The sequence below is a fragment of the Drosophila bipectinata genome, chromosome 4 (assembly GCF_030179905.1).
Source record: "Drosophila bipectinata strain 14024-0381.07 chromosome 4, DbipHiC1v2, whole genome shotgun sequence".
Lineage (NCBI taxonomy): Eukaryota > Metazoa > Arthropoda > Insecta > Diptera > Drosophilidae > Drosophila > Drosophila bipectinata.
Window position 1 is genome coordinate 9690537 of NC_091740.1, and position 50763 is coordinate 9741299.

Below are 50763 nucleotides of genomic sequence, written 5' to 3' on the forward strand. Positions count from 1 at the left end.
GAACTTCGGTTTCATTGAATTTTTCCAAACTATCTAAATAATCATAGGGAAATACTCCCTTTCTTCTCATTTGCCTAAACTTCTTTCCACTAAATTTTGATTTTAATATTTTAAATTCTTTATCTTCCATGTTAGAAGCTAATTTTTCTAAACTTGAATTTAAAAACCTATTGGAATCTATGTACTTTATAGTATAATTAGTCTTTCCCTTTTCAAAAATAGTTTGATTTAGTGCAATATATAACTCTTTAGTGGAGGGTATTGGTTTCAATTTACGCCCTAGGGCATTAATAAATACGTGGATATCATGTCTAGATAAATTATGAAAAACTACAGGGAAATAAGCTCTTAACTTAAAACTATCTTTACAACTTTTATGGATAGGTCCTTGGTATTTACCCGTGAACTGGTTAAAATATTGTATGCGTTCATCCGTACTCATGGCCTCTTCGCACGCATAACAGTTCCCATGCTCCTGGTAGTCCTCGTCGCAGATGTCGAAGTTGTATATAGGTTTTTTTTGTCCCATCCAGTATTTATTATATAAAACCATTGTCTCCTCTTCTAAAGTTTTTACAAACACCTTCATACAGTCATGCCCTGTAATTTATAAAAAGGAATAAAAATAATATTATCAGGCATGCTCCGGTTTTCACTTTCGGTTTTCGTTTTCGTTTTGAAAACCTTTTTCTATATTAAATCGGATCTTATTTGCAAAAGAAAAAAAAATAGTTGACTTATTGGTTTATTGTAGTTCTTTTAAGACCTCTAGAAGATCAATTAGGCTTGGTATTATTTTTAAAACGAGTAATTTCTGACCCCACCTCAAATTTGGATATCAAATTTTGCCGTCGGCAACAACAATTTTCGTTTTGGTGAACGACCGATAAGTTTGACACCATAAGTTATCGCCCAAGCTGCCATACTTTTGATAGAATAAAAAAGCAAGTTAAAAATACTTGTATAATCAAATGGATGGCGATAAATTTGTTGAAATTGGGTAAACTATGTTTTTAAAAATTAATTAATTTAATTTAATTAGTTATGTTCTAAAAGTGTATAAAAAAAATTGTTGAAAACACCGGAATGAAATGAAAATGAAACCCATTGAAAAGGTGGCATCCCCTTAACTTGTCTTTTCTGGCTTTTCCCCTTAAGGGGAGGGTAAGGTATAAAATTTTTTTTTTTTCAATTTTTTTTTTTATTTTTTTAATTGAATGCATAATATCTGAAGAATATTGTGTCAAATCAAGTCAATTGATTTCAATTTTTGAAAGTCAATTTCAAGTCAATTAAAGCAAAATTGACGAAGTTATTGTTATAGACGTAGTTGCTTGCAAACGTTTTACACTGGATTTTTTCGAGTTTAAAACTTTAAAGCGTTTTTCCCACAACTCACGTTTTCAAAGTCGGTGCCCCTCATAACTTCAAAACTACTGCACCGATCCTTTTGAAATTTTAAACACCATTTCTGTACATATTTTTTTTTTTGTTCATAATTTTGATTTCGCAATGACAAATTAACCGATTTTTTCCCAAAAAATTGAGTTTTTCACTTCAAAGTCTTCGAAAAAATTAAAAAATTGCAATTTTAAAAAAACCTTTACAGCGTTACCTGGGGCGAACTATTATCTAACGAATGAATTTTTATTTTTTGATTACAAATGATCCAGCACCGAGTTATGAGGGGCACCGCAATTCAACTTTTTTTGGCGACACGTCCGGACAATTGCTACCATTGCCATATTTTTTTTTTTTTTTTTTTTTTTTTTTTAAGCTTAGTTTGTTTTTATTGGATCACTCTTTAAGAGTCTAACAATAAGGTTGCAAATCTTAAAATAATACAATATCTAACAGTTTGTTTTGAACTGAATAGAGACTACGTGGTCCTAATAATTAGCGCTGGATTGGGAGGTCGTTGCGGCGAAGACGAGAACTGCTGGAAACTCGCGTGAGGGCTCTCGCGAGATGATTTGGATGTACTGATAGCCTGTTGTAGTACTTTGTTTTGATTTGTGCTATCTCTTCTCTGACGAGTGGTATGTGAAGGTCCCTGTGGATGTTTTCATTCGGAACGTACCACGGGGCCCCGGTGATGGTTCTGAGAATTTTTGACTGAGTTCGTGCATTATATCCACACTCCTGTTACTGGCATTCCCCCACAACTGGGAGCCGTACATCCAGATTGGTTTCAAGACGGTGTTATAGAGGAGTACCTTGTAGTCCAAGCTAAGGGGCGAACGGCTATTGATAAGCCAGTGGAGGCTGTTGGCTTTGAGCTTTAAATGCGTTCTTTTGGCTTCAATGTGGCTGCGCCAGGTAAGCCGTCTATCGAGGTGTACGCCAAGATATGTTACTTCATTTGCTATCGGAACCACTGTGTTGTTAAGAGTAAGTGGAGGGCAGTCTTGCCTGTTAGGAGTGAACGTTACGTGTTTGCATTTTTGTTCGTTAACTTTGATTCGCCAGTCGGATAGCCGACAGTCGACTTCTCCACTGCCACCAGATGTGTAGCAAGTTGCGCCGTTGCTTGCTTGGGGCATCTCGCGCGGCTTAGGATCGCTGTGTCATCTGCAAAAGTGGATGTGGTTAGATTCCTGCTCGTTGGGATGTCCGCAGTGCAGATAAGGTAGAGTGTTGGTCCAAGCACGCTGCCTTGAGGAACTCCGGCTCTAATTGTGTAGTCATCGGTTATGGCTGAATTACATCTTACTGAGAATTTCCTGTTGTATAGGTATGACTTCAAAAGTTTGTGAGTGTTGGTTGGGAGCATTTCTATAATTTTGTGCATTAGACCTTCTAACCATACCCTGTCGAAAGCTTGTGATACGTCCAGAAATATCGCAGTGCAGTACTCCCTTTGTTCGAATGTATTTCGGATTTCTGAGGTTATGCGGTTGACTTGCTCAATGGTTCCGTGTTTTTCTCGAAAACCGAATTGATGAATAGGGATTTTGCTGTGTGTTCTGAGATATAGGGTAATGTGTGCCAAGAAGCATTTTTCAAAGAGTTTTGATAGACACGTTAGTAAACTAATTGGTCTATATGATGAAGCAATTGTGCGGTCTTTGCCAGGTTTTGGTATCATTATAATTATCGACTTTTTCCATCTCTCTGGAAAGTGTCCGTGTCTCGTTATTGCATTGAAGAGCTGGCAAATAGCTCGAACAGCACAGAGAGGAAGTTCAATAATCATTTTTGGTGATATTAGGTCGCATCCTGGAGATTTTTTTGGGTTGAGTTCGTTTATGATTTTAAGTAACTCATGTGGCCTAAATACAATAGGTTCATACGTTGATGTGTCGATATCTGATGTTGCTGGCAGTGAGATCCCGTTTGATGATGTGTTGGGCTGAAATACATTTTAAAGATGCTCTGCGAATCTGTCGGCTCTTTCTTCGTCGCTTCGAGCCCAGTTGCCTGTGGATGTCCTTATTGGCATTGCAGATTCGATTGGTGCGCAGAGAGATGAGTGTGCTCTCCAAAGTGGGAACTTGGAGCTCATTGGGGATAACTGCTCTATGTAGTGTTTTTGCGACCCTTCTTCTTCATGACGAAGTGCAGCTGAGAGCCTCTCTGTAGCGTCTTTTAGCCTTTGTTTTGCGGTTGGTGATCTGTTGGATTGCCATTCTCGCCGTAAGCGTCGCTTTGCTAGAACGAGCTGCTCTATTTCAACGTTCGTGTATCTATTATTGTACGATGTTTTTGGGGTTTGTGGAGTTGATACGCGAGCTGCTGCGACCAAGACGGATTGAAGAGCGTTTGTGGATAAGTTGATATCAGCTTCGTCATTCAGACGTGGATTCAACTCGATGTGCGAACTTACATATTTTTTGTACTTAAACCAATTGGTTTTATTCGTTGTTAGTCTGAATGGTTTATCTACCGCAACTGGATGTAGATTAAGATGAAAAAGTACAGGCGAGTGATCGGATGATAGATCTGGTAAGGAGTTGGCACTTATCAGGTTGCGAGGAATGTTTTTTGTGACTGCAAAATCTATCAAGTCTGGCAGTTTTCTAGGATCTGTTGGCCAATATGTAGGTGTCCCAGGTGACACACAGTCTAGCTTGTTGCTTGCTTTTATTATTGCATTGTACAACTGCCTTCCCTTAGGAGTCACAAGTCGAGATCCCCAGTGCGTGTGCTTGGCATTGAAGTCTCCTGCTGCTATAAATTGTTCGCTCAGAGAGTTGAAATATTCCAAGAATTGGGATTCTGATATTGTGAACCGAGGAGGAAAGTATACGGCGGCAAGCTTTAAAGATCGGGAATCCATTTGCACATCTATTGATGTAGCTTGCATGAAGTTAGTGGCGAAGCTGTTGTGGAAGCAGTGCTTGATGCGATTTCTAATCAGAATCCCAGTGCCTCCATGAGCTTTCCCGTCTGGGTGATTCGTGTTGTAGAATAGATAGCCTCGAATTTGAAAATTATATTTATTTGTAAGATGAGTTTCTGCGAGTAGCATTACATCGATATGGTAATTAATAAGGAACTGAGTTAACTCGAGTTTGCGCTGTGAGACGCCGTTTGCGTTCCACAGTGCTATACGGAGTGGAGCCATTGATTATTTAGTCTGTTTTTGAGCAACAAGCAGCTCAATCAAAACGTTCTGGTTTCGCATAAGATCTTGCATAGTTGCCTGCATGAATGACATGAATTCCATCATACTTTGTTGAAGATTACATATCATTGTTTCAAGTTTGTTCGTAGACGGTTCTTCTGGTTGATGAGGGGGAACTGATGATCTTGGATTGGTGGGAGCGGTACTTTTAAGACACAATTTTAGAGCAGTTGCGGATTTGTCGGTGACCTCATTATTGGCTAAAGATTTAACAGCTGAAGGGGGGATGACATTACGTGTAGATTTCATAGGTGGTGTATGTGAGTGAGCAGTGGTCACTCTTTGGTGTGTGCGGCTTTTCAGTTCCTTGTAGACTGGACAGCCCCTGTAGTTAGCCGTAAGGTTGCCTCCACAGTTTCCGCACTTTTTGCTGCTGGGATCCTCTTTATTTTTTGGGCATTTGTGAGATTCATGAAGGTCTCCACAAGCAACGCATACTGGACGAAGCGTGCAATAAGACCTTGTGTGGCCATATTCCTGACAATTATTACACTGCACCGGTCCATTTCTTTTGTGCGGCTCCTCTACCGTAATTCTGCGGTGTAGTAGGAACTGGAGAGTAAAAATTGGATGCACTTCATTATTTTTCAGAGGCTTGGATTTGGTTTCGGGTTCAAGTTCTACCTTGAAAAGAGGTTGAGGCTTTCTTTCTCTATTCAAAATGTTACTAACATTTTTTACATTAAAACCTTTCCCCATCAGTGCTCTTGTAACTTCATCTGGTGTTACTTCCGGCTCGATACCTTTTAGTACTACTTGCTGGCCCTTACTGCTTTTTAATTGGTACGTGTAGAAGTTTTTATTATTGTCGTTTAGATACTTTTACAGAATTCTGTAGTTTGCTTCCGTATTAGTCTGAACTTTAGTTTCATGAATATTTCCCTTTGTTAATGGAATTATGTGGAAATTGTCTGGTCCTATTCAGATTCAGTATCGAGTTTACGAGAGTATTCGAACTTTTCTCTCGGATGTAAATCGGTGGCGGCTTAGGCTTTTTGTTGTCCCCTACGATGACTTCAGGAGGTGTATCATCGGATTTATCTGCCAAAATAGCAAATCTGTTTGCTTCTATGGGCTTCTCTATTGTAGCTTGTTTTGAGGTGCCTCGAATTATTTTAGCAGAGTTACCAAGTCTAGAGTTCTGCGGGCTAAGCTTTCGTTTTATTTGTATGTAGCGATCCATACCTGTCTGTACGGCCGAACGTTGTTTTGAAGAGGGCACGCTGGTGTAAGGTGCTGCATTGTTTGCTTGCACTGCAGTTTCCGATATTACTGTAGATGGTATTGCGCGAGCAGTCGATACCATTGTAGTTGTTGTAATAGTTGCCGTTGCAGTTGTTAATGACGTCACTGTGCTGGTGACCGTGGCTATGCAGGCAGGCATGAAGGAAGGGTATGGGGTTTTATCCAACGAGAGCGCAGGAGAGCAAGAACGCGCCCTGCCTTGCGATGTTGGATAGAGTTCATTACTCGGGGTTGGGGTTATTGATCGCGGTTGGTTATTTTTTGTTGGGTTTGCGGTCGCTTTGTCTTGCGTTGACACAAATGAGTGGTATGCATTGTTACGTAGCAAGGAGAGTCGACGCTCGTCTTGCTGACGTTGGAGCACCGTATGAGTGTCGAATTCACTCATAGCTTAATGTTTTTGATTTTCTTATTGTTTTCTTATTTACACAAAAAAGTACGAAGTTCATCGCACTAAGCGTCTTTTCGCCCACTGTGTATTTTTGTTTAGAGCTTGCACTGCACTATGCTTAGTTTTTGTTTAATTTTCGTTGCACGATCAGAAGACAAAAGAAAGCACGTCTGCACTCGCCGACGTTCACGAACGAAACATATTTTTAAATATTTTTTTCTAAAAATTTTATTAAACATTCTTCTAATGTCATACTTTAATATACCGTTGGTTGAATAAATAAATTTTAACTGTGTCGTCAGGAAAAAAATCACAAAAACATGGCTTTTTTCGCATGATTTGACCTTACCCTCCCCTTAATTCTTTTGGCTACGAAAGATGTAATTGAATATAAAAAAGGCATTTTTTCGCGTTGTTTGCTGCTGACAAAACCTCAAATCACCTGTTTCGGCAGCAACGTCTGCCAACTTGGTTAGTTTTGACTAAAGTACTGTCAAATTTTGGCTTTGGCTTAAACCCCTGACTCGCGCAAATCTTCTCGTAAACCTTAAGATTCTCACGAAACTCCTTAAGATTGGACGCCTAGTACAAACAATTTTTATTTTGCTTTGAATCTGGTATACCCTTCACTATGTATTCTATAATACTTTCTTCGTCCAACTTTGACTGATTTGCGAATGCAGTCATACTGTAGAAATATTCTCTTTCTGCGTTTTCTTCCCATTTTCGAGCATCTTGTGTACCTGTTTTGCTGTAAGCTTCTCTCCAAATTCATTTTTCAGAGATTCTTTTAATGCATCCCAATCATTTATTCCTGGTTGGCTACCTAAGAATAATTTTGCAGCTCCCTTTACCAACTGTCTACCGTAAATGAATTTTTGAAGATCAGTCCACCCAACTGTAATAGAATTAAGCTCGAGGTCTGCAAGCCACTCATCAATATCTGGAGAACCATTTCCAGTGAATGCTGAAAGTGAATCTTCAATATCTCTCAATGTGAACGCCATGGCTGAGGGTTGAGAATTAGAAAAATCTGACTCTAAGACGTTGGTTTCCTCGTACACTGACTCCTCTGAACTTTCTGAGTTTTCCTCTTGGTCGATATTTTTCCCCTCAAAGTAGGAGATGAGTCTTTCCTGCAATACAGCTTTGACGCCTGAACTTGGTAATCTTAATTCTCTTAGTTTGTCTCTCAGCTCCGCAACAGAAAATCGTGTGATCTCTTCAACATTCATATCTTCTTCACTTACATAACTTATTTTATAATACTTTTCTCTCAGATGAATACTTAAATTTGTAATACTTTCTCTTAGATTAATACAAATGAACAATTTAATGGGAATAAAATATTGTTTACGTTACACTAAATTGTTTTTGTTTAACCTCAACTTCGTGGTGTCAAGTAAATAATGCTTGTATGGATTTATACTTGCGAACCGCCTGCTGTCTCTCGTCTTTTGTTGCTCATCTCTGATCACTGCTTTTCAAATTCGTCTCGTTGAACTAAAAGCTGCTACCGTTGTCCTCTCTGATGACTGCTTCTCGAACTGCTTTTCGAACTGCTTATCCACGTCGTCTTCACTCGCGCCTTCAATGTCGCCTTCAACTCCAGTGACGTCACTTTGCCGCCTCGTCTTAATACTCCTCTCTGGATCTCTGCTCCGTCGTAATCTCCTCTAGATTTTACTTTTCCAAGTTCTCCTCCTGGTCAAGTTGTCGCTTTAGCCATTATTGTCGCTCTCAGCGACAACGGATCCCATAAACGCCTTTCGTCGTCTTCCGTTAGCAATTTTCTTGTCGCCACAGAACCAATTTTGCTCTCACACTCGCAAACTTTGTAGTTTTGTAGTTCCAGAATTTCACAATACTTTGCAAAACTTGGTGGAATTGCGCAATATGAAAATTCTCAGCTCTTCTGGATGGTTTTTAGTCTCATAATCTCTTCAGTTATATAACTTTTATTTTCTCCGTTTAGTTTTAATCATTAAACTGCGATCGATGGATTCTTAGCACAAAAACTTGATGGTTGTTTGGCCGCGTATCACACTCAAATTGGCACGTGTTTGGATTGCTTCCCGGACGAGCCCCCAAAATTGTAGAGAAAGCCATTCGTTGACTTCATTAAATTATAATTAAATTCACTTTATTGTTTGGTTAATATAGTTTTTGATAAAGCATAGTTTTCTTAGTTTAACATTTTCAATATACTGGAGACACACGCGACCTTCTTCTGCTGATGCTCAATCTCTACTCTTTCTCTTTTTTCATGCTTTTCAACACTAAAGAAAAGTGTGACGGAACTTAACAACTTATCGATTACAAAATAGGACTGCCAATCGTACATATATTTGGAGCCATGCATATTTTCCATTAAAACTAAACTCACGCCACATAAGTTCTTTTAGTGCCATATTAAAACTTTCTACAATAGACGCTTTAAGAGGACTAAATGTTGAGTAATGATTAATTTCATATCGTTTCATTAATTCTCCAAATTGCTTATTATAGAATTCATTTCCATTATCTGTTTGTAAATTCTTTGGTACTCCACGACCAGATTTTATTATTTTTATACCCTTGCAGAGGGTATTATAATTTTGGTCAAAAGTGTGCAACGCAGTGAAAGAGACATCTCCGACCCTATAAAGTATATATATTCTTGATCAGGATCACCTCCTGAGTTGATATGAGCATGTCCGTCTGTCCGTCTATCCGTCTGTCTGTCCGTCTGTCTGTCTGTTTCTACGCGAACTAGTCTCTCAGTTTTGATGCTATCGTCTTGAAACTTTGCACACACCCTTCTTTCCTTTGCACGCAGTATATAAGTCGGAACGGCCCGGATCGGCCGACTATATCCTATAGCTGCCATATAACTGAACGATCGGAAATGACCCAACTTTCGTGTTTTTGAAGATAGAAAGCTGGAATTTAGTACAGACTCTATTTTTGGTTAGTTCATCCAACCTACCAAATTTCATTAGGATCGGCCGACTATATCCCATAGCTGCCATATAATTGAACGATCGGAAATGGTATTTGGTAGAAATATCAACTTTCGTATTTTTGAAGATAGAAGTTTGGGACTTTTTTTAGATTTTGTATTGTAATAAATTGGATTATATATTCCTATTCCCATAAGGATCGGCCAACTATATCCGATGTTTGCGATATATATCCGGTTTTAACTGCAAGGGTATATAAACTTCGGCTCCGCCCGAAGTTAGCTTTCCTTTCTTGTTTCCATTGATTTTGTAACTTCTCCTGCATTTTTTGATTTTATTGCTTCACCCCATCCATATTTAGAAAATGTATCTATTACTGTTAACAAATATCTATACCCCTTATTGGATGATGATGCTCCCATTTCAACCAAATCAGCCTGCCATAAATCATTAATACCTATACTATAACTCTACGTCTTGGAAAATTCTTAAATGATGGGCGATGTAGTTCATTTACAATATCTCGTTTACTTATATCTTTATTATACCCTTGCAGAGGGTATTATAATTTTGTCCAAAAGTGTGCAACGCAGTTAAGGAGACATCTCCGACCCTATAAAGTATATATATTCTTGATCAGGATCACCTCCTGAGTTGATATGAGCATGTCCGTCTGTCCGTCTGTCTGTCTGTCTGTTTCTACGCGAACTAGTCCCTCAGTTTTAAAGCTATCGACTTGAAACTTTGCACACACCCTTCTTTTCTTTGCACGCAGTATATAAGTTGGAACGACCGGGATCGGTTGACTATATCCTATAGCTGCCATATAACTGATTGATCGGAAATGGTATAACTTTGGTGTTTTTAGAGTTAGAGAGTTCAAATTTGACATGAAAGCTACTTTTGGCAAAATAATACGACGTGCCGAATTTCATAAGGATCGGCCGACTGTATCTTATAGCTGCCATATAGCTGAAGGATCGGAATTGACCCAACTTTTGTGTTTTTGAAGATAGAAAGCTGGAACTTGGTACAGATTATATTTTTGGTCAATTGATCCAACCTACCAAATTTCATAACGATCGGCCGACTATATCTTATAGCTGCCATATAACTGAACGATCGGAAATGACCCAACTTTCGTGTTTTTAAAAATAGAAAGCTGTAATTTAATACATATTCTATTTTTGGTCAGTTGATCCAACCTACCAAATTGTATAACGACCGGCTGACTATATCTTATAGCTGCCATATAACTGAACGATCGGAAATGGTTTTTGGTAGAAATACCAACTTTGCTATTTTTGAAGATAGAAGTTTGGGACTTGTTTTTAATTTTGTATTATAATAAATTGGGTTATATTATCATATTCTCATAAGGATCGGACAACTATATCCGATGTTTGCGATATATATCCGGTTTTAACTGCAAGGGTATATAAACTTCGGCTCCGCCCGAAGTTAGCTTTCCTTTCTTGTTTCCATTGATTTTGTAACTTCTCCTGCATTTTTTGATTTTATTGTCGTTCTTGGAAGACCGTAAATTTGCTGTTAGATGTGGCGAGGCCATCTCCGGTATTAGAGAAGCTCACGCTGGTGTACCCCAAGGCAGCGTTCTTGGCCCGTTGATGTACAATGCTTACACGGCCGACCTCCCTGTTCTTCAGAGGCCTGACCTGCTCGCAGCAACCTATGCAGACGACACCGCCTTCCTTACCACCGCCGATAGCGCATTGGGGGCAGCCGATACGATGCAATTGCAGCTTGACTTGCTCAGCGACTGGCAAAAGCGATGGAACATTGCCGTCAATAATGAGAAGTCCACTGCCTCCACATTTTCTCTCTGCAAAGGCAACTGCCCTCCAGTTAACCTTAACGGCTCTCCAATCCCACAGGTAGACAATCCCAGGTACCTGGGATTCACCCTAGACAGGAGGCTCACCTGGAAGCCCCATCTGATTAAGAAGAGGAAACAGGCTATTCAAAGACTTCGATCCTTCAACTGGCTTATGGGTAGGAGATCGAAGCTGAGAACTTCCACTAAACTCCTCATTTACAAGGCAATAATACGCCCTATCTGGACGTACGGCATACAGCTCTGGGGAACTGCGAGCAAGACGAATGTCCGAACTATGCAAGCTTTCGAAAATAGAGTCCTTCGAATCGCCACTGGGGCCCACGTCTATCATGACAATCGCACCATCCACGAGGTTCTCAATTTCCCTTGGGTCAAGGACGAGATACAAAGAAGCAGCGCACGTTACATGCAGAGGCTTCATAATCACCCGAACCGGTTGGCCAGCTCCCTGCTGGACAGCAGCGAGCAACCCAGAAGACTTAAAAGGACACACCCGCTGGACCTCCCCTTACTACTCTAATTTTTTTTTCTACCATATTAATATTTAAAAATATCTATACGTGAAGTTTACGTGATAAAATTTAATGGTTGTCCCTAATGGACAGTTTTAAATAAACATTACCCTGCTATTACAAAAAAAAAAAAAAAAAAAAAAATTTTTTGATTTTATTGCTTCACCCCATCCATATTTAGAAAATGTATCTATTACTGTTAACAAATATCTATACCCCTTATTGGATGATGATGCTCCCATTTCAACCAAATCAGCCTGCCATAAATCATTAATACCATATACTATAACTCTACGTCTTGGAAAATTCTTAAATGATGGGCGATGTAGTTCATTTACAATATCTCGTTTACTTATATCTTTATTTTATTTGGTACTAATGGTTTCTTCTCTAAAGATTCAGTTTCACTTTTTAATCTTGCGGTTGGTTTAATAATGATATTGAAAATATTACTTTCTATTTTATCTATATCCTCCACTATCTTATTAATAGTTTTCAGGGAATAAATTTCCAATTTTTTAGAAATATCAATCACTTTGTTTTCAATATGATTGATTCGTGATCTGAATGTATAGATTTTTTTGTTTCTGTAGTTGATTAGAAATTTGATTAGATGTATTTTGTACTACTTTACTTATTTCATCATCAACATAGGATTTTTTACAATACCATCTTCATGTATCTTCTCTGAACATTTAAATTTCCATCATAGTCATTAAGTATACTTTGGAATTTTTCTACACCTAGTTTTATGTCCCGTGAGTACTCTTTCTCATTTATAAAACAACCAAACTTGTCAACTGTCATTTTAATTATAAAATAAATAACGAAAGAGAGGTATATTTATTTATGATCCACATTAATTACTACAACTTCGTCTTTATTTTCACGACTTGCAAATGGACTTTTTTGAAGAATCGCTCCATCTATTTCTATATGCTCAGAACGAACGGAGTGTGCTGTGTTTTTAATGTTTGTTTAAATAGTTATTTAGATTTTCCAATTTATCATGAATCTCTTTAAATGAATCATGTATATACTGTGTTTGTGAAAACATAATTGTTACTTTACTTTCCAGCCCTGATAATCTTTTTTTTCGTGTTTCAAATGATTTAGTTATAGTTTCCATTTGGTGTGTTTTTACATCATTAATTTTATCATCTACATAAAATTTAATAACTAAATCATTTCCGTCAATTGGTTCTGTGGAGTTTTTAATTCTTTTCTTCTGAACATTTATGTGCCCATCTCTGTCAAGATATATACCTGTAAGACTTTCAACTTCTCTTTCGAAAAGTGAGGAAAGATCTCTATCATTTGAAAAGTTACCAAACTTGTTAATAGACATTTTATTATTAAACAAAAGAAGCAAGCGTTTGCTATTTTATTAACATATAATTTTTTCTTCCCATAATTCTTCTATTACCGAAAGAATTTCATTGGTATGATTATTATTACCAGCAGCTCTTGATGCCATTAAGAGTTGTAATCTTTCAACAAGTTCATTAACATTATCCCAATATACATAATTTGGTGGTGTTTTCTGTAGTTTCATATACCCAGATCCGCTATATTCTTCGTTTACTGAAGATTATATTAAGGGTTTAATAATTGAAGAATATTTTTTAGAACGATTTCCTTTTATTTGTTCATTTGGTTCATAGTTTCTTTTGTGAGCACTTGTTTCAATTAAAATGTTTTTATATGATTCTAAATCATTCTTAGTATAATTCTCTGGGTTATTATGAAATATTAAAGAGTATAGACCTGGCGATAGAGTCCATAAGTTTCCACTTCCTAATTCAATTACATTTCTTTTAATGTTAAGTGTACTATTACCCAACATTAGTATATTATTTTCTTCTCTTGGTCCATAACTGTTATCTAAAATCTTATCTTGCTTTAACTGATTAATGTTGAGATTGTACTTCCCCTCCGTTTCTTCATGATCACTTTCATTTAAATCATCTATATGAGAGTGTTGTGGAACAGTTTCATCTCTATGTGAGTGATTTGAAATATTGAAATCATTTATAAAAGAGTTCTGTGAATAAGCATCAGTATAAGCATCACTCTCACTATCACTTTCGTTTACTATCTTATCCGCCCTTTCTTTACTTTTTGGTACTTCGATTTTTTCTTTCTTGACTTTAGTCTTAATATCATATGTATCATTAAGATATTTTTGTTTTTTCTTTTTTTCAGTGAGTAATTCGTGTAAAGGTTCTGTACTAGGTTTAAGAGTTTCTAGCAAATTTGATACGTTCTCATTTTTGACTTGCTTTAATTCCTCAAATTTTCTTTTCAAAGAATTTCTACTTTTCGTCAACTGTTCTAAAAGTTTACGCTTCATTGTTGTAGTTTTCTCAGACACTCATCGATTACTGTGAAAAATGTAATACAATTTAAATATTTATAACAAAGTGTTTAAGTTTGATTTAAATTTTTTATTACCTGGTGAAGTGGAACCCCTTAAGTGGAAGGAATCATTCATAATTCCCCTACATAAAAAAGGGAAAAAATCCGAGGCTGCCAACTACAGAGGCATCTCTAAGTTGTCGGCAATTCCAAAGTTATTTGAAAAATGAATTACCCCTCACTTGCAACACCTTTGCTCTTCAATCATCTCTCCCTGTCAGCATAGCTTTATTAAGCGCCGCTCCACCACCACAAACTTATTGGAGTTGACATCCTTTGTCATAGATGGCTTTTGTAAGGGATATCAAACCGATGTAATTTACACAGACTTCAGCAAAGCATATGATTCAGTTAATCACTCACTCTTGTTGAGTAAACTGAATATGCTGGGTTTTCCTATAGACCTCTTTACGTGGATCTCCAGCAATTTAGATGGAAGGACACAAAGAGTCTTATTTAAAAACATACAGTCCCATCTGGTCCGTGCTACATCTGGCGTCCCTCAAGGAAGTCATCTTGGCCCGCTATTATTCACGCTTTTTATTAATGACTTGCGCCTGCTTTAACGAACTCTCTAGTTCTTATGTATGCAGATGATGTAAAGCTTTGTCTTCAGTACAAATCCATCTCTGCCCAATGCAGTCTTCAGTCTGACCTTGAGAACTTTCAAAAATGCTGTTTAGCTAATGATCTAATACTTAATGGATCAAAATGCAAGCATATGTCTTTTTATCGTTCTTGCCCTCTGCTACGTATTCCATTAATGGGACTGCCTTAGAAAAATTAACCCAGGTTAATGATCTATGCATCCTATTACCATATTTTCTTAATGGTTAATAAGGCTAAAGGAGTCCTTGGTTTTATCAAAAGGTGGTCAAAAGAATTTAATGACCCCTATATAAACAAAACAATATTCATTTCTTTGGTCAAGAACTTTTTAATATTTGCACTTAGAGGTCTAAACTGGGATGCAAATCTTCACCTTCCATCTTATAATAGTAGACTCTTACTCATAAACTTACCTAGCTTAACAAATCGTAGGACAATGCTCGGTGTAGTCTTTCTGCATAACCTTATTAACGGGGATGTAGATAGCCAGCATTTTTGTGTCCTTGTGTCCTTCCATCTAGGTACCTGGAGATCCACGTTAAGAGGTCTTTAGGGAAACCCAGCATATTCAGTTTACTCAACAAGAGTGAGTGATTAACTGAATCAAATGCTTTGCTGAAGTCTGTGTAAATTACATCGGTTTGATATCCCTTACAAAAGCCATCTATGACAAAGGATGTCAACTCCAATAAGTTTGTGGTGGTGGAGCGACGCTTAATAAAGCCATGCTGACAAGGAGTGATGATCGAAGAGCAAAGGTGTTGCAAATGAGGGGTAATTAATTTTTCAAATAACTTTGGAATTGCCGACAACTTAGAGATGCCTCTGTAGTTGGCAGCCTCGGACTTTTTTCATTTTTTATGTAGGGGAATTGTGATTCCTTCCACTTAAGGGGAAAAATCGAGGTTTCCAAAGATAAGTTGAAAAGTCTTTGAAGAGGTTTGCACAGAGCCCTGGTGCAGTATTTTAGCACACAGCCTGGTACTCCGTCGGGGCCTGGCGAATAAATGGGTTTTACCCTTAAAAGACCAGATAATAAGTTGTTCTCAGAAAAAAACGGACAGAAAATAAGATTTGCTGCTTGAATGTTATATGAGTAAGGCTGTCAAATTAGGCGGAGAATAAGTTGTTTGAAAAAATTCTGCGAATAGATCGGCAATGGCCTGATCAGAGGTCGCAGAGGAATTTTCAAACGTAAGCAGGGGTGAAAAAGATACGTGTTTACGCTTAGTGTTTACAAAATTATAAAACTGCTTTGGATCCTGAGTAAATTGTATCCGGCAGCGGTCAATATAATTCCTATAACATTCCGCGTTATGCACGGTAAAATTCGACCGAGTTAGTAGGTATCTTGAAAAATCAACACTACTACAGGTTTTTTTGTATTTGAGTAAGAGCCTATTTTTAATATTAATTAGGTTAGTGAGGCAGTTAGTGAGGTTAGTGAGGTTGTATACCAAGGAGGATTCGTTGAAGCGGACGGATATTTCCATGGCACACAGGAGTCAAAAAATTTATTTAAAGTAAAATAAAATTTTTCTAAAGTGACGTTAAGATCAGTGCATGCCAGAATATCGGACCAATCGTATGTATCAATAAGGCTATTAAGTTTCTGAAAATCAGATTTACGGAAGCAGCGAATCTTATTTGCCACGCATGAAGACATCTGATCGATACCAGGAATAGTTTCGATAGAGACCTCCAGCGTGGGGTGATAAGGATCCTCTGGGGTTGAAAGGGAAAGCTCTGGAGAGAGCGGTACCATCAGGATCAGATACAAAGCATAAGTCTAAAAGCCGACCTAACGAATTTCTAACATGGTTACTAAGTGAATAGTGAATAGTTTAAGCAAATGGGGCAAAACCATTGCTTAGATTTCTCTCTCAAATTTTGAGAGGAAACTAAACTAAAAATAAATTTAGAAAAAAACATTAGATAATTTAAAAATAAAATTTAAAATTTTTAAATTAAAAAACAAAAAAAATATATATATATATATATAATAATTTTAGCATAATAATAATAAAACTTACCTTGATACATTTTTTATCCAAGGATTTTGCGCTTTACACCCTTCCTCTAACAGAAGTAAATTTATTGAATTTACCCTCACTTCGGGAGGGTAAAATATGGGGCCAAAAATAACTGATAACTGTGATACTGATATCACTATTATTTTTCATAAATTTCCCGATTTCCGTTGGTTTCAATGGGAATTCCAAATCAGAAAAATTTATTGTGTGGCCATTGTCATCATCAGATATATTTACTTTGTATTGGCTTCATCTATGTGCATTTATTATTGCCTTTTTCTTTTCTAAGGCTACTGGCGTTTTGATAAAGGAGGATCCTCTTATAGGTGAATATTTATTAATATTAATTTCCAATCGATTTAGATGGAGTAAAGTCCATCCACTATCCTTTTCTTGGAACTCCTCCATCCTCGCCAAAATTTTTTCCATATGATGTGCGTACTCATTTTCAAGATCTGAGTACGCACTTAAAATTGTCATTTTGCTCTGAAATGACTTTATTTCAAAGCACTCTCTATCTTCCTTTAAAAGAGCATATTCCCCGAATAGTTTGAAATTTATTTTTATCGAGGAATAGCTCTGTAATAAAGGGTAGAGGTGAGGTAGGAAAGCTTCTCCTGCTTCCCCCATAAATTTAGATGGATGAGTAATGTTTTTATTTACATTTTCAAAAACATAATGGACTATTCTCGCTGTGAATCCTTGTGAAATTTTTTTGATTCGTCCATCCACAGGTTCAATCACATTCCTTTTATTCTGCTCCGTCCTCAGACGGTGGCTCCATGTCTGGTTACCCTGGATAGGGTAATGTTGCATTTTTCACAGTAGATTGCCATTTTAATTTTTTTTAGTATGTGTATTAAATTCTGTAAATAGTTTTAGATTGTTTCACATATTTTTCACTGATTTTTTTTTTGGTTGTCAACTTTTACTTGACAATCACGTAGTGTAGAATTTTGAGATAGTTCACTGTTTATATTGTGTTTGTATAAACTTTGTAAAACTTTACGAATTTGACGGATTCGAATTTTTTTCTTAAACTGAACCACTTTCCCCATTTCATCTTATCACATAACATTTTTGAAAACTTAGAAAGTAACCGTTTTCTAGTCTCTATAAACGTGTGAAAAAAATTCAGGGGAATTAAAACTAGTTTAACTTGTATTTGACTAAATAACCTGTCTAACTTGTGTATATTCTAATAGGATCCACCCTCTATAGAATTGAACCATTTAAGACACGATGGTTTCACACTCCCTCCCCCATCTAATCCTCACACTTGGGGGAGGATCTCGAACTTACGTTTGTTTCACACTCACTTTCCCACCTAATGCTCACACTTGGGGGAGGATCGAGAACACCTCGAACACACGCTTGTTTCACACTTCATCCCCCATCTAATGCTCACACTTGGGGGAGGATCGAGAACACCTCGAACACACGCTTGTTTCACACTTCATCCCCCATCTAATGCGGTCTAATATCCCTCAAACCAACACCTGCTGACCACAAGACTGAAGACAGGTTACATGAACGAATATCACCCTAATTGGATCAACACCTGTTTAATCAACAAAACGGTTACGCATAATAATATAACTACCACCCCTCCCTCTACCCACCAAATATCGTTGAAAAATTCCTAAACGTGTGTGTAGGGGGGCGTGGTTCCGCAAAAAGATTCCAGAAAAATTAGAAGTCGGAGGCGTCTTTGGTTTCAGTATAAAAGCGCGTTCAGCTTTATTGGCTGCGTACATCGAATTGATCTTAAAAACTAGTACAAAAAGAGATCGCCGACAACCAGCGAGCGAGAAGAGAGGGCACAGAGGGGCGAGTGTGGACGCGCTCTTCAGCGCGGGTGCGCTCTTTAGCGTGGGTGCGCTCCCCATTCCCCATTCCGCCCCCCTTGCAATCGCTCGGGTTGCAATAGCTCCCTCGAAGTTATGGCTGGTGGCAGGCTCCGGACACGACCCATCCAAACACAGTGCTCTGGGCCACTGGGAGTCCGTCCTGGATCTTCAGGAAGCCCGGTTGAATAATCCGTGGGTACATATCTGCGCCCAGGACGACGGAGATTGTCGCTGGCAGATGGAATCGCTCATCCGCCAGGGTCACGCCTCGGAAGTGGGCACGCACCGCCTCGCTCAGCTCCCGGGACGGCGTACGAACTCGCACGTGAGGCTCGATCTTGAACATGACCTCCAGCCGAACGCTGTCATCGGTCGTTGACCCCACGGTGGCGGAACACACCTGTTCGTCCCCCACACTGGTAGTGGGCAGCCGGAAACACGCAGCGAGCGAGGCGTCGATGCAGCTCGAGGGCGTGCATGGGTCGATGAGGGCCCCCGTATCGAAGCTCCGGGTCCCGGTGTCGATCCGCACTAGTGCAGTCGGCAGCACGTTGACGCTGTTCCGTTGCAACAGCGATGAGAGGGTGAGCGCAGCGATCGCGTCCAGCGGGGGCCCTCGACGAGAGGCGGAACTTTGCCTAGGTGCGGATGACGCGGGCGGATGAGCGGTGGTTGGCAATCGAGGAGTGGCGGAAGAAGGCCGAGGATGCATCGACGAGTGCCGGGACGACGGTGGCCGTGGATCGGGTTGGGATTGCCGGAAAGTGGCGGACCCAGGCCGAGGAGCACCCGAACCGCGCCGGGAGTTGGCGGATGACGGCCGGGCGCCAGACGTGACACTCTGTGTCCTGACTCCCGCGCTCCGTGACCGGTGCTCCTCTTGGCGTGCCTTGCGCCGAGCCCGCGGCTTCTCCACGAGATGCAGAAGCGTGTGGTGATCCTGTCCACACGTCTTACAGCCGTCACCCCGACGACAGGATCCGTCGGAGTGCTCGTGGGCCAGGCAGCTCGAGCAATACCGGTTCACAAGAACCGCTCGGAGCCGCTTCTCGGCGCTAAGGCATAGGAAGCGCCGACACTTCTTTAAGGCGTGGAACGGTAGGATTGAATACCACGAGTACATCTGCTCTCCAGCGATGCTTGGGTGTTGCGTGGACGTGGCGACATCGTGTTGGCTATGGCTGACGGAAATATGATAAAGGAAAAAATAACATGATCAGAATCGGTGTAAATGAAGGTTCGGAACTACGGGCAGAGCTACGGGACAGCACAATTGGACAGGAACATTGGAGCGGAAGAAATGTTGATCACTGTGGGTAGGCGGACGCGTCCAACGGAAGAAGCACGACCTTAACAACGGGCCGCTTTACAAGCCCTCGCGCGGTGCGGATGTCGATCACGCGGACATGGCCATCAGAGCCGGGATACACCTAGTCAACCCTGCCTAAACGCCACTCATTGGACGGAAGGTTGTCATCCTTGATGACGACCATATCCCCAACGCGGAGGTCCCTCGTAGGGGCTCGCCACTTGTTTCTCTTATGGAGCTCCTTGAGATACTCCTCCTTCCACCGGAGCTGAAATTGCTGCTGAAGCGCCTTGAGGTGTTGCCAACGATTGATGATGGAATTGGTGTCCCCCTTTATCTCGGGCTCGACCGTGGCGAGAAGTGGTCCTCCCACAAGAAAGTGCCCGGGTGTAAGAGCTAGCAGGTCAGCAGGGTCTTCGGACATTGGCGCGAGTGGCCGCGAATTCAGGCACGCCTCGATCTTCGCCAGGAGAGTAGCCAGCTCCTCAAAGGTGTATTTTCGCGTGGCGGCGGACTTGTAGAACAAGGTCTTGAAGCTCTTGACCCCTGCTTCCCAAAGGCCCCCCATGTGGGGAGCTCCCGGAGGAATGAAATGCCAGAGAAGCTGCCGGTGACTATAGGCACCGGTCACAGCCCCCTTTAGGCTCTGGAGAAAATCGCGGGATAGTAGAGCAGCTGCTCCCACAAAGGTCTTCCCGTTGTCGGACTGCACTTGACGGGGGCATCCTCTCCGGGACACGAACCGTGCGAAAGCCGCCAGAAATTTCTCGGTCGTAAGGTCCGACGTAGGCTCTAAATGGATGGCCTTAGTGGAGAAACACACAAACACCAACACATAACCCTTTGTGATGAGACAGGCCCTCCCCGTATAGTTTTTTATCTCGAAGGGACCGGCATAATCCACACCGGTGTGCGTGAACGGGCGCGAGAAGGACGTCCGTTCCTTGGGTAGCTCTCCCATGAGTTGCGTCTGCAACTTCTTCTTGTGGATGACACATACCTTACAAGAATGGACAACGGACTTGACCAAATTCCTCACCCTTGGAATCCAGAACTTGGCCCGGATCAGACGGATCATCAGCTGACTGCCACCGTGCAGCGTGATGCGATGTGTAAAATGAACCAGGAGTCGAGACAGCTGACACTCGTACGGAAGGATAATAGGGTGCCGTTCGTCATATTGGAGAAGCTCAGAGGACGTGACCCGGCCGCAGGCTCTCAAAAGGCCTTGCGAATCCACGAAGGGGTTCAGATTCTGAATCGGACTGGATGCCGATATTGGACGCTTTTCGCTTAAGCAGCCCATCTCAGAGACGAAGTGTCTGCGCTGAGTGACGGAAACTAGAAGACGTTCAGCCGACGTAATCTCATTAGCGGTCAGGTGCTCTTCAAACGAGGGTCGAATCTTCCGCGCGCGCTGGATGAAGCGATTAACATAGGCAAGGACTCGTTATGCCTTGTCGAGTGTGGAAAAACGCTCAAGGAGATCTTCGGGGGGTACTTTCGCGACATGGACCTTGACTGCTCTCTTCTCGAGTTCAGTCACGGGGGTATCATAGCCTTGAGTGGGCCAGTCGCTGCGAGGCCTCTGCAGCCAGTCAGGACCGTGCCACCACAACTGGTTATCTGCAAGATCTTGGAGAGCTACGCCCCGGCTAGCGAGATCCGCAGGGTTATGCTCGGAGCGGACATGTGCCCATTTCTGCACGTCGGTGAACTGGGTGATCTTGGTCACCCGGTTGGCCACGAACGTTGTCCACTGGCACGCTGGCTTATGCAGCCACGCGAGGACAATAGTCGAGTCGGTCCAACAGTATAGGGCAGACGCGGGCCCTGGCATTTGTGGCAGAACGGCGGTGGCCATCTCGGACAACAACAAGGCACCGCACAGTTCTAGTCGAGGGAGCGACACCGTCTTAACTGGGGCCACTCGAGTCTTTGCAGTCAGCAGGGTCACTATTACCGTGGATCCGATTTCGACACGAACGTAAATGGCTGCGCCGTACGCCTTCTGTGAAGCGTCGCAGAACCCGTGGTGTTCGACCTTTAGGTGTGGTCGGAACGCGACCCATCGAGGAACACGAATCTGATCGAGCACCGAGTAATTCTTTAGGAAGTCAACCCATCGCTGACAGAAATCTTGAGGGAGGGCGTCATCCCACCCTAGATCCAGAAGCCAAATGTCTTGCATGAACATTTTTGCCCGAACAATGAAAGGAGCAAGCCAACCTGCTGGATCGAACAATTTGGCAATTTGGGAGAGGACTTGGCGCTTTGTGAAAACCGAGCCGGAAGTCAATTCTGGCGGGACAAAAAATAATTCATCTGTCGTCGCTTTCCACCGCACGCCGAGTGTCTTGGCCGTGCTCTCTGCATCGATGTCGAGAAAGTCAGCACGGAGACGGTGATCGATCGGAATGTCGGCCAGGATTGCCTTGTTATTCGACGTCCATTTCTTAAGTGGGAACCCTGCTGACTCTAGCGCCCCTTTCAGCTCCCGAATCGAAGCTTGGGCTTCAGTTTTGGAGTCTGCCCCCGCTAGAACGTCATCAAAGTACATAAACTGCCGGATAATTTGGCTTGCCTGCGGATACTTCGACTCTTCGTCGTCAGCGAGCTGTCGCAGCACACGGATCGCCAGGAACGGGGCACAATTGACACCGAAGGTGACCGTTTTCAACTCGTAGTCGCGGATATCCCCATCGGGATTGCGAAACAAAATACGTTGGAGCGGAGTATGCTTGGGGTCTACCCAAATTTGCCGATACATCTTCTCGATGTCGGCGTTGAAGACAAACCTAAAGTACCGCCACTTTAGGATTTGAATCGTCAGGTCGGATTGTAAGACCGGGCCCGCGTAAAGAATGTCGTTCAGACTGGTCCCGTTTGCGGACGGGCTCGAAGCATTGAAGAAGTCGATGTACTCCTGAATTACCGAGTCATAGCGGGCCTTAAGGGGCGGGTCCCTCTTCAGGCGCTGCTCGTTACGCAGAAACTGAGCAAGGGCAAAGGACCGTGAAGCCGCTAGCTCGGAACCCTTCTGCCCGGGGTCGCGTAAGGGGAGCGTTACAACGTACTTGCCACACTCGTCTCTTTTCGTCGTCTGGACAAAATTGTGCTCGCAAACGGAATCCGATTCCGAACTTATCGGTGTTGGCACATCTTCCACCTCCCAGAATTTGGTGAGGAGCTGATCCAGTGAGTCACCGAGGCTGGGGGCCACTCGTGTGGAAAAAACGGACACGCTGCGGGGATTGGCTGGAGATAATGGGCCTGTCAGCACCCATCCAAAAATGGTCTCCTGACCGATAAGCAACCCGCATATGTTAGCCTTGGCGTTACCGAGGAGAATGGACGGAAGAATTTCAGCTCCTATTAGTACATCGACTTGGGAGCTCTCAAAGAAGTTGGTGTCCGCCAGGGGAAGGTCGGGCAGCCCCTTGAGACGATCGGCAGAACGTAGGCCGCAGTCTCTAATTGTAGCCCGGGTCTAGACGGCGACCGAATGGAGAAATGGCACAATTTTGTAGACTGCGCGGAAATGGTCTGATTAAGGCCGGAAACTTGGGCTTGAATCGTCTTGAAGGGTGGTTTGACGAGGTTGAACAGTCGTTCCGTTATGAAGGTCGCTTCGGACCCTGAGTCTATCAGAGCTCGTGCCTGGAAGCTGCACCCCAAATGGCACACGTTGATAAGGGCCGTGCCTAATAGGACGGCTCCTGACCCGGAAGCGAAACACACCTGCACATCCGACTGATCCTCTGAGCCGTTTGTGCTTCTGGCAGTCTGTGCGGGTCGAGCCCTTGCTGTCGTAGGCGGACTTGGAGCGGTGGCGAACGGATTGCCGCGGTGCAGAAGGGTGTGGTGTCGGCTGTGACATGTGAAGCAGGTATGGGCGCTCGTGCAGTCTCGTTGCTGATGCCCTCGGGCAAAACAGTTCAAACATAGCTGCTTCCTTTTAATGTAGTCCGAGCGCCCATTTACGTCCATTTCCAAGAACCGCGGACATAAACGAATGGGGTGGTTCTCCCTCGAACAGAGATCGCAACCCTTGGGGCCCGGAACCACTCGAGTCTCGTATGAGTGGAGCCTTCGAGCAGGGGCTATTGGAAAAATGAGTTATTTTATTATTAAATAATAACACCTTTGTTATTTTAAGCTTTATATTTCATTTATTATTCTTTTCAATCGCAACACCAACGCACATGCACATTTGTTAAAGGAAGAAGGAGGAAAGAGGCAGAGATCAAGTGTGACCAACTTAGGTCTCAAAATATAATACCTCACTTAGTATGCATGCTATTTTTGTATATTGAATAGAGGTGGTATTTCAACACGCCCCCTCAAAAATAACATCGCAAATCATAAAACTAAACATATTACATATTCATTACTTATTCTAATGTGGTTGGTGTGCATTCTGGGAAGTGCTAACTGATTCAGCATTTGCTGCTCGGGACCGGGGAAAACCCAGAAAAACCCGATCAAATCGCTGTTACTTAAAAGTAAACAAAAACAAAAATTTGCATTTCAAAAATTCAATAAAACTAAAAAAAATATAAATAAAAAAAACATAAGTATCTTTAGAAATAAAATAAAAATATTCATTTGGGCGTGGTTTTCATGTTTGCCCTTTTTAGAAAAAAAATAAAAGTATTTTCTTATTAGTTATTATCGTCGAACCGCAGCTTAATAATCTTGCAGCAATCCCAACTCATCTCGCAACTTCAAAAACCTTGGTGCAGGCAGCGGCTTAGTAAAGATGTCAGCAATTTGGTTATCTGTAGAAATATACTCAATACAAATCACATTATTTTGTACTTGTTCTCTGGCAAAATGATATTTAATATCAATATGTTTGGCTCGTTTATGACATGAGGGGTTATTTGCTATGCTAATACAGCCTTGGTTGTCTTCATAAATTTTAATAGGGGTTCTAAGATTGATGTAAACACTACTTAAAAGAGATTTTACCCATAGGGCTTCTCTTACAGCTTCGAATAAAGCCATATACTCAGCTTCAGTTGACGAGGCTGCAACTGAGTTCTGCCTTTTCGTGTTCCAACAAATAACATTTGAATCAAACATTTTAAATAAATACCCTGTTGTACTTTTTCTATCCACCTCATTACTTCCCCAGTCGGAATCTACATAACCAGTTAATATGTTTTCACATGCGGCATTTCTTTTAAATATAAGTTTCATATCAATGGTTCCCTTTAAATACCTAAGAACTCTTTTCAAACACTGCCATAGCTCAAAATTATTTTTGCTACTATATCTACTTAAGATATTTACGGCACAAGTTAAATCTGGACGTGAACATAGCATTACATACATTAAACATCCAATGAGATTACGACACGGAGCATTGCAGTTTTTATCAGAACTAAGAGATTCATAATTTAGTTTATTTGGTAAGGGAGTACTGACTGCATTACAGTTATCCATGTTAAATTTATTTAAAATATTTTTAATATAAGCTGCTTGACTCAAGCAAATTTTGTCTTCATACATTTCAATTCGTATGCCAATAAAATGTCGTATTTCCATTAAGTCAGTCATTCTAAACTTCCTGTTTAAGTATTGTTTAAAATTATTCATTCTAGTCATATCCCCTGTAGCTATTACCACATCATCAACATAAAGTAATACATATATATTTTCTTTGATATCATCTCTATTAAGTATATATATACAGCGATCTACTGGAGAGTTTACAAATTCACATTCTTTCAACGCGTGCTCAAACACTTCAAACCAGCATCTTGCTGCTTGTTTGAGCCCGTAAATTGCTTTATTCAATTTACATACTTTCTCAGAATTTTCTGATACACCTTGAGGTAGTTGCATGTATATCTCCTCCTTTAATGTACCATTTAAGAAAGCTGTTTTTACGTCCATTTGATGGACTTTCAAATTATATTGAACTGCCAATGATAGTATAAATCTAAAACTTGCGATTCTAGCTACAGGAGCAAAGGTTTCCTCATAATCCACTTGATATTTTTGAGTAAACCCTCGGGCCACTAGTCTTGCCTTATACCTAATCGGATTTCCTAATTCGTTATATTTAACAGAAAATATCCATCTACTGCCTACAATATTTTTGTTTTCAGGCCTCTCTATAATTGTCCAAGTATTATTTATGTCATGGGCTGCTAACTCTTCTTTTATGGCTGCCTCCCAAAACAATTTATCACTTCTATGCTGTATTTCATCAAACGTATTTGGCACATCATTGAAAATGGTGTGGGCATTTAACATAAATTTTTCTAAATTATCATCGTCCTCATTATAGGATATCTGGGGCTTGAACTTTAATCTTTCGCTTCTTCTATTTACTACATTAACATCATTATTTTCATTATCACTACCATCATTTAAATTGGGATTTTTATCAGTTGCAACTGCACCTGATTCCTCAGCTGTTTCGCCTTCCGCCTTCCTCAGCTCTCATTCCGGTTGTTATATTCCTTACTTTCATTCAGGAGTTCTATATTGTCGTATTCCTTACTTTCATTCAGGAATTGTTCTCGCTTTCTTTTCTTACTTTCATTCAGAAAATTTTCATCACATTCCTTACTATCTTTCAGGAGTTTTGTTTTGTCATATTCCTTACTCTCATTCAGGAATTCCGATTGTTTTGTTTCCTTACTTTCATTCAGGAATGTGGTTTCATTTTTGATAACTCGAGAATTAACCATATTGGTTTCATCAACCACAACATCTCTTGCGACAATAAATTTTTCGTTAACAGCATCCCATAATTTATAACCGTTTGGTTCATATCCAACTAAAATACATTTGTATGATTTATCATCAAATTTTCCTTTTTTAATTTTACTATGTACATATACAGTTGAACCAAACACTCTTAAATATTTTAGACTTGGTTTTCGATTATGCCACATCTCGTAAGGAGTCTTTACTATGTTTTCAAGTGCCCGAGTTGGTATTCTGTTAATTAAATATGTTGCAGTTAACACGGCTTCACCCCAAAAGCTTTTATCTAATTTTGCACCACTGACCATGGCACGAGCCTTTTCTGTTATAGTTCTTATCATTCGCTCAGAAACCCCATTTAATTGAGGCGTATGTGGCACCGTTAAATGATATGTTATTCCTTTCTTTACACAAAACTCACACATTTCATTTGAAAGGTATTCTCTGCCATTGTCAATATACAAATTAACAATTTTGAGATTGAAATGCGCTTCACTCTTTGCAACATAATCTTTAAACATATTAAATACATCGGATTTATATTTCATTAAATACGTTACACAATAATGTGTAAATTGGTCAACAAAAATTAAATAGTAATTTTTGTCATTTACTGTCACAGGTGAGATTGGGCCGCAAACATCTGAGTGTACTATGAATAGGGGTCTCTTTATATAACTCTTATCTTTAAATTGTTTAAATGGTAATCTAGCTTGTTTTCCATTTAAACATGGTTCACAGATTTCATCTGATACCTCTAACCTATTAAGAAGACTATTATCACTAAATAGATTATTCCGTTTAATCTGTAACAATTTTCCATTACTTATATGGCCAAACCTCTCATGCCACAACCGATAACAATGCATATGTTTTATCTCAGCACTATATGCCTTAAATTTAATTATAGGTATATTATTGATCATACCTGAATTCTCCATGATCACCCGTCCATTTTTTGATATGGTGACGCCATTTCTGTCAAACGCAATTGACATGTCTGCATCCTGCAGGCGCTTCACTGACATCAGATTTCCAGCAGCTTCTTTAGAGTAGAGGACGTCTTCCAGGGTTATCTCAAAAACATTTTGCAGTCGCACAATGCCACGCTTAGTGGCGTATATATATTCGCCTTGTTTTGCCACAGCTATTTTAACTGGTGGCTCCAACTCTACACTGTCTGCAAACAACGACTCATCATTTATGAGATGATCACTTGCCCCAGAGTTTAGGATAAATCCATATTTATCCACTAGCACACTGTTTTCCACTTTCTTCAACATAAATGCGATGCCCTGTGATGCTGCGTTTTGAGCTTGGCTATTTTCTTTATTACTTAATATTTTTTTATAATGGTAGCAATCTTTCTTAATGTGCCCTTCCTTTCCGCAATGGTGACATTTAATAGTAAATTTACCCTTCTTAACAAATTTCTTTGGTTTGATTACCTGATTTTTAAATTTATAATTTTTGTTTTTATTTTTAACAAAAACATTCATTACTTTCTTGCTGGTGTCATTGTGATCATTTTTTATTTTAATTTCCTGATCGAGGAGTCTATTCTTTACGAAAGCTAAGGTCAAATTTTCTTCCGATAAGGTTTCTATGGCGGTAACTACTCCGTCATAGGAAGAAGGCAATGTTATGAGTAAATGAGACACCTTGTCCATTTCATCCACTTTTCCACCCGCGGCTAGCAAATCACGAATCAACTCATCAAAGATATTAAAATGGGTTATTAATGCCATCTCACTTGACAGCTTGAGAGAGAGCAGTCGTTTGCGCACAGCCAATTGTGTTGCCAAACTTCTCCTTTCATATATCGCGTCCAAATTTTTAAAAATCTGACACGCGGATATGTTGCTTGTTGCGAAATTCAAGTATGAGTCGCTTAAGTACTCTATCAATGTACTTTTGGCACAACGCTCCGCTTTCTCCCAAGCGTCATCCACTTCATTTGGCTTTTCTGCGTCAACGACTCTTAGTACGTCTAATTCAGCTAATAGAGCCCTAATTCTGAATTTCCATATGGAATATTTTTCGCCATCGAACGGCTTGATATTACGCTTTGCTTTGTCCATCTTCACACAATATACACACACAGCAACAGTAAATCTGACTTCTCACGAAAAAAAAAATTTTACCACAAGTCGAATTTCACAATCTGATGTAATCCTAATGTAGGATTCGTTAAGCAAGATTATTTTATTTACTAGGCATGGACTGGGCCCATAACCTATTGGAAAAATGAGTTATTTTATTATTAAATAATAACACCTTTGTTATTTTAAGCTTTATATTTCATTTATTATTCTTTTCAATCGCAACACCAACGCACATGCACATTTGTTAAAGGAAGAAGGAGGAAAGAGGCAGAGATCAAGTGTGACCAACTTAGGTCTCAAAATATAATACCTCACTTAGTATGCATGCTATTTTTGTATATTGAATAGAGGTGGCATTTCAACAGGGGCAGTAGGAGTTCCCGACCTTGGCGGAAGTTGCCCGGAGCCACTAGGTCTGACGTCGTCGATCGCTTCCAGAGTGCGATGGCGCTCTGTCAGGAAGTTCTCTAATTCCTTCCATGTTGGAATTTCGGCCTTGTTATGAACGGATTGCTCCCACATGGAAAGTGTGACTTTGGGGAGCTTTGACGAAATCATAAACACCAGGAGGCAGTCCCAAGCCTCAACATTGATGGCGGACATTGCTAGGGCTGTCAGACAACTCTGAATGGTGGCTTGGAGCTCCTTCAGCGCGACCCCGGACTCTTGAGAAATAGCCTGGAGGTTGAAAAGGATTTTCAACTGGCTATTGACCAGTAGCCGCCGGTTCTCAAAGCGGTCTGTGAGGCTTTGCCAAGCGACGACAAACCCCTCATGGGTAAGCGGAGCCTTAGAGACAATGGCGTGGGCGTCTCCACTTGTTTTGGACAGTAAGTGGAACAACCTCTCTACCGGGGTGAGCCGCGAGTTTTGGATGTAAATGGCCGTAAACAAGTCTCTGAAGGTGGGCCACCGAAGATAATCACCCGCGAAGACCTCGGTGTAAATTGATTTATATTATTGAAGTCGAAAAAATTTGAATTATATTTATAGCTGGCCATTATTGAATTATATTTATAGCTGAATTGTATTTGTTAGTTGTTAGTCCGTAAATTTACTCTTAGATAGCTTAGGGCGGAGCGGGAGCGAAAGCTCATATTCGCTCTTGTGCGAATTCGCCCCGCTTCGCCGCAATAGATAAGTTAGGCTTAAGATTAGAGAAAGATTAGAAAATATACTCGAATTTATAACGTTGAAGAAGCAAGACCTTTCGTTTTCGTTTTCGCCCAGTTTTTTTTTATTAAATATTAGCAGCCACCCTTTTTGTTTTGTTATTTAAAGTGTGATATAAAACAATCTCGTTAAACATTTTGGCGCCCCCGGGTGGACTTAGTGCGAGATATTTAATAAATAAACAAAAACAAAGTGACAGTGACACTGTGTAATTACACATAATTACACACAAAAAAAATATATATATATACATACAATTTAAAGAGCTGCTCGCGACGCGTCCGTGCTGTGGAAAATAAAACCCAAAAATCACCGCGTCGTGAAACCCTCAAGCCTCGCAGGATCGTCACCGCAGGATCATCACCGCAGGATCATCACCGCAGGAACTTCGCCACTTATCAAAACCAATCTCCTTCCATGCCGTGCACCTGCATCGACTGCAACAGGAAAGTGGCAGCGGGATTAAAGGATCCCAAGGCAGAACCCCAGGTATTTGTGCGAAAAATTGAAAGTTGAGAAGAGACAAATTAAATCTTCGTCTTGTGCTGAAATATTGCACCCTCCTTTCAATTCTTGGCGCATACGTACTTGAAATTAGTAGAGCTTAAAAATTTGAGTAGTTAGTTAAATTATTAACAAACTGCCTGTGGCTAAAATTGACAAAAACATACATAAATACATATCCACATCACTGTCGCCCTCCCCTTTACCCCTCGTTCGTTTTCGCCAAACAAAATAGTTAAATTTAGTGCAGCCAAACATTTATTTATATACAAATATATGTACAAATATAATACATATTTACGTGCATAAATAATTTGGCGTACATACAAATATATGCAGCGGTAAAATTTTCGTTTTCGCTCCAACCGTTGTCCGCTGCTATATATGTATGTATGTATGTATATGCATTAGTTTGGCGCATTTTATTTTACCGGAACGCCAAGTGACGCGCTACCCTATAATTGTGGGGTATACACCTTTTTCGGTGTCATTGGCAACCAACTATTTTTTTGGATACTCAGTGCCTCGACTATCAAATAATCAAATAATTAATTAATTATTTATCTTTTTTCGCCATATTAATTAATTAATTTTCGTTTTCGCTAGATATTAAATTAAATATTTTTTTTCATTCGTTTTCGTTTTTTGAATTTAATTTATTAATTAAATAATTAAAATTAAAAAATTTTGTATATTAGTCAAAATTTTTATTTTTTTTGCTAATTAAAAAATAAATTAAAAAATTTTTTATTTAAAAATAAAAACAAAAATTTTAAATTTTTTATCGTCGTCTGTTTATTAAAAATAAATAAATAAATTTTAAAATGGAAAGTAATAAACAGAAAGTAAAATCCACGACTCTTGATGAATTAAGAAGAAGATTAAATGTCGGAGTAAAAAGCATTCGCCGGTTAGAGGAACGTTTGGAAGCTGGGTCAGTTCCTTTAGTGAAGACCGAGCTAGAGTGCCGGCTTCAGGTTTTAAATGAGACAATATTTAAGGCAAACGAGTTGCAAGACCAGATCGAGCAATTAGATGAGGAAGATGAATTTGGAGCCGAGTTGGAAGAATTAGAGATAACAACTAAGGCAAGGGTGATGTCTTTATTAAATGCCTTCACGTTAGCTGAAGAGTCCCCACCAGCTACTGAAATTTCTGCAGCCCCAACTCGAGCTCGACTTCCCAGTTTGGCATTGCCAAAATTCAGTGGAAACTATTCGGAGTTTAAAAATTTCATGAGTCTCTTTGAGACATTAGTAGACAAGGATGTGAACATTCCTGTTATCGAGAAATTTAACCATTTAATTTCTTGCCTCTCTGGTGAAGCCTTAGGAACTATCAAGGCATTCCAAGTCACCGAGAGTAATTACGACAAAGCTATTGCTAGTCTAAAAAGAGTTTACGATAACGAATGTCTCATCTTTGCGAACCAAATAAGCAAATTATTCAGCCTTCCGAAAGTTTCCCAGCCGTCTGCGTCGTCGTTGAGAGGTCTCATCGACACAGTGTCATCGATCTATGGGTCACTATTATCCATAGGAGATGACACTAAAATTGCAAACTCAATGATCATTCATTTAGTTTTGAGTAGAGTAGATCCAGTGACCAGAGAAAAATGGGAAGAGTCACTGGATTATGAGGAATTGCCGCTGTGGTCCGATTTCGAAAAAATATTAAACCGTAGGTACCAGCACCTGTCCGCTGAAGAGACTGGCAAGCCAAAACAGGAGAAAATTGGGTTCGGGAAGCAGCATAATAGGAGTTCGTTGACTTGCTCCGCTTCCAATAAACAAGCTTGCAGTTATTGCAACGCACAAGACCATAGTCTTGCCCAGTGTAGTCCGTTCGCTCGCCTTGCTGTAATGCAACGGTTTGAGTTTGTCAAGTCAGCCTCATTATGTTTAAATTGTCTGCGAAAAGGTCACACGGTTGCGAAGTGTAAATCGACTAGATGTCAAATTTGTGCAAGATCGCACCACAAACTTCTGCACCGATTTACTGTGACCGAAAATAACTTGGCATTACCACCCCCAAATGAACATCCTCCCCCAGCGCTACATCTTGATGGCCCTTCTACGTCACATGCTTTCCATGCGTCATCACTAGAAAGGGTTTTGTTAGCGACGTCGATCGTAAGCGTTAGAACTAAAAATGGCGAGCATATATTGGCCCGAGCACTACTTGACTCTGGGTCACAAATGAACTTCATTACTGAAGAACTTGCTCAACGCTTACAGATCCGTAGGGAGGAATCGTGTATAAACTTGCTTGGAATCGGTCAAGCTAATTCCCAGGTTAAGAAAAAGATACACACTGTGGTGAAGTCAACGATTAATGGTAGTGAATTTCCGTTCGAATTTTGGATTTTGAGAAATATCTCGGGTTATCACCCTGACCAGTCAGTGAACGTGAAAGATTGGGACCTACCAAAGAACTTGCCGCTAGCAGACCCATATTTCTACAAACCTCAGCGGATAGATATGTTAATTGGAGCTGAGTCATTTTTCGAATTGTTGTCCGTCGGCCAAATAAAACAAGGACCAAACCATCCCATCCTCCAAAAAACTCTCCTTGGATGGATAGTATCGGGAAAATATAAAGCAAATACCTCAACTCCTCAACAGCCTGTCTCTAGCCTGAATTGCCAAGAAGAACTACTCGAGTCGATAGATGGCAATTTGAAAAAATTCTGGTCGTTGGAAGAAGTACCAACTTCCAAAAAGCTTTTGTCACCTGAACAAGAGTTATGTGAGGAACATTATCAGAAAAATACAGTTGTGCTGCCTTCAGGTCGATTTGAAGTCAGGCTTCCATTTAAATCGGATCCAAGCGTTTTGGGAAACTCGTTCGAGGTAGCCAAACGCCGTTTTTTGTCGCTCGAGAGAAGATTATCTCGAGATCCGAATTTAAAGAAAATGTATGTGGAATTCATGGAAGAATACGAATCCTTAGGTCATATGTCCCCTACAAGCAATGATGTTCTTGCTACTCCACACTACGTCATACCCCATCAGTGTGTCTTACGGCCTCAAAGCACATCGACCAAATTACGAGTCGTGTTTGATGCGTCTTGTAAGACATCAACACATAAGTGCCTTAACGATCTGTTGATGGTTGGTCCTACCATCCAGGAAGAGTTGTATTCAATTCTTCTTAGGTTCCGGCTGAACAGATTCGCTCTGATAGCCGACATAAAAAAGATGTATCGCCAAGTAATGGTAAATGAAGCCGATAGGCGATACCAGCTGATAGTGTGGAGGAAAGACCCATCAGAGTCCTTGAAACTGTGCAAGCTCAACACCGTTACATATGGCACTGCGCCAGCCCCATTCCTGGCCATAAGGTGTTTGAAGAGGTTGAGTGAATCTGTGAAAAATACATTCCCTCGAGCTGCCGAAGTTATTGGGTCTGACTTTTACGTCGACGACATGTTAACGGGTGCTGGTTGCATTGAGGAGCTAAAGACAATTAAGTCTGAAGTAACTCAGGTTCTTCAAAACGCTGGGTTTGAATTGAGCAAGTTGTTTTCAAACTCGCCTGAAGTTACTCCATCCGAGAGCACGGTTAAGCCAATAACACTTTCGGACTCAGACCTGACTAAAGCATTAGGAATCGCTTGGGTTCCTAAAGAAGATGTATTTAAATTTGAAATTGATGCTTCAGTCATGGGTCAAAGGGCGACCAAGCGGAACATCCTTTCGGTGACATCGAAGTTGTTTGACCCCCTTGGCCTATTAAGCCCTATACTTATAAAAGGAAAGATCGTATTGCAGGAACTTTGGCTAAATAAGCTAGATTGGGATGAGTCAATTCCACTGCACTTAGAAACAGCGTGGAACAAAATACAAGTTGCCCTGTCGCAATTAGAGGACATCTCAATTCCGAGATTCGTGTTTACCGAGCCGATGTCACCGATTCAAATTCATGCCTTTTCTGACGCATCGATGAGAGCCTATGGAGCCTGCGTCTATATTCGTTGCAAATCTGCAGAAGGTATTAAAGTTTCATTGTTGACGGCAAAGTCCAAAGTAGCGCCGCTCAAGACAAAGACGCTCCCCCGTCTTGAGTTATGTGCCGCTCACCTTCTCGCAGATCTCTGCCGCAAGATAAAGCCTCTGATAAAAGTTCCGATCGAACGAAGTGTATTTTGGTCGGATTCAGAAGTAACTCTTCATTGGATTCGTTCCCATCCATCGTCGTTGTCAACGTTCGTATCGAATAGAGTAGCTGAAATTCAAGAGTGGTCAGAGGATAGCACGTGGCGGCATGTACCAACTAATCAGAACCCGGCAGATATAGTGTCCAGAGGTGGAGACGTAAAGGAGACTGTAGAATCGATCTGGTTTACAGGTCCATCGTTTTTAAAGGAACCGGAAGATAAGTGGCCGACGAGCCCCCGGTTTGATCTGTCACCAGAACTTCTACAGATGGAAGCGAAAAAGAATGCGGTCGGATTAACCGCAATCGTATCTACCTCAGATTTATTGGAAGTGATAGAAGGTTATTCCTCTCACCTAAAACTGCTGCGAGTGTTCGTTTATATGTTCCGCTTTATAAGGAAATCGAAGAAATTAGTAGTGAATTCTGATATTGTTCCCTCACCTGTCGAATATAATGAAGCATTCAAGAAAATAGTCGAAATAGTCCAAGAGCACGAGTATCAAGATGAAATAGAAAAGATCCGAAAAAATCCTTCGAAACCCTTTCTACACGAATCTTCAGAGGCTGGGCTTACCTTTTCGTTGGTGCGGGTTGGGGGGCGACTAGCTAATGCTCCTATATCGTACGATGCCAAGTTTCCAGTATTGTTGACAAAACGCTCTCAATTTGTTCAGAGCTACGTCCGATACTTGCACGAGTCGAATTTTCATGTGGGTCCACGAGCACTTGTGAGTCTTTTGCGACAGCGCATATGGATCGTAAATGCGCAGGAAGTCTGCAGTCAGACAGTACGGTCATGCATTCGCTGCTTTAAATGCAAGCCTCGTCTGATGACTCAAATCATGGGTGATTTACCCTTAGATAGAATTCGTGCTCTCCGCCCATTCTCCATATGTGGTGTTGATTTTTGTGGCCCTATAGATACGACATTGAAAATTCGTGGTAGGCCACCCTATAAGTCCTACATTGCCTTATTTGTTTGTTTTGCGTCCAAGGCAGTTCATTTAGAAGTAGTTTCCGACCTTTCAACTGATTCCTTTTTATTGGCTTTTCAAAGGTTCGTTGGGCGCCGAGGATGTCCGCAGATCGTGCACTGCGACAACGCGACGAACTTCGTCGGAGCGAGTCGCCACTTCGCAGACCTTCGTCGGAGAATCGAGGACGAGGTCGACGCGGTCACGCAATACGCATCATAAAGCGGATGCGTATTTGCGTTCATACCGCCGCGGGCTCCGCACATGGGCGGACTATGGGAGGCAGGTGTGAAGTCTGCAAAACACCTACTCCTACGAGCGGTAGGGAACGCCAGACTGACCGCGGAGGAGCTGCAGACCGTCCTCGTTGGAGTCGAGGCCGTCCTGAACTCACGACCCCTGGGGGCTCTGAGTCAGGACCCAAGCGACGGCGAGGCGCTTACTACCGGGCACCTGTTGACAGGCGGGCCGCTCATCGCCCCACCAGCACCGCGGACCCCGGACCAGCAGGGTCTAACGTGCTTGCGGCGATGGCGGCTTGTCTCGTCAATCAAGCATATGTTTTGGCAGCGATGGTCCCGGGAGTACGTCTTGGGCCTACAGGCGCGGTCGAAGTGGCAGCACCAGGAGGACGACATCCGGACGGGCGAGCTGGTCCTGATCGCAGAGGATCACCAGCCGCCACAACAGTGGCTCACGGGACGAGTTGAAGCAACAACCGCCGGCGCGGACGGAAGGGTCAGGGTCGCCGTCGTCCGAACTAGCTCTGGAGCGGAATATAGGAGAGCGGTCCACAAGCTGGCGCGGCTGCCAGTTAGTTGAAGCCTGATGGAGGCCTTCAACGGGGCCGGTGTAAATTGATTTATATTATTGAAGTCAAAAAAATTTGAATTATATTTATAGCTGAATTGAATTTGTTAGTTGTTAGTCCGTAAATTTACTCTTAGATAGCTTAGGGCGGAGCGGGACCGAAAGCTCATATTCGCTCTTGTGCGAATTCGCCCCGCTTCGCCGCAATAGATAAGTTAGGCTTAAGATTAGAGAAAGATTAGAAAATATACTCGAATTTATAACGTTGAAGAAGCAAGACCTTTCGTTTTCGTTTTCGCCCAGTTTTTTTTTATTAAATATTAGCAGCCACCCTTTTTGTTTTGTTATTTAAAGTGTGAGATAAAACAATCTCGTTAAACATTTTGGCGCCTCCGGGTGGACTTAGTGCGAGATATTTAATAAATAAACAAAAACAAAGTGACAGTGACACTGTGTAATTACACATAATTACACACAAAAAAAATATATATATATACATACAATTTAAAGAGCTGCTCGCGACGCGTCCGTGCTGTGGAAAATAAAACCCAAAAATCACCGCGTCGTGAAACCCTCAAGCCTCGCAGGATCGTCACCGCAGGATCATCACCGCAGGATCATCACCGCAGGAACTTCGCCACTTATCAAAACCAATCTCCTTCCATGCCGTGCACCTGCATCGACTGCAACAGGAAAGTGGCAGCGGGATTAAAGGATCCCAAGGCAGAACCCCAGGTACTTGTGCGAAAAATTGAAAGTTGAGAAGAGACAAATTAAATCTTCGTCTTGTGCTGAAATATTGCACCCTCCTTTCAATTCTTGGCGCATACGTACTTGAAATTAGTAGAGCTTAAAAATTTGAGTAGTTAGTTAAATTATTAACAAACTGCCTGTGGCTAAAATTGACAAAAACATACATAAATACATATCCACATCACTGTCGCCCTCCCCTTTACCCCTCGTTCGTTTTCGCCAAACAAAATAGTTAAATTTAGTGCAGCCAAACATTTATTTATATACAAATATATGTACAAATATAATACATATTTACGTGCATAAATAATTTGGCGTACATACAAATATATGCAGCGGTAAAATTTTCGTTTTCGCTCCAACCGTTGTCCGCTGCTATATATGTATGTATGTATGTATATGCATTAGTTTGGCGCATTTTATTTTACCGGAACGCCAAGTGACGCGCTACCCTATAATTGTGGGGTATACACCTTTTTCGGTGTCATTGGCAACCAACTATTTTTTTGGATACTCAGTGCCTCGACTATCAAATAATCAAATAATTAATTAATTATTTATCTTTTTTCGCCATATTAATTAATTAATTTTCGTTTTCGCTAGATATTAAATTAAATATTTTTTTTCATTCGTTTTCGTTTTTTGAATTTAATTTATTAATTAAATAATTAAAATTAAAAAATTTTGTATATTAGTCAAAATTTTTATTTTTTTTGCTAATTAAAAAATAAATTAAAAAATTTTTTATTTAAAAATAAAAACAAAAATTTTAAATTTTTTATCGTCGTCTGTTTATTAAAAATAAATAAATAAATTTTAAAATGGAAAGTAATAAACAGAAAGTAAAATCCACGACTCTTGATGAATTAAGAAGAAGATTAAATGTCAGAGTAAAAAGCATTCGCCGGTTAGAGGAACGTTTGGAAGCTGGGTCAGTTCCTTTAGTGAAGACCGAGCTAGAGTGCCGGCTTCAGGTTTTAAATGAGACAATATTTAAGGCAAACGAGTTGCAAGACCAGATCGAGCAATTAGATGAGGAAGATGAATTTGGAGCCGAGTTGGAAGAATTAGAGATAACAACTAAGGCAAGGGTGATGTCTTTATTAAATGCCTTCACGTTAGCTGAAGAGTCCCCACCAGCTACTGAAATTTCTGCAGCCCCAACTCGAGCTCGACTTCCCAGTTTGGCATTGCCAAAATTCAGTGGAAACTATTCGGAGTTTAAAAATTTCATGAGTCTCTTTGAGACATTAGTAGACAAGGATGTGAACATTCCTGTTATCGAGAAATTTAACCATTTAATTTCTTGCCTCTCTGGTGAAGCCTTAGGAACTATCAAGGCATTCCAAGTCACCGAGAGTAATTACGACAAAGCTATTGCTAGTCTAAAAAGAGTTTACGATAACGAATGTCTCATCTTTGCGAACCAAATAAGCAAATTATTCAGCCTTCCGAAAGTTTCCCAGCCGTCTGCGTCGTCGTTGAGAGGTCTCATCGACACAGTGTCATCGATCTATGGGTCACTATTATCCATAGGAGATGACACTAAAATTGCAAACTCAATGATCATTCATTTAGTTTTTAGTAGATCCAGTGACCAGAGAAAAATGGGAAGAGTCACTGGATTATGAGGAATTGCCGCTGTGGTCCGATTTCGAAAAAATATTAAACCGTAGGTACCAGCACCTGTCCGCTGAAGAGACTGGCAAGCCAAAACAGGAGAAAATTGGGTTCGGGAAGCAGCATAATAGGAGTTCGTTGACTTGCTCCGCTTCCAATAAACAAGCTTGCAGTTATTGCAACGCACAAGACCATAGTCTTGCCCAGTGTAGTCCGTTCGCTCGCCTTGCTGTAATGCAACGGTTTGAGTTTGTCAAGTCAGCCTCATTATGTTTAAATTGTCTGCGAAAAGGTCACACGGTTGCGAAGTGTAAATCGACTAGATGTCAAATTTGTGCAAGATCGCACCACAAACTTCTGCACCGATTTACTGTGACCGAAAATAACTTGGCGTTACCACCCCCAAATGAACATCCTCCCCCAGCGCTACATCTTGATGGCCCTTCTACGTCACATGCTTTCCATGCGTCATCACTAGAAAGGGTTTTGTTAGCGACGTCGATCGTAAGCGTTAGAACTAAAAATGGCGAGCATATATTGGCCCGAGCACTACTTGACTCTGGGTCACAAATGAACTTCATTACTGAAGAACTTGCTCAACGCTTACAGATCCGTAGGGAGGAATCGTGTATAAACTTGCTTGGAATTGGTCAAGCTAATTCCCAGGTTAAGAAAAAGATACACACTGTGGTGAAGTCAACGATTAATGGTAGTGAATTTCCGTTCGACTTTTGGATTTTGAGAACTATCTCGGGTTATCACCCTGACCAGTCAGTGAACGTGAAAGATTGGGACCTACCAAAGAACTTGCCGCTAGCAGACCCATATTTCTACAAACCTCAGCGGATAGATATGTTAATTGGAGCTGAGTCATTTTTCGAATTGTTGTCCGTCGGCCAAATAAAACAAGGACCAAACCATCCCATCCTCCAAAAAACTCTCCTTGGATGGATAGTATCGGGAAAATATAAGGCAAATACCTCAACTCCTCAACAGCCTGTCTCTAGCCTGAATTGCCAAGAAGAACTACTCGAGTCGATAGATGGCAATTTGAAAAAATTCTGGTCGTTGGAAGAAGTACCAACTTCCAAAAAGCTTTTGTCACCTGAACAAGAGTTATGTGAGGAACATTATCAGAAAAATACAGTTGTGCTGCCTTCAGGTCGATTTGAAGTCAGGCTTCCATTTAAATCGGATCCAAGCGTTTTGGGAAACTCGTTCGAGGTAGCCAAACGCCGTTTTTTGTCGCTCGAGAGAAGATTATCTCGAGATCCGAATTTAAAGAAAATGTATGTGGAATTCATGGAAGAATACGAATCCTTAGGTCATAAGTCCCCTACAAGCAATGATGTTCTTGCTACTCCACACTACGTCATACCCCATCAGTGTGTCTTACGGCCTCAAAGCACATCGACCAAATTACGAGTCGTGTTTGATGCGTCTTGTAAGACATCAACACATAAGTGCCTTAACGATCTGTTGATGGTTGGTCCTACCATCCAGGAAGAGTTGTATTCAATTCTTCTTAGGTTCCGGCTGAACAGATTCGCTCTGATAGCCGACATAAAAAAGATGTATCGCCAAGTAATGGTAAATGAAGCCGATAGGCGATACCAGTTGATAGTGTGGAGGAAAGACCCATCAGAGTCCTTGAAACTGTGCAAGCTCAACACCGTTACATATGGCACTGCGCCAGCCCCATTCCTGGCCATAAGGTGTTTGAAGAGGTTGAGTGAATCTGTGAAAAATACATTCCCTCGAGCTGCCGAAGTTATTGGGTCTGACTTTTACGTCGACGACATGTTAACGGGTGCTGGTTGCATTGAGGAGCTAAAGACAATTAAGTCTGAAGTAACTCAGGTTCTTCAAAACGCTGGGTTTGAATTGAGCAAGTGGTTTTCAAACTCGCCTGAAGTTACTGCATCCGAGAGCACGGTTAAGCCAATAACACTTTCGGACTCAGAACTGACTAAAGCATTAGGAATCGCTTGGGTTCCTAAAGAAGATGTATTTAAATTTGAAATTGATGCTTCAGTCATGGGTCAAAGGGCGACCAAGCGGAACATCCTTTCGGTGACATCGAAGTTGTTTGACCCCCTTGGCCTATTAAGCCCTATACTTATAAAAGGAAAGATCGTATTGCAGGAACTTTGGCTAAATAAGCTAGATTGGGATGAGTCAATTCCACTGCACTTAGAAACAGCGTGGAACAAAATACAAGTTGCCCTGTCGCAATTAGAGGACATCTCAATTCCGAGATTCGTGTTTACCGAGCCGATGTCACCGATTCAAATTCATGCCTTTTCTGACGCATCGATGAGAGCCTATGGAGCCTGCGTCTATATTCGTTGCAAATCTGCAGAAGGTATTAAAGTTTCATTGTTGACGGCAAAGTCCAAAGTAGCGCCGCTCAAGACAAAGACGCTCCCCCGTCTTGAGTTATGTGCCGCTCACCTTCTCGCAGATCTCTGCCGCAAGATAAAGCCTCTGATAAAAGTTCCGATCGAACGAAGTGTATTTTGGTCGGATTCAGAAGTAACTCTTCATTGGATTCGTTCCCATCCATCGTCGTTGTCAACGTTCGTATCGAATAGAGTAGCTGAAATTCAAGAGTGGTCAGAGGATAGCACGTGGCGGCATGTACCAACTAATCAGAACCCGGCAGATATAGTGTCCAGAGGTGGAGACGTAAAGGAGACTGTAGAATCGATCTGGTTTACAGGTCCATCGTTTTTAAAGGAACCGGAAGATAAGTGGCCGACGAGCCCCCGGTTTGATCTGTCACCAGAACTTCTACAGATGGAAGCGAAAAAGAATGCGGTCGGATTAACCGCAATCGTATCTACCTCAGATTTATTGGAAGTGATAGAAGGTTATTCCTCTCACCTAAAACTGCTGCGAGTGTTCGTTTATATGTTCCGCTTTATAAGGAAATCGAAGAAATTAGTAGTGAATTCTGATATTGTTCCCTCACCTGTCGAATATAATGAAGCATTCAAGAAAATAGTCGAAATAGTCCAAGAGCACGAGTATCAAGATGAAATAGAAAAGATCCGAAAAAATTTAAGTGTTAGCCCTAGCCTACAAAAGCTAAATCCCTTTCTACACGAATCTTCAGAGGCTGGGCTTACCTTTTCGTTGGTGCGGGTTGGGGGGCGACTAGCTAATGCTCCTATATCGTACGATGCCAAGTTTCCAGTATTGTTGACAAAACGCTCTCAATTTGTTCAGAGCTACGTCCGATACTTGCACGAGTCGAATTTTCATGTGGGTCCACGAGCACTTGTGAGTCTTTTGCGACAGCGCATATGGATCGTAAATGCGCAGGAAGTCTGCAGTCAGACAGTACGGTCATGCATTCGCTGCTTTAAATGCAAGCCTCGTCTGATGACTCAAATCATGGGTGATTTACCCTTAGATAGAATTCGTGCTCTCCGCCCATTCTCCATATGTGGTGTTGATTTTTGTGGCCCTATAGATACGACATTGAAAATTCGTGGTAGGCCACCCTATAAGTCCTACATTGCCTTATTTGTTTGTTTTGCGTCCAAGGCAGTTCATTTAGAAGTAGTTTCCGACCTTTCAACTGATTCCTTTTTATTGGCTTTTCAAAGGTTCGTTGGGCGCCGAGGATGTCCGCAGATCGTGCACTGCGACAACGCGACGAACTTCGTCGGAGCGAGTCGCCACTTCGCAGACCTTCGTCGGAGAATCGAGGACGAGGTCGACGCGGTCACGCAATACGCATCAAAAAGCGGATGCGTATTTGCGTTCATACCGCCGCGGGCTCCGCACATGGGCGGACTATGGGAGGCAGGTGTGAAGTCTGCAAAACACCTACTCCTACGAGCGGTAGGGAACGCCAGACTGACCGCGGAGGAGCTGCAGACCGTCCTCGTTGGAGTCGAGGCCGTCCTGAACTCACGACCCCTGGGGGCTCTGAGTCAGGACCCAAGCGACGGCGAGGCGCTTACTACCGGGCACCTGTTGACAGGCGGGCCGCTCATCGCCCCACCAGCACCGCGGACCCCGGACCAGCAGGGTCTAACGTGCTTGCGGCGATGGCGGCTTGTCTCGTCAATCAAGCAAATGTTTTGGCAGCGATGGTCCCGGGAGTACGTCTTGGGCCTACAGGCGCGGTCGAAGTGGCAGCACCAGGAGGACGACATCCGGACGGGCGAGCTGGTCCTGATCGCAGAGGATCACCAGCCGCCACAACAGTGGCTCACGGGACGAGTTGGAGCAACAACCGCCGGCGCGGACGGAAGGGTCAGGGTCGCCGTCGTCCGAACTAGCTCTGGAGCGGAATATAGGAGAGCGGTCCACAAGCTGGCGCGGCTGCCAGTTAGTTGAAGCCTGATGGAGGCCTTCAACGGGGCCGGTGTAAATTGATTTATATTATTGAAGTCGAAAAAATTTGAATTATATTTATAGCTGGCCATTATTGAATTATATTTATAGCTGAATTGTATTTGTTAGTTGTTAGTCCGTAAATTTACTCTTAGATAGCTTAGGGCGGAGCGGGACCGAAAGCTCATATTCGCTCTTGTGCGAATTCGCCCCGCTTCGCCGCAATAGATAAGTTAGGCTTAAGATTAGAGAAAGATTAGAAAATATACTCGAATTTATAACGTTGAAGAAGCAAGACCTTTCGTTTTCGTTTTCGCCCAGTTTTTTTTTATTAAATATTAGCAGCCACCCTTTTTGTTTTGTTATTTAAAGTGTGAGATAAAACAATCTCGTTAAACACTCGGTATCCACCGGAGGTAACCGGCAGCCTGTAGGCGCGGGCGTGTGGACATTGACGGAAGCCTGAGTGGATTGGGAAGCAATTTTCTCCCGAAGCTGGGCAATACATTTCGAATAGACGGAGTAGCAGTAGTTGTACTTCGATTCCAGCACGGTCGAGGTGGCCACATTGTCGTCTGACACGGCTAGTAAATCGGAGCAGCTCTCATAGCTTTTCTCCACCTTCTCCCACAGTGCCCGAATTTGGTCCCGATGGACCTCGCAAATGTACTGGGAGCCTCCTTCCGTTTCTCTGGCGCCCGGAGTATTTATGTTAGCCTCAAATTGGCTAATTCGATCCGTTGTGGCGATGAACTTTTTCAGCGCCACGTCGACCGCACTTTGAGCCATTTTTGCAACGGAACGAGTCTGCCTCTGTGAAGGACCGGGGATTGTATTGACGGATTCGTCACTCTTTGCCCTTGGAATGGCACTGTACGCCTTAGGCTTTAAAAGAGGCGTCTGCGGAGAAACGGATTGAGATCTGTCCAGACGGATGGTTGGGATCGGACGTGGCTTTTGGTCGTCTCCCGTGGGCATTCTCAGACACCAATTCGCTGGTCAGAACTTGTCGACTGACGCGCGCAATGGGTGCCTCGTACGAAGCGGTAGCCGGTCACTAATGTGATGAGACCGGTGAGATCGCGGACGAATTGCGATTGCAAGGCCAAGTGGGAATTAGAAGCGCCGATGTCGAGAGGAACGTCGGATGCGGCACAATTCGGATGTGGGAGAAACTTCAGGAAGCCAAAACGAAAAACCCAGAAGGGCCAAGGTTCGTTGAGATTTTAGGCGGATTTTGCCAGATGCGAAGTAGAAGCAGCGTTAGGGAAATGACGGAACGGAAAATGGACAAGGCCCGGAAAATTCGTGATCGTTCGAAAAAATAATTGATGACTGTCTATATAGATATGTCTGTATATTTCGACCAGTATGGCTCGTACGTAAATATTCAATTCCTGACTATTTTCGAAATTGCGGAGCCGGAAAGGTGCACTTGACCTTGGCTTGGATTGAACACAGAGATAAAAAAAATAAATAATTAATTTTTGCCTAATTGGCCTAATTGCCTAATTTGCCTAATTTAATTATTATGGAAACAGACGGGTGGAGTAGAAAATTTCAATTCTTAATCAATGGAGGTTAAGGAACCCGAAGCTGGAACGGTGGAATTGAAACCGCGGCTAGGTTCAGAAAGAAGATCGACAATTAAATTATTTAATTATAATTTCTTTTTCGATAATTACATTTTCGATTTAATTATTGAGCGGCCGGAAAGGTGAATTAAAAAACCTGGCCCTTTGCTCGGACGGAAAATACGAATTAAATAAATTTTTGTAGTTGTAAATATAAATAAATAAATTTATAATTAATTGATTTTTTTTTTTTTTAATTTGTTTGGTTATATATTTCCTGAAATTGGAGGCAGAAAATATTGAGAAATATATGGGCATACATGCAAGTAGGGCAAGGGCATGTGGGACATATGATGGCACAGTGGAACGTCGATAAGTGGACTGTATGGTTAAATTTTATCGGTTATATATTTCCTGAAATCGGAGGCAGAAAATATTTGGAGATAAGTCGACATGCATGCAGGTACGGATATGTGTATGTAAGGGCATGTGGGCATATGTATGTTGGCACAGTGGAGCGTCGATAATGTGTAACGGCGGAAACGGAAAAGTTATGTGGTGTAAAAAATTGGGGATGAAAAACCAATATTACGACAGCGGCGGACTGTTCGGTGAACTTGGAGATTCCCGGAACCACTTCACACCGGCTGGCCAATATTAATTATGCCCTTTTATTTTTATATATATATTTTTTTTTTTTTCACCACACACTTTCACTGTTCACTTGCCGATTTTTTTTTTTTTTGCGGATTAATTGCACCAATCACAATGTATGTGTGTATGCATGTACGTATGCCTCGACCGTTGGCGAGCGAACGGATAACGGAAAAGCCAAAAACGGCGAGGAATATGGCGAGGCACACACAACGGAGATGGATGGAAAATTTGGTAATTTTTTGTCTTAGGAAAGTCTCAAGCTGCCGTGGTGTCGGAAAACTCGGACTTGGAGTTGACACGGAGGGAAAAACAATCTTGCAGCAGTGTGAACGAAATTTTATGTTCGGACCACTGCTGAAGACCGGCAGAGAGACGGAGACGGAAAAAATTTCGTACTTATCTTTTGGGCGGAACAATGCCTGAACTGCTGGTGGATCCAAAATATCCTGAATATCCTGGTATCCGGCTCGAAGGACCAAAATGTGTAGGGGGGCGTGGTTCCGCAAAAAGATTCCAGAAAAATTAGAAGTCGGGGGCGTCTTTGGTTTCAGTATAAAAGCGCGTTCAGCTTTATTGGCTGCGTACATCGAATTGATCTTAAAAACTAGTACAAAAAGAGATCGCCGACAACCAGCGAGCGAGAAGAGAGGGCACAGAGGGGCGAGTGTGGACGCGCTCTTCAGCGCGTCTGGCACCACGGCCCCTCACCTAAACAACGTGAAAAAACACCCCTCACACACCCTTGAAATGGGTGAGGATCAACCACAAATTCCTACTCATGACAAAACACCCCTCATACACTTCTTTGCACCTTGAAATGGATGAGGATCAACCACAAATTCCTACGCATGACAAAACACCTTATTTGGGGGAGGATCACTCTAAACAACCACAAATTCCTACGCATGACAAAACACCCACTTCGGGGTGAGAAAAAGACAAGACAAAACAAGACATGACCAAGAACTTACCACCACTTTCACCATTACTTTGGGGTAATCCTCACACTCACCCTCATTTTCCCACACTTTGATTACCTATTAATGCTAATAAAGTCTTCTAAACACCTGTGTGATCACAGTGTGACTAATTAGGGTCACACTTTCCCCTATTTTCCCACACTTTTATTACCTATTTATGCTAATTAGGTCACTGAAACACCTGTGTGCAGCCATGCATGACTAATTAGGGTCACCCCCCACCCCTATTTTTGACATGATTTACTACTTCCTGTGCCAGAACCCGTATTATTATACTACTCTTAGAATTTCAGAACAACTGCTTAGGTTGTTAGAATTTTAGAACTAACTTATCTTTAGAGCTCTAGGTCCTTTTTATAGCTACCCTTGCTGAAGCTTTTTGCAGATCAAAGCTCGAAAGAAGCTTTTCTCTCTGAGAGGCTTTGTTTTCTGAAGAGAATAGATTGAGTCGGAACCTTTTACTTGAGGTGTCAGTTAACATGGAAGGCTTGGGTCTCAATTAATCGAAGTGACAAGAAAATGTGAAATTTCCTGTGAAGTGGGTTTCCATTTAAGAATGTTTTGATCTGTTTAGTTTTAATTCACTTAAAAGGAGTGAGAAAGATTTGATTCGGGATTTCTGTTTACCCAAACATTGTTTTGGGTTTCAATCTGAAGTGACACTTAGAAATTGGAAATCTGAAATGAGGCTGTTTTCAGCCGAATTGGAATAATTAAATGTTTATGTTTTTACAAAAATTGGAATGAGGCTATTTGCAGCTGGGTTACGAATTTCAATACAAAAGGCTTCAGCTTCGGTTTACAACTTACTGATATACACTTAAATAAATTTCGTTGATATGTTACTAAATATATATATATATATATATATACATTTATACACAAAGGCGAGTGAATTATTAAAAAGTATAAAAGAGCGGGATCATTGAATAAGTTGATTAGTACCTAACAGTAACCTTTTTGGAACGAAACCAGGATAACAAGAGCTGTATATGATGGTATGTATACAAATTCTCACAACCAATAAGAAAAAAATAGCCTTACTTATATTTATGTACGTCGAAGTCTTTCTTAGATACTCGGAATGATCAAAAGCCTGTTATTGGCTACACAAAGACTGAAGACTTATGTATTAATTTCGAATACAAGATCATTGGTTGTAAGATAAAGAAAACGTATGGGACGAAAATAGCCCTTTATTTGACTGACAAGGACGACGAACCACTCTGGATATTTTTACCAAAGAGTTATGTAAATAAATTTTCAACTAAAACACCATTTAAGAAATTGAAGGAAAATGGAATAACACATCTTGCATATAAAGGAAAAGAGATGACTATAGCTCAGCTTGTTTACAATTTATCTCAAACGAGTCAAAGTATTAAAGAGTTGGATCCTTACAATGGATCATCAGTTTCACATTTTCCATTAAGTCAGATACAATTCAGCCAACCTCACAATGTACGCGCATCAAATAAAATTATTATACCCTTGCAGAGGGTATTATAATTTTGGTCAAAAGTGTGCAACGCAGTGAAGGAGACATCTCCGACCATATAAAGTATATATATTCTTGATCAGGATCACCTTCTGAGCATGTCCGTCTGTCCGTTTGTCTGTCCGTCTGTCTGTTTGTTTCTACGGGAACAAGTCTCTGAGTTTTGAAGCTGTCGTCTTGAAACTTTGCACACACCCTTCTTTCCTTTGCAAGCAGTATATACGTCGGAACGGCCCGGATCGGCCAACTATATCCTATAGCTGCCATATAACTGATTGATCGGAAATGGTATAACTTTAGTGTTTTTAGAGTTAGAGAGTTCAAATTTGAAACAAGAGCTATTTTTGGCAAAATAATACGACACGCCAAATTTTATAAGGATCGGTCGACTATATTCTATAGCTGCCATATAACTGAACGATCGAAAATGACCCACCTTTTGTGTTTTTGAAGAGAGAAAGCTGAAACTTAGTACAGACTCTATTTTTGATCAGTTGATACAACCTACCAAATTAGATAGGTTGTACCAAATTCATTAGGATCGGCCGACTATATCTTATAGCTGCCATATAACTGAACGATCGAAAATGGTTTTTGGTAGAAATACCAACTTTGGTATTGTTAAAGATAGAAGTTTGGGACTTGTTTTAAATTTTGTATTATAATAAATTGGGTTATATTATCATATTCTCATAAGGATCGGCCAACTATATCCGATGTTTGCGATATATATCCGGTTTTAGCTGCAAGGGTTTATCAATTTCGGCTCCGCCCGAAGATAGCTTTCCTTTCTTGTTTTTACTTCAATTTGAAGACATGCTTTTCGAGGAACATTTAAAAAACTTGAATATTTAAAAACAACTTTAGAGGGTTTAGAAGAAAAGGAACTCTTGTACTCCAAATATGGATTGCACTACAAAATATGTCCTTGGAGTGATGATGAAGCAACTGAAGGTCCAGAAACTTGTAGTTGCCACAAACTTTCTCTATATATAAAGGAAGCTAAGGATATTATGATAAGATACTATAAAATAACTAAAAGAATGTATCCAAATCCATGAAAATGAAAAAGAAGCAATAGGGTTGTATGAAACTTCTTCGGTTTTCAAAATACAGCTTTGCGTTGGATGAGGCTCAAAAAGATCCAGTTCGCTTTTCATGCATTCAATGTGATTACTCATTTTGATTTGGAAAATATATCACTAATTTTAATTTTTTTTTCTTGACTTTTTTGAAAGCGTATGTTTACCACGTTGTTGTTAAATGATTGCGATTTTCTCTTGGTCTCCTCTTTTTATGCCTTTTTCCTTTATCACTTTGTAATTTAGTAATTTTATGAACTGCTCTGTCAGATAGATTATTTAATGCGATTTTACTTTGTTCTTGAATGATATTTTGTAGAGGTTTTCGTCCCAAATCATTTGTAACAGCCCTGAAAGAAAAAGTGGTTTAATATAATTAAAAAGTCCACTAAAGAAATTTATCAATACCACGCACATGCTGAACAATTCTAGGGGAAACATAGAGACTACCTATGTTACTTAAGCTTCCACCGCATTGATTTAAATAATATTGATGATAAAATTTCGCAAAACTTTGTTTCTCTTTTTATTTTGGTATGCACATAATTCTTGTTGAATTTTAATCCATTTATCATAATCACTAATTTTTTTATTGTTTAAAATTGGTCAAAATTTTAAATTTATAAGATCATTTCCTCGATCATTTACTAAAAGTTTATGGTATGCATTTCGATGCATTAATATTACTTTGGTTAGCTGATGCTTACTTTAAATCATGATTCAAAATTTTTCCAAAAATCCCAGAAAGCAATGAACTTATTAAAATTGGTAAAAATCCTCCTTTTTGAATAAGAACTCTTCTCTTAGAATTTAAAGATTGTTTTGAGCTGGAAAAATGTTGTAATACATTTTTATACTTTTTTAATAAATTCAAGACATTTTTTGATATTTTATGGTTTCCTTTTAAAGTATTTATCACTATCTCCGACAATGTTCTTACTAACTCGCTATCACTATTGCAAATAATCGCTTTTCGAAGTTTATTATTTGCTTTTCGAAGTTTATATACAATAAATGTTTGTTCGCTTTCAATCGCCTTATGCTTTTTCTGCAAACCATTTTAATCTGAATAGCAAATTGAATATAATGGATTACAAATCTCTGTTCTAAATCTTAAAAGATCATTTATTCCTTGCGTAAGATCAATAAGTAAATAACCATGCGGTTTATTCGTGACTTCTTTATATATTCTAAAAAGTTCTTTGGGGTTTTCTGGATATATCTGTCTAGCTAAACATTGAAATTGTAATTTATCTCTAGGATTTTTAAATGCCACAATGTATTTTGTATTTAGTGATATGTCTCGGGTGTGCGTAGATTTCTGAAATATTTTTTGTGTTACAACAATTACAGATAAATTTCGATGATTAGATCCTTTGGTAAAAAGTTCACATACATTTTTATTAAATGCTCCCGTCATCAAATCATCTAATACCAAAAGTATAGGTTCATTATTTTAATTTTCAATGGAGTCAGGTACCCCATGGTAATATTCAATATTGGTCAAATTTGGTTTCGCTTGCTCTTCACCGTAACACCATACTTATTATTCTATCTATTGAAGTACTTATTAAGTCCTTCCACAAATAAGCATCGTAAAAGGATGAACAAATTGTGTAAACATTTTGATAAAAGTTTTTTTGTTTATTTAATGTTAATTACCAAAAATAAATTTTTCTAATGATTTTTTTCCTGGTCCCGTTTTTTAGAGCAGTCCTACTCAAAATGAGTATCAGAACCACAATAGTTGCAGTATATAAGTTGACTGTATCCTTTTTTACGAGGATCTTTTCCAAAGATGCGATCCATTTTGCTAAAACAACTTCTCAATTAAAGTACTAAAATCATACTGTTTATTAAAGTAATTTATACATATGATTCTCCGTTATAGTATATATCGTAATTACAGTTTTCTAAAATTACAAAAAGCTTAAATAAATTATTTAGAGCACATCTAAGCTTAAGTTTTTTGTGAATTTTACAGGTGGTAAAAAAAATTAGG

General features: G+C 40.7%; 2 protein-coding genes across 2 annotated transcripts; both read left to right on the forward strand.

The window, feature by feature from the left end:
- Window positions 1-24910: 24910 nt before the first annotated feature.
- Window positions 24911-36625, forward strand: LOC138926898 (uncharacterized). The gene is made up of 3 exons (XM_070282504.1): window positions 24911-25211; window positions 35521-36175; window positions 36602-36625. Exons 2-3 carry the CDS (start codon window positions 35702-35704, stop codon window positions 36623-36625), a joined length of 498 nt encoding a protein of 165 aa, XP_070138605.1. The 5' UTR covers window positions 24911-25211; window positions 35521-35701.
- A 265-nt stretch (window positions 36626-36890) lies between these two features.
- On the forward strand, window positions 36891-43104 carry LOC138926843 (uncharacterized). Its single transcript, XM_070282411.1, has 2 exons — window positions 36891-36982; window positions 42235-43104. Exons 1-2 carry the CDS (start codon window positions 36911-36913, stop codon window positions 42913-42915), a joined length of 753 nt encoding a protein of 250 aa, XP_070138512.1. The 5' UTR covers window positions 36891-36910; the 3' UTR covers window positions 42916-43104.
- The last annotated feature ends 7659 nt before the right edge of the window (window positions 43105-50763 follow it).

What these genes read in the sequence shown, in the direction of transcription:
- LOC138926898 (XM_070282504.1), top strand. Translation starts at nt 35,702, where the DNA reads ATGGGCGGACTATGGGAGGCAGGTGTGAAGTCTGCAAAACACCTACTC. An exon ending in CCGCCGGCGCGGACGGAAGG is followed by an intron (nt 36,176 to 36,601) that starts GTCAGGGTCGCC and finishes TGTTATTTAAAG; the next exon opens with TGTGAGATAAAACAATCTCG.
- LOC138926843 (XM_070282411.1), top strand. Translation starts at nt 36,911, where the DNA reads ATGCCGTGCACCTGCATCGACTGCAACAGGAAAGTGGCAGCGGGATTA. An exon ending in ATCCCAAGGCAGAACCCCAG is followed by an intron (nt 36,983 to 42,234) that starts GTACTTGTGCGA and finishes GGCTTTTCAAAG; the next exon opens with GTTCGTTGGGCGCCGAGGAT.